This window comes from Lactuca serriola, chromosome 4 (genome assembly GCF_051521515.1).
Source record: "Lactuca serriola cultivar US96UC23 chromosome 4, Lser_US96UC23_V15, whole genome shotgun sequence".
NCBI classification, from domain to species: Eukaryota; Viridiplantae; Streptophyta; class Magnoliopsida; order Asterales; family Asteraceae; genus Lactuca; species Lactuca serriola.
Window position 1 is genome coordinate 259,307,606 of NC_136411.1, and position 72,089 is coordinate 259,379,694.

The window sequence follows — 72,089 nt, forward strand, 5'->3', positions numbered from 1 at the left end:
TGTTATATATATATATATATATATACATATATATATATATATATATATATATATATATATATACAAACACACACACACATACACACACACACACTCTTCTAACATATATAGGTAAATTTAAACAAGTTAAATTTAAGTGCTTTATTAATTCAAATTAAACATGCGATGACACAATGTTAATAATTAATACAAATTTAATATTCAAATTTATAATCCCTATTATAAACAATAATTAAATAAATGAGGTATATCCAAAATTCGAAAAAATCTTCAAGTTTGGTTTCTTGCAAAACAACTTAGGAAACTTATTGAGCAAGTTAGGGGTATAAGGCAGCAAAAACACCAGGAGATTGACACACCCATTTTTTGTTTTGGTTTCTTTTTCAATTTTAGTTTTAGGCATATGGTCATTAAACCCTAGCTTAGGGAACAAGCTAAATAGAAACATACATAAGAAACAAAAATCATACTTTCTCACCCTAAAACCCTAATTTTGAAAATCCTAACAATAAACGAGATGTAGCTCAAATCAGTTTGGATAAAGCAATGCAAATAATCATGAACTAAGGCTCTGATACCACTGAAAGGTTTTAAGAGTACTAATATATGTTCATAACCAGTGAAATCATATAAGAATTCTTATGTATTTATACACCCTATAAGGATCTAAGTTCATTCTGTTATTGCAACTACAAAAGTAATAAAAATTGCATACATCTTGTGAAGCTAGAGATCTCCTTACATGACACCCGAAGTAGAATCCCTCTAATTGTATCAAAACCATGAAACACCAAGAGAGAAAAACAATAAACCCTAGAGAGCGAATAAGGAAAACAAAAACTATAAACCATAAAGGGCGTATTTTCTTCCAAAGAGAGGCAAAATGGAGGAGGTCGAATTTTCAAGGAAGGAATAAGCATCTAGGGTTTGATCCCTAGGTCCCTATTGATAAGCTTCGAACTATTTAATCCCAAAGCAACTTCAAAACCATGACATAACTTATCTTAAAAATCGTCCCCTATCCCTAGACTTCTGGAATGTTCAAATTAATTAAAATTTTTAATTAATTAACATTTAGTTCCATTGATTAATTAATTCCCAATTAATTTCGAAATAATTTCTATTTAATTTATCATAACATGACAAATTAATAAACTAATTTCTCTTAAATTATTTTTTCTTTTAATTGCTTAATTGGGTCTTAAGGGCAACCCAAAAGACTATGTTGTCATTAGAAATATTATCAATAGTTATGACATTAGACACTCTTTCCAACAAACATAACTTTGTAGATAACCTACACATATGAGGAATCTATACCCATAAAACATAAAATTTACAAACAACTTACACATACGAGGAATCTATACCCTTAAAACATAAACGCACACATACGAGGACTTTATTGCATCAAAACATAAGCTCATGCATATGAGGACTTTATTGCCTCAAAATGTAAACTCATGCAAATGATATGCGCCTATGGAGACTCTATACTCGTAGTCGTTAAGTTGCCAGATTTTGTCTACCCACGAGAAAACAAATCATATCGAGTTCATTGTCAAATTAGGCAAGTCACAGCTATTATCTATAGGAAGTACCACCCCAAAAAATTATCTATGGGAAGTACCATCCCAATAGTTGTCGTCACGTCCCCTTATGGGACATGTCCGGACCTTATCGCGAAAACTATGAATGCATTCACATCATAACATAATGAAAACTCATCATGAGTAACCAAATCCAGTTTAACGTTGTATACCAAATAACTTGCAATACCCTTCTAAAAATCATTTAAAAACATGGTATGCTAATATTTTAAACATACTATTACCAATTTTCCCCTTTTATCAAATCAGTAAACTTGGGGACTCAAAGACTTACATATAAAAATATTTTCACATAAAATATTTTTAATTCTATGTACCCATAAAATCCACGTGCACTCACCTCTTTTAGTTAGTGAAAACTAACTACCAATTTGGCCTTAAATCTCTAATTGATGCACTTTATCAATCTCTTGCCAAAATCCTATTCATATAACATACCAATCTCATTTGAACTTGTCCTAGGTCATTTAGAGCTTAATTATTAGTCATAATCAAAATGATCACTTAATTGATCACTAACTTTACTTGAGAACTTTGTGTCACAAAACTTACTAAGCTTCGTGTATATAGCATCTAGGTGACCTAATTCATTAAGCCATAAGCTAAATTTCACATTCCTATCAGTTTCACTAATTAGGGTTTATAACCCCAATTAACCCATTTAAGAATTCAACTGTAGAATTCATTAACTGCACTCATAATCATGTTTCTTGTACTAATAGTAGAATCACACTGTAAGTTCAAGCTTTGGTTTGAGTTCTAATAACTCTTTTAAGATTATAACTAGTTAAGCCTAATTAGCTTAATACAAAGGAAACAAGATACCTTAATACACTTTATATCTAAATCCTAACACCCTTTTCATTCTTGCTTCAAGTTCTCCCTTCTTCCCAACCAAAAAACTCGAGAGCATGGCTCTGGTTCGAGGCTTAAGGAAAATGATTCCCAATTGATATGTTTTACATAAGACATACATGAATGAAGTCTGCTAGAACGGGCACGTTCAACTACTAGACACACCATATCTAGTTAAGTGACCATGTGTTTTGGGAAATATGCTTTCTTTGTGTCGTGTACCATCATGCAACGCATCTGTCTCTGCATAGTACAATGCTCTTACTGAAATCACCTAAACGTACTGGATACCCCTTATAGATGCGCTATGTTTCCTACATATCATCAGATTCCTTAGTTAAATCCATTCCGACTTGCTCATTTTCCATTCCACTTTAAATGCATAGAACTTACTCATCTTAAGTCAAAACGCCCTAATTATAAATCCATTATTAAGAAAAAACGTTTATTCCAAAATACATTTATCGAAAATCAGAGTAATATAAGAAACGCAAAATCTTCAATACTGTTGATGAGTATGTACAACAAATGTATTATCATGCATAACGGGCCCACACTCATCATATTGGAATACCTTGGCCCAATCAATCATCGGACTGGAATGCCAACATGTAACAGGTCCAATCAGTCATCGGACTGGAATACCTAGGGTTTGTTGGCATGCCGCCTTAACCCAACCACTCTTCTCGAGCCTCCGTGCCTACAGCTTACAGTCGACCCGCACAAGGTATCTTGACCTACAATATATAGCAGGACCACCTCAACCTATCCCACTACCATATGCTATTGCACATAAGATGTCGTGAGAAAAACCTAAAAAAAATCATTCATAAATACTGAATGAGTACCAAAACAAAAATGACTTATTTTGCAACAAAAAAATATATTATTGACTAAATGTGCACAAAAATAATAATGACTAAATGTGTACAAAATGAGAAATATATTACCTTGTCAAGTCATTTTTACTAGCTAACCTAAGTAGTCGGTCATAATGATTAAATGTACACAGTTTAACAAGTTAAAAGTGTAAATATGAACGAAAAAAAAAAACACAATAACTAAATGTATAAAAATCAAAAAATATATTAACATTTTAAGTAATTATCTCTTTCAAAACATATAACGTAACATCTTTCGGCCTAAATAATCCTCTTTTATTTATAGACGTCCGTGTAGATGGAACTAAATTCTATATACTTGACGAATAAAGGTTAGATACGGAAGCTATAAAGAAAAAAATAAAAATAAATAAAGAGCAAATCGGTAAAATAATTGGGTATAAATATCTACCCATTTCCATCCAAAGAGTCGCACCAAATTGTAGAATTAGGGTTTTGAATTCGGTGGGTGAGAGAGACAAAGAGGCAGAGATCAGGGAGCCATGGGTGGCGGAAATGCTCAGAAATCCAAGATGGCCCGTGAGAAGAACTTGGAGAAGGCCAAAGCTGCCGGAAAAGGTACGTATTTACTCAAATACCCTTCCCCGATCCCCCTTTTCTTCCGATCGGTGAAACATATGGCAATCTAATCTATGATCCTGCTATGTCATGATGCCTATGCTTTGATCTCTGTAATCGACTGATTATCTATGTTATCTTTCGCAGGAAGTCAGCTTGAAGCCAACAAAAAAGCTATGAACATCCAGGTTTGGTCTTAATCTGTTGAATCATCAACAATCATTTTATTATATGACTACAAAACTATCAAACATTAGCTAAAACAATCGTATTTTGATGATCGGTTTTATGATGTCTCGTAAATCGTCTGTTTGGGGATTCTATTGGACACACCAATAACGCGTCATTTTCATTTAGAAAATTGGTAGCTCTTTGTGGTACGACTTTCAGATAGGATCTATCTAGTTCTTTACGACTTTCACACACGACCTTCATAGTAGTGCTCTTTTAGATCCGTCGGTATTTGTCACAGATTTTGATGAAATAATCGCTGCTAGTTGATTATCTGTTAAAATGTTTGGTGTCAAACAATTTATTCTTTAACTTCAAATATTCAGAAGGTCCTAGGTACGCAAATGATGGTTTTTTCTTTGAATTTACAACAAAATTCATGTCGAATTTGCATTTGGAAACTCTAGACAGGATCTAGGGAGTGTAATTCTCTTCTAAGGATCTAGTGGGACCCATTGATGTGGTTATTGTCAGGAAAATTGCAAAAGGAAGCTTTTTCTTCGTTCTTTAGAAGCTTTTCTAAGATCATCCAAAATAACCAGGTTTAGGTATTCTGTTGAGCTTTTGGCTTATTTTCTTAGCAAGATTTACACCACTTTTAATGTGAAGAAACCCTCTCATCCTCATCATAAAAAACAGCCTGTCAAGTGGGCAAGTGCCAAGTTACTAAAATGTCCTTGAATTTCTACATATTTACAAGATTAACATTATTAAAAAGGTTATAGTTTTAACTTATCGGGGCTTATGAATGTTGTTTGATTGGATATTTCAGTGCAAGGTGTGCATGCAAACTTTCATTTGCACAACATCTGAGGTGAAATGCAGGGAACATGCTGAAGCAAAACATCCTAAAGCTGACGTGTTGGCCTGTTTCCCTCATCTCAAGAAATGAAAAGGAAAGAAGGTTTTAAAGTGTGGTTGGTTGGTTTCTGTGAAATGTGGTTGAATGAATGAATGAATGACAGTAGTATATGTCTATAATATGAATATCATCATGTCTGTGTTGTTGCATCTTATGTTTCAGAAGCTCTACTAAAATGACACCTGCTTCTAATTGCATATTCATCTATAATGTTTTTGCATCAAATTACTACCTACACAAACTCGTCAATTCTTCAAATCTACTTGTTTTCAAGGTTAATAAGGTAATTCTGTCATAATAGAAAGATAATTTCACAACATGATCACCAATAAATAACCCTCAATTTTCTATGTTTCATTATGCTATTAGACTGTAAAATAAGGTAGTGTTCACACCTTATGTGGTATCCAATATGATTAAATATATTTGTTTATGATCTACCAGATGTGATCACAATGAGTGCTTGAAATCCACTTTAATAATGTAGTTAAACATAAAAGTTGTACTGATCTATTTTTGGATATAATTAAATAAGTGGCTTAAGAACAAGTTAAGAGTCGTTGAAAGCCACTTTAAATAAGTGACTTGTTATTTGGCATTAGAGTGGACCTTTGAAGGCGGTAGGACATTAGAATTGACTTATCGTTCACGCTATACAAGTATTCTCGATGTCAATAAACAATGTGACAGTAATTTTTAGATAAATACTAAAAACATAATTTTATAAAATATCCAGTTCTGTAAATCATGTAAACTCTCTTAAGATGTCGATCTATAGTAGTCCAACTAACAGTGAAAAGTTTAAGCAATGAGAGACTCATCAACGAATATGTTCAATTAGAATCGAGTTGTACATTAGTATACTTGGTACTCTTTAAGGGTTACTGATATATTTTATCTTAAACCGTGTACCGTATTAATTAGAGTTGGTCCAACAAAAATTCTACCGGTCCTCTATCAAGTATACTTGATATCAATATGTTTAGTTACCAACAAGTTTGGTTCGTACAAAATGACAATTGTATCTGCCAATTTATATCAATTTATCAAGAAAATTTGAAATAATGTTTTTTTTGTATATATTTATAAAAAAACCTAGAAAAAAATTTCTCCAAAAAAATTATAAAAATTAAAGGAATACTTCTACTCATTATTTTAATGACTTTGTAAAAAAAATTTGTAAAAAATAAAAATGTTTTAGATACAAATTTGATTCTAAAAGATTAAAAGTTATTAAAACAAATGTTAAATATAATATGATCAAAATAGAAATCATTCAAAAATACTATAATACAATATGTTTATGATCCTTAACTTGTTATGATCGAAAATTATTTTGATTCAGATATTTAATGATCATTAATTATTATATTTTTTATGATTTAAAATTAAATTATTCAAAAAATATAATAATTAAATGTTGTATTGAACAAAAACTTTATTTAATTCAATATATTATAATCCAAATTAATATGATCCAAAAATATATGATGCATAATATCGTTATAATTCAAAATATTATTATTCAAAATAATTTGATTCAAAATTTTATGATCCAAAAATAATATGATTAAACAAAAAGTGAACGGAAAATATTATGATCATTAATATTATTTTTATTTAAAGTATATAATTGTTAAACATTACAAACTCAAACCGATATTTAATTTAAAAAATTAAAGATAAAAAAAAAGTAAAGAATATTAAAAAAAAAAAAAAACCCTAGTATCTTCAAGTATGTAGTAAAAATATTTAAAATTAAAAAACAAAAAAAATATTTAAAAACATTAAAACCAAGCATATATTTATTTTATTTTTATTTTTTTGAAAATTTTTTAAACAAAAAAAAAAAAACAAAATAAACGGAAAAGAAAAGAAAAACTCATTAATATAACGTTCCCTGGACGTTCATTGCACATGATTATTCTCTCGAGGCCGTATTATGTTCCATGGACGTGTGTCGTGTGCGAACACATCACGACCAAATAAGTGGGTTTGATGTGTGTGCCCTTGACGAAATGATTGGTGGAGAATAGTTATTGCGGTTCCTACCCTCTTTTGAATTCCAGCCGGATCCAAACCATATATATATATATATATATATATATATATATATATATATATATATATATATATATATATATATATATATATATATATATATATATATATATACGGTTCTAAAAAGCGCGTCATGGCACGCCTCAAGGCGTGTCATGGCGCGAGGCGTGGTGTAGCCGTTACGAAAACGTCCAAGGCGACTTTGTTTAGCGTGACGCCCAAATAACGTGTCAATGCGCGCCTTATCATGTTATGACGCGAATTTTTTTCAAGGCGTGAGTTTTTTTTTTTTTTTGTTTTTTTATCGGGCCTAAAATAAATGAGCTTTTATTAACTTTTTGTATTAAATATCAATATAATACTTCTAAAAACTTCATATATTTGATAAAATTCAATAATTATATGATTTATATCTTTTAATGTATATAATATGGTTACGCCTTGAAAAACATCATGACTCGTCAAGGCTTGCCATTGCTTAACTTTTACCTTGTCGTCAAGCCACGTCTTACATTATTTAGAACATATATATATATATATATATATATATATATATATATATATATATATATATATATATATACTAGTCGTTTACCCGCGCAAAGCGACGGGTGCGAATCAACAAAATGACATAAAAAATTTGTTAAACAAAAGGACGAACAGATAGAGATTTCTTATACCTGGGCTAAGATTAAACGTAAGACATTTTTGGCTCATTCGATTTTAGTAGAAAGAAAAACCAAAGGAGGAGATAGCGAGCATGAGAGAGAACCAAGGTTTTGCGGTTAATGGCTAGGCATTCATGATAGACGAATGCTAGATCAATATGCCTCTTCCAGTTTATATGAAATGCTTTATAACGTGTACATCGTATTAGACTGATTCAAATGGATATGAAGAACATTTGGTCAAACTTTGACCCATTCAAAATCTTATCATCATCTTATTTGACTTTTTCATTAATGTTGGCCGGATAAGATTCAGTATTTACCGATTCAATTGGATATGGGGAACACTTGGTCAAAGTTTGACCCATTCAAAATCTTATCATCATCTTATTTGACTTTTTTATAAATATTAACCGGATAAGATTTAGTATTTACCGATTCAAGTGGATATGAGGAACATTTGGTCAAACTTTGACCAATTCAAAATCTTATCATCATTTTGTTTGACTTTTTCATAAATGTTGACCGGATAAGATTCAGTATTCTTTTAATGCATAAAGTCATTGTACATGATACACTAATGGTTTGTATCTCTTAATATTCAGGCTTTGACCAAATTTGCATAATAAGTAATAAAGAATATATATATATATATATATATATATATATATATATATATATATATATATATATATATATATATATATATATATTACCTTAGCTGAATTTTAAGTCGTATACGACCTTATGCATCATACGTGTATGTATTTGTATGTGTATCTGTCTAATTTTCTATGTATGTATTTTTCTAAAGTGTAGGTGGAAAGAGTAGACAAGCCTGATCTAGACGATGTCCACCGCTTGTAGGTGAAATATTGTATGTGTGTTTATCCGTCTCTGTCACCTTCTCACCACCATCATGTAGGTATGTAAATTCATCTATATCCCCTACTATTGATGATTAATTTCTATTTGCAATATCATTGTTTTTTTTTTACTTCTTAACTGTATAGATAATGGTCTTTGATTATTTATCGCTTTTTACAGTTTGTTATCCTGCCAAATTATGTCTTGGTTGATTCCACAATAATTACGTCCTTGACCCTAATGCATTTTTTTTAGTTATGTCCTCTTCATAGGCTTCACGCTAACCACATCAATCATCGAATGGAGTAGTGTATTTTCTCACATTATTATGTATGTTCTTTAATCTTTAACTGCAATTGCTAAAAATGGAACAATTGATAAAATATATATATATATATATATATATATATATATATATATATATATATATATATATATATATATATATAAGTACTAGGATGGCCCCATCGATTCCACAGTTTATAAAATAAATCATAAGTAAACTAATTCTTCTGTTTTTTAAAAAATATTTGAAGTCTGTTAAATATTTTCAAAGCTTAGGTTAGCGATTTGTGGTGCTTGTGTATTAATTGTAGGCTTGGGATTTGGAATGAAGAGTTGCCAAGTATGAAGACCAATTGGAGCTAAATTTGCAAAAATACAACTTGAAGAACTGAAAAAAAAAATGCTTAAAAAGAAATGAAATGATGCATGTGGATCCTTCATCTACAGGTGGTTCACAATCTATCAGAAACCTTTTTTTTTTCTAGGTGAATGCACAAAGGTTGAAGTTGTGATAATAAGATAATTACATATATCGCATGGAGGCAAATCTTAAGCAGGTATAAACAAGAGCTTTAATTTAGCATCATGTTTTAATTTTGATTGTTTTTAGTTTCCAGCTGCTTCTCTATTCATTTTAGTAGTAAATTAATGGTTGATATTTGTTTTGTACGGTAGGGATATTTATAAACGTGACGATATGTATATTTTTCCACCAATCTTTTATTTGTTTATTTTTAATATATCATTGTTTACTTAATTATGCAGGAAGTCATGGAGAAAGTATATACGTTGGAAGTTACCATGTTCATTGTGTTTGGTATTTTTTTTTTTGAATTTTGATGCTCTATTACTATGTATTTAACGTTTTTAATTAATTTTTTTATAAAATTATATGTAAAAAAAACTTTATGTAAAGAATTAAATTATCATCTTTCCCTAAAAAAATAAGACAAATGTATTTGTAATTTTGAACCCAAAACGACCCTTAGTGCTTCAATTAAGATATAATTTAATTGTTTAATTTACAATTTGATTCCTGAGTTTTTATAAATTTTCTTTTGAATTTTTCAGCAAGATTATGAAATGAAAGATGGACCATTTGGTGAGGCTTTTGATGGGTTGGAAGAAGTTGATTTGTTATTATTATTATTATTATTATTATTATTATTATTATTATTATTAGAATTTACATGTTTCCCCTTATTGGTTCCTACTTTAATTTCTTTGAGTTATAACATTACACGGCACTATAGAATGTCATTCTTCTCTTTGGTGTTTTTTCTTTTTGATGACGACTCAACTGGAGTTCATCTACTTTTTAAAGTTTTGGTTTGTTATCTTTCAAATTGCAAATATAGATTGTTGATATTATGTATTAATGCATTTGTTAGGTTTGATTTTGTATGATGCTGGAATTGCATAAAAATGCACCTTTTGTTGTGATAGCCGAAAATATATGGATTTTTTAAATGTTTTTGACATGGTATTTTATCTTTTTTTTCATTTTAGATTTTAGGCTTCATTTGGATTAAAAGAGAACGTTATATGAATTGGATTATAAAGAAGAAAACAACATATGAACTGTACTGCATGAGGTGTGATTTTAGAATTTCTATATAAACACTTTTTTATATGAATTTTGTTATAAAAAATTATTTTTCGAATGATTGACATGCAAAATAGAACGGCTATACATAATGTTTTTGATAAATGGTATGCAAAATTATTTGTACTAACATCCATTTTATTATTACTCTATTATTATTTTTTTGTAGTTAAAGTTATAGTTTTTATCTTCATTTTCTTGATTTTTTTTATAAATATGTTAACCGTAGATGGTCAAAATTAAAAATTAAAGCTAAACACATAATTTACCCGTTTATAATTCAAATAATATAATTTAAAAATATATCAAAATATACATTTCAAAGAAATAATTAACCGTTAGTAAAATATAAAATTTGTCACTAATAAAAAAAACGTTTTTCAGAAAAATGAAGTCAGGTACCTAGAACCTAAATCTGATGCAGCCAGTTTAAGACCCGATATAAAAATTTCATTTAAATGACAAATGTATGTTTAATAGCTACATTCTTTCATTTATTTATTCCTTGTACCTTTACATTATAGAATTTCATTAAAATACTAAACAAACATTTAGTCGCTATATACTTTCATTTATTCGTTCTTGCGTATGTACATCGTACAATTTCATTTAGATGTTAAACCTACATTATTATTTTTAGATTTCACTATTTTCTATGAAAATTGCATTCGCAAACATAAAAATTTTCTTTTTCTTGAAATGTGTTTTTAGTGGCCACCAAGAGGTGAGTTTGAGTGATATATAATTTTGTTATTTTCCTTCAAAAGAAACTTTGGTTTTAGGATTTTGGACATTGTTGTAACATAACCGAATAAATGCACACTATAGACTTTAGGGTTTTGGACTTAGATTTATAATGCATTTTGTATTCTCCGAATGTAAATATCTTATTATGAAATAGAAATGATCTATTTTCGACACAATATACCAAACATATGAAACTAATTCCTAAAAAATCTATTTGCATCCGTCACTTGATAATTATTTAGATGTACAAAACTGTTTGTGAAAAAGAAGTAATAGGCTCTACAAACTAATTTCTGAAAAATTATTCACACCCGTCGCTTGGCGCGGGTAAATGACTAGTGTGTGTGTGTGTATATATATATATATATACACACACACACACACAAACACACACAGAGGAGGATTCAATTGAGAAAAAAAAACGTTGAGAATGAAGGAATCAATATCATGTATACATTTATTTTAAAGCAAAACACTTAGGTGTATCGACATGAATGGACAACGGATACACGTGTGTTTTCCAACTAAACATGTTTCCTTAAACTATGTTAATCATTACTTTAATATACACAAAAACAATTTTTTTTGGTTTTTTGATTTTTAAGAAGCTATTTTTATTGAAAATTTATTTTAAATATATCAAAATTCATATTTTTTTTTATTCTCATTAAATAGATGTAACATCCATAAAATTCATGAAAATTTAAAAATTTTTCAAACATTCAAAAACCATTATTTATTACAAATTGTTTTCAGAATAGTTTCATATCAGAGTATCCCAGAAACAAAATCATAAAAATGCAAGGAGGTGCACAATCATGCATTTGCTTTCCCACGATCATCCGAAGTACCTGAAAGAAAATCCAAAACTATAAGCCCGAAACTTAGTGAGTTCCCCCAAAATACCAACGTCATACAAATCATAACCATATCATAGCAAACAAAAACAAACAACATGCATACTGAGCCATCAGTTTGACCGGACCACCTCGCAGGGCCATCAGCCTATTTGGACCGCTCTCTGAGCCATCGGCATGTCTGGACCGCCTCACAGGCCTTCAGCCTATCCGGACCGCTCGTCGGGCCTCCGGCCTGACTAGTGGGCCCTTACTGGGTCTACAATCTATCCAGGTCACCCTAGGTATGTTGGCCTAGAGCACAAAGCAGAGACCGCCTCGACCCATTCCCCAATCACACAATCAACACATAAATATCAAATGCTAGCATATACAATAGTCAGACCGATCTAACAGATCACTAATCATAGCATCATCCTATATAACAAGATATTGACCTAACAAGTCACTAATATAGCATCATCCTATACACCAGGATACCGACCTAATAGGTCACTAAGCATATCAACATGAAATAAACCCGGATACAAATCCGAAAAGGGTCGACATTGGTGCCTTCGACCCTGTTAGTATAGTGAGGACAACTCACCTCACAAGGCGAACTGTCCTGAACTGAAAATATCAAATTTCGAAACACGGCACCAAACACCAACACCTACAACCACCAATGATCCACTTCCATATATAACCAAATTACCAAAATACCCTCAAAATTCAAATTGGTCAACCCTTGGTCAAAATCAATGTCAACGGTCAAGGTCAACAATCCATGTTGACCCAACTCGTCGATTGCAGCTTACTGACTCGTCGAGTTCCTTCAGAACTCAAAGAATTGTGAAAATCCCAGTTGACTCGCCTAGTTTCCAGACAACTCGTCGAGTCCATATAATATCCAAAATGTCAGGAAAACCCTAACCAACTCGTCAATTCACCTTGCTAACTCGCTGAGTTCATGCAGAATCCAGAAAAGCAGGAAACCCTCTATGACAACCCGAAATTTCCATTCTGAACAAACCATTCCAAGCCAATAGAAGTAGAGCAGTTACAGTGAAAACTCAGATTTCGAGTATAAGTTTGGCAGTTTTCAGGATGTTACACCTAAGGAAATATTAGGAGAGTGGATGCACTAGGGTTTTATGCAACACTGTAATTCCAATACTCTAGGACATTAGAGTTCATTCCGAGAATAGAAATATTTTCTGCCAAAAATCTCAGGACTATAAATAGAATTCTGAACCAAATTGGTTCATTAGTTGAATTCCAATTAGAGAAAAGCCAAATTCTCTCTCACGGATCTTCGGGTTTTTATCCCAAATTGTGAGTAACTCTTTCTAGTAGTGTTAGAAAGCTTTAAATGTGTTCATAACATAGATTACATAGCTAAATCATCCGATTTAGGAGTTTACTCCCCAAGGTGTTCTTGGGCGGTAAACTCCCGAAACCAAGCCTAGATTGTCCCCCGTGATTAGTAACTACCTTGGACTTGTATAGGAGTGTGTTAGGGACAAGAAATCAACCAAGAACCACCCAAGTTAGGAGTTCACGGCCCAAGAATAGCTTAGGCCGTAAACTCCCTTGTAACTTCCTCAAATGGTGCTTTTAAGGTACCTAAGGCTTAGACTTTATTATAGACATGTACCCTAAAGTGTTTAGAACCTAGAAAACATAAGGAAGCTCAAGTGTTGAGGAGTTTACGGCCAAGAGTAGTTCTTGGGCCGTAAATACCTATAAAGGGGTCAAATGACACCCTAACTCCTTCCTTAAGCCAAGAGACCAATTTGGGCATGTACCTAAATGAGTTTTGCACTAGTTAAAACACTTAGAACACCAAGAGTGAGGGAGTTTACGGCCCAAAAGGTTCTAGGGCCGTAAACTCCATAAAATGGTGCCAAATGGTGCCATAAACTCTTCTAAAGCCAAGTACAAAAGCCTAGTTTAGTTCCTAGTTAATTTAGAGACTTGAAAACACCATAAAAACCCTCCCAAGGGAGTTTACGGCCGTAAACTCCAAGGGAATATGGTCTCTGGGCCGTAAACTCCCCAAAGGAGTTAAAATGGTACCCAAACACTTGTTATAGCTTTGAAACAATTCACCACTAGAGTTGTAATAATTCTAAGCATCATTTAGAGCCTTGGTTGAGAGTTTACGGCCAGGAGTTTACTCCCCTGGGCTGTAAACTCCAATGAATATGGTCATTAGACCTTAAACTCCCATTAGGGGCTTTGCACTCTTTTGTTGCAACCCATTAGCCTCCTAGCACTTGACCAAAAGTGTTTTTCCTCGCGCTTAAATGTTATACTTGTATAATTGGTGTTTTAATCACTAATTATTTATATACATATGTTTTCATATGTAATTAGGATCATTGTGTGTGTCTAAGTCATCACTTGACACCAAGCACTTGCCCGATCCTTCCTTACGATAACAGTCCATTCAATTCCAGTAACTTACTGCAGGTGAGTTCATACCCCTTAAATAATGTTTTAAACTATTTTTAAATGTTTTATGGGGGGATACAAGTAGAATTATGCTAGTTAATATATCAATCACATGCGATTAATAAGTAGAATTACGCTAGTTATTATATCAATCACATGTGATTAATATACAACATTCAAAAGATTTGGCTACTCATTAGCCGTTTTACCAAACGGTTTCCTTCAAATGATTTTTATAAACATTTTATATGTTTTAAACTACTTATTACACTGTACATCTTACTATGTACATTACCTTTCAAACTTATTTACAACTGTGTTTCAAACAAATGTTTCCTTATACTTAAACTGTTTTATCAAACTTATGCCTTCAAATTGTTTTATAGATTGACATCAAGTCGATCTTTTCTTAAAATAATATTTATGTTTCAAATGTTTTTACAAAACTTATTTATGCTTTTATATTATAAATTGCGTGCCTCTATATGTATAGTTATATAAGAAATATTTAAAAGACTTAGGAAGGCTATCCACCCTATTTCCTTTTCGCGCTTGAGATGTGGTCTGGTGGGATATCGGGTACTCGTTCGAAGGTCGTTTAAATATTAGTTATATATCATGTGTACATATATAGTCATAAAAGGTCCTTCCAGTTCATCCCATGCCCTTGGGTAGCAAGGGTATACATCCATGACCATACGTACCAGATACATTACTAGTAAACTACCATATGGGTAGTTCAGGAAGATACTAGAACAATTACTAGAACACGATATCATACAATGAGTCAGTTCATTCATGAGTCAATACTTTCTAGAACATTACATTACATTACATATACAACTATACTAGGAAGAGAACATATACAACTATACTAGAATGACTACATTACTATACTTGCTAGGTAGAGAGCACTTACATTACAGCTAGAACAGTTCATTACATTACATATACAAGAATACGTTAATTATTGTGATTTAAATCGGAGCATGACTTAAATGTCATGACTCGAGTTGTAGCCAGAGTCTCTTGGAGGGAGAGCGTGAGTTTGCGTATAGATCTATACTGGATTGACAATCCTACACCTTGTTGCTAGCTACAGCCGGACCTGCAGGTCTGCGGGTGCCAAACGTCATTTCGTTATTACGACCATTCATTATGTCGTTGTTACTAGTCGATAGTATGGTGCAATTTATCACATAATGCCTTAATATAAATCCGGTTTAAGGTAGTTAGTACGACAGTAGTTCTTATAGCACTACACCATAGTATTATTTCTTTTTTCCCATTACATTCACCTCGTGAACATTCACACGACGCACGGAAATGTAGAAACTATATTTTTGGATAATGATAGTTATACTTTGGAAAATACATACGCTTACAAGAGACACACATACAGAGCAGTTAGGTCTTGGTAGAAGACTATATTCAGAACAATTAGGTCTTGGTAGAAGACACCTTCATATACTAGTAGGAATCATAGGGATTCTAGGGTTTTTCAAACACTTACAGTTCATATACACTTTAAATACTTACAATACATAGACTTACAAATTCTTACATACAAATACTTACATACAAATTAAGACACTAAATACTTATGATCTCACCAGCTTCAAAGCTGATACTCGCTTTCAAAATTACTTGTATCCTCAGGTCATCATAGACAGGTACCGATGCAAGGAGAAAGGAAGATGGAGCTTGTTCAAGACTTATCTTTCATTTTGATTTATGCTTTAGTGTTTATCAAAATTTGACAGAACACATTTGTATAATAATTATATTATTAATGCAATGGATGATGTTGTTGCTTATTTACTACTTTACATTGTTGTTGATATTATACATGACGTCCTCCACCCCAGAACGTTTCCGCCGTTCTTGGTTTTGGGGTGTGACACCCTCATCCAACTCGTTGAGTTGACTATGCAACTCGTCGAGTTCCTTCAGTCCTTTTCTCATTAAGACGTTTCTAAGCTAAACCGAGGCTCCAAACTGTAGATCTAGCTTCCTAGAGTATAGTTTCCATGTAAAGTTGCAAACTTTACATGCATGCAAAGCCTAAAATGCCAAAACAAGCTAAGGAAGAGGTTTTAGGGTAAGGAGAAGGCCAAAGCTTAACAAATTCGATAACTTTATGACTAAGAGGGCTTAGAGGAGTCAAGATCTGAACTCCCCGCTCCAAAATGTGCTCAATACTGGAAAAGCCTAAAGATTAAGCTAGAAATGGCCTAAAACTATAGGATGAAGAGATCTATTAAGAGAATGGACAAGGAAGTGGCTTTTTACCTTCAAGTGGAAGCCAAGAGAAAGTATTTATTGGATCTACAAGCTCCTTCACATTCTAAACTCTTGAACCTTCTAGCTTCTTTCCTCAAGAGCACAACAACCACCTTCCAAGCCTTTACACACACAAAAATGAGAGGTAACACATGAATAGGGTTTCTGAGGCTAATGGGGGCGATAAGAGAGGCAGAGGGTGGCTAATGAGCCTTTAAATAAGGTGCAAAACCCTAAAAATTAGGGTTTTCATGCACAACCTCTACTCGTTGAGTAGGTTCCGTAAAGCATGTGGCCATATTTGTCTCTACACGACGAGTTGCGGCAGCCAACTCGCCGAGTAGATCTCTAATAATTAATATAAAACTTTAAAATTTATACTTGGAAGTCAGGGTGTTACAATTCTCCCCCACTTGGACTAGACTTCGTCTTCGAAGTCTGCTGCAGCAAACAGGTCCAGGTAATGCTCCCGCATCTCAGCCTCCGGTTCCCAAGTCCACTCAGATCCCTGCCGATGCTCCCATTGTACTTTTACCAAAGATACCTCCTTGTTCTATAGAACCTTCACTTTCCTCTCCAGAACTGCCACAAGCCTCTCCACGTAATTTAGGAGCTCATCGACTTGAATATCGTCTAATGATACCACCGCCTCCTCATCAAGTATGCACTTCCGTAACCGGTATATGTGAAAAGTGTTGTGAATCTGACTGAGCTCCTTCGGGAAATCCAGTCTATATGCCACTTTGCCAACCCTGGCAATAACCCGAAAGGGACCAATGTATCGGGGACCTAACTTTACCCTCTTCCTGAAGCAGATCACACCCTTCAGGATGAGACCTTCAGCAATACCATGTCGTCGACCTGGAACTCCAACGTGGATCGGCGTCGGTCGGCATAACTCTTCTGCCAACTTTGAGCAGTCTGCAACCGCTGCCTAATCTGTTGAATCTTCATGGTAGTTTGTAGAACTACCTCTGTCCGATCTATCACCCTGTGGCCAACCTCGCCCCAACAGACCGGGGTACGACATCTCTGCTCGTACAACAGCTCGAAAGCTGGAGCACCAATGCTGGAATGATAATTGTTGTTATAGGTGAACTCTACAAGGGGTAGGTGGGAATCCCAGCTCCCACCAAAGTCAATGACATAGACCCTCAACATGTCGTCGAGGATCTGTATGGTCTGCTCACTCTGGCCGTCGGTCTGTGGATGATAAGTTGTACTAAAATGCAGTCGTACGCCCAACTCCTCGTGGAACTTCTACCGGAAGTGGGAGGTGAACCTAACATCACGTTCGGAAACAATAGAGACCGGAACTCCATGGCGATCAACGATCTCGTGAACATACACATCGGCCAGCTTCTCAGCCGATGAGCTTTCCCGAATGGCCAGGAAATGGGCACTCTTGGTCAATCGATTGAAGATGACCCATATAGCATCAAATCCCTTCTTTTTCCTTGGCAACTAGGTAATGAAGTCCATCGTGATATGTTCCCATTTCCACATGGGAATCTCTAGACGCTACAGCTTGCTATGCAGCCTCTAATGCTCGGCCTTGACCATCCTACATGTCAAGCACTTCTCGATATACCAAACGATCTCTCGCTTCATGCATGACCACCAATAGCTCAAACTTAGATCCCGGTACATCTTGGTAGCCCTCGGGTGAAAAGAGAAGTGAGACTTATGAGCCTCCTCCAGAACCATCTGTCTGACCCCACCAGACATCGAACGCCATACCTGGCCGCATCGGGTCAATAATCTCTGCTATCCTGCACAAATTGGGTGTTCTCGCCCCTAATCATCTCAACTTTCCAGTTCTCCTGTCGCATACCCTCAGCCTGGGCTTCCCTAATCAAGTTTACGAGTGGAGAAACCATAGATATCCTCATGTATGCAGCTGGAGCAGAAGATCTAGCTGACTTGTAGCTCAGAGCGTCCGCAACCACATTCGCTTTACTAGGATGGTAAAGGATCTCGCAATCATAATCCTTGACTATGTAAAGACACCTGTGTTTTCTCATGTTCAGGTTCGGTTGATCCATGATGTGCCTCATACTCTTGTTGTCTGTGTATATGGTACAGCGGACCCCATAGAGGTAATGTCTCCAAATCTTGAGAGCGAATACCACCGTTCCCAACTCCAGATCATGAGTGGGGTATCTCGTCTTGTGTAGATTCAGCTGCCGCGATGCATAGGCTATCATCCGTCCTCTCTACATAAGTACTACTCCCAATCCAGTGATCGATGCATCATAGAACACCACAAAATCCTCTACACCTTCAGGGAGTGTCAGCATCGGCGCCTCGCACAGTAGCTGTCGTAGAGTATCGAATGCAGTCTGCTACTCAGCGCCCCACTGGAACTCCACCCCCTTCCTCATCAGATGAGTGAGGGGTACCACAATCTTGGAGAAATCATGTATAAATCTCTGGTGTGACAACCCGAAATTTATTCCGTCACTGTAACCCAATTCCGTTAATAAAATTTATTTTTATTGAAATATTTCCGTTAACTTTTGGGTTAGGAAAATCAATTAAGATTTTTATTATGATTTCATAAGTGTTGGAACGAAATAAAATCATGTGAAACACCCTCGATATTCCTTTGGAAAGTTCCTAGTATTCGACCAAGTCGGGTTACGGCCATTTAATCGGGTACGACCATAAACTCCGTTTAATGTCGGGATTGGGTGGATCCCCACGTGGCCGTAAACTCAACCCTATATAAGGGTTGAGTGGCCTCCATTTGAACCTTTTTCACACCCTTAAAGCTTTCTCTCTCTACTCTCTCTCTCTATATAACTCAGATTTCGATCGAAAAACGCCCCTTTCAAGCTCCACAATTGTAAGTTAACCTTCCTAGCTTGTTGTTTAGCTTTGTATACTTGCAAATTTTTGGTTTAATCAAACAAAGACCTTAAACTCATGTGTTTACGGTTGAGGAACACCTCCAAAACCGTAAACACCCAAAAGGGGGTTTTGATGCCCCAAAACACTCCCAATGCTTGGCTATGACTTAGAAACTTGCATGAATGATCTTAGAACCCCAAACACATGAAATTATGGAAGTAAACATGAGTTTACGGTTGGGGAATGTCCCAAAACCGTAAACACCTTTTTAGGGTGTTAAAGTGCCCTTAAACACCTTCTAAAGCTTGAATAAGAGTCTAGAACCTTGCATGCCTACCCTAGAAGCACCAAAACATCAAAAGAAGTGGAAAACATTAGTTTACGGACGTAAACTCATGTGTTTACAACCGTAAACTCCCCAAGAAGGGACTCAAGAACCGTAAACTCCAATTAAGGGCCAATTCAAGTTCCAAACACTTCCTAAGCCTTTGATTTAACCCTAGGACCTTCCCTTGTGTAACATGAGACCTTTGAGCACCCAATAACACCCCTCCCATGAGTTTACGGTCATAAACTCATGGGGATATGGTCACAAAACCGTAAACACCCCTAAGGGTTTACACTCGAAGAGTAAACTCCTTATCGAGGCCATACACTCCTTAGATGCAACCCATATCACTTCCAACACTTGAAATAAAGTGTTTTCACGCATCAGAGTGTATTTACTTACTTAATTAGTGGTTCAATAACTAATTAGATACAATTATGTATCGCTTCATGTTACGTAGGATCCTCGCGTGTGTTCAAGTCCTCACTTGATACCTAACGTCCTACCCGACACTTCCGTCCGTTCATTCGAATTACCCTCGTCAGGTGAGTTCATACACCTACCTTTTTCCGAGTTTTTCATGTTTTCAGGGGGGAATACAAGAAAATCATAAAGGTTTTCGTAACTTAAAAACTGATGTAATTATAACGATTTTCTAACAAACTTTTAGATACCTATATCCCTTTTGTAATATGCGGAGCATAAGGGACGCTTTCTACATATAATTATATAGTTTTCAAAACAGCGTGGGAACTTATCAAACCATTCAAATTATTATGAGAATAATTTGGGATCTTCATTACTTGTTTTACGGATTCGAATTTCATGTAAAGTCAAAATATAAACTATGTCTGGTTTAGTTTATCCATTACTAATCTAGAGTATCATGCTAAATAATTACCTTGTGTTTAATTATTTATACGCCACTTTGTTTCAAACGATTTCGAAACTCGATAACGACCAATTATTCCGTGAATTAGTTAATACTAGCTTGTGAGACTTATCTTCGTTATACCCTTCGGGTTACCAGTAAATCCTCTCTGGTAGTATAACCAGAGTCTCCTGGTGGGAGAGCGTGAAATTTGTGGATAGATCTATTCGGGACTGAAAATCCCACACCTAAACTGCTAGCTACAGTTAGGCGGGCATGCTTGGGGTGACAAATTTTGTAAATCGATTGACGCTTGAAGAACGTCAAGGAGGTCGCGGGTCAAATCAGTATGGTTATACGACTCACAATACGTATAAACTAACTTTTTTCACAGATTTCTTTCTTTCTTCTATAGTTTTATTTATGTAATAAAACTACCTACTTTCGTACTGGAGGGTAATCCAGGGTTCATAACTTATGGTTTTTTTTATGTAATAAAACTACCTATTTTCGTACTGGAGGGTAATCCAGGGATCATAACTTATGGTTTTATTTATGTAATAAAACTACATACTTTCGTACTGGAGGGTAATCCAGGGATCATAACTTATGGTTTTATCTTATGTACTAAAACTACTATACTCACTGGTGGTAACCAGGGTTTTTCTTATCTTATGGAAATCGAAAAACATATTAGAAAATATGAGATTTTCTTGGAAAACATACATATGTATTTCATAACTCAATAATAATGGTTTTCGATATTACTGCATTCTTTATCAAAGGAAATGAAGTATTTTCACAAGATTTAATAACCAATTTTCCCTTACAAAACATGTTTATGAACTCACCAGCTTTATGCTGATATTTTTAAAACTGCTTGTATTCTCATGTTCACGTTAGACAGGTATCCCGCTTACTTTTGGAGAAGACGGAGCGTATAGAAGTCTCGTCTTTACTTTTGTACATACCGATGTATTTAATCTATGTATTACTTTGCTTTCAAACAAATGTAAATATTCTTATGTAATGTAATGGTTGTGTTTACTATGCTTACTATGTACAATGGTTGTGATACTTTACATGACATCTCCGCCCCCGGACGTTTCTGCCGTTGTTTTCCTGACGGTTCGGGGGTGTGACAGATTGGTATTAGAGCCTTTGTTTATAGTGAACTAAGTATACCGAACCTTACATGGTATATAACTATAAACATTAAGGGGCCGAAGCGCTCTGAACTAAAAGTATACTTCAAAAAACAAGTATTTTTATGAAAAGTATACAAGAATACCTAAATATCAGAAACCACGAGTAGAACCAAACAAAAGTAATTGGGTGTTGGGTATTGCGGTTAAAACTGGACAGTTATGTAGTCGTGTCTAGGGTCAATACAGCCTGATCAACTATATTCATTCGAGACACTACCAACATGTGCTTGGGAGTGACTGTGGTGTACAACAGGCCTAAAACTTACCAAATATCCAAACAACAAGTTATCGTCGCAACAAAACTTAAAATACTATGGGAGTATTTTCTAGAGTCAAATTCGTTATAGAAATCCTCATTCGAGTGTTGCTACTCATTCCCTTTAGCGATAATTCTCTTGCATTGGTATTTTTCCTATATATTATCGCATAGTAGAACACTCTATCTGCCATAATGAAATATCTCTTGTTTCATACCTCTTGATTCAATTCAGAGGACTTACCATCCTCTCTTTCCTGATCATTTTAGATCAAGATGCTTCCAAGGAAGAGACCCAGCTCAAAGAACAACAATACTCCGCCACCACCTCCTCCTCAATTTGATCATGTCATGTTTCAGCCAGTTGTTACTGCCACAGTGGCAGCTGCTATGTTAAAAATGAACCGTGGCGGCTCTGGCGGGCCAGGAGGTGGTACTCATCCCCAAAACTAGGAATGTTCTTATAAGGACTTCATGAATGCGAAACCCACATCTTTCAATGGCACTGAAGCCAATAAGGTGAACTTCGCCGCCTGCACTTTCACCGAAAAAGCCTTGGCTTGGTGGAATGGCTGAGTCAAATCCTTAACCTTACCGATAGCAAATGCCATGGGTTGGGAGAGCTTAAAAGAGCTCATGCTGGCCAAATACTGCCCGCGGGGCGAAATGCAGAATTTGGAGCATGAACTCTGGAACCTAAAGATGAAGGGTTCCGATATCACTGCCTACACTTCTAGGTTTGAAGACCTAGCGCTCCTCTGTCCGGGAATGGTCACCCCGGAAAGCAAAAAGATTGAAAGATTCATCTGGAGGCTGACCCAGCCAACCAAGGGAAATGTCTTGGCTGCGAGGCCAGACACCTTCGACAGCGCTAAATGTCTGGCGCAGACTCTGATCGATCATGGGGTCGATCTCGATGAAGTGACCACCGCTCCTGAACCGACTAAAGGGAGTGGTGAGAATAAAAATAAATTCTCGAACAAACGGAAGGGTCAAAGTTTGCAAGGATCCTCCAAGAAACAACAAATTGTGGCAGTTCACGCTGCTACTACTCCTGTCGCCGCTCCTATAGCTCAAGCACCAACTAGTGGATACACTGGTACCCTTCCTTGGTGCAACAAGTGCAGTTACCACCATCGTATTCCCGGACCATGTCGTGAAAAGCTCTGCAAAAACTGTGGCAAGAAGGGTCACATTGCTCGAAACTGCAGAACACATGCCCAACCAACCAATCAGGCATCCGGAGCAGGTGTCAGTCAAGTCTGTTACGGTCGTGGTGAGGTCGGGTATTACAAGCAAAACTGCCCCAAAACAACAATGACCAACAACACCGGGAGAATTCTAACTATGGGGCAAGAGGAGGCAGTCGTCGATCCCACCGTTGTCTCGGGTACGTTCCTTCTCGACAACTCTTATGCATGCATCCTTTTCGACTCTGGTACGGAAAGAAGTTTTGTTAGCCATTCATTCAAGCATCTTTTTAAACATAATCCTCAACTGCTAACTGAAACATTTACCGTCGAGATGACTAATGGTGAGAACGAAAACGCTAATGATATATTCATAGGCTGCACCCTTACCCTCAACGACCATTCTTTTCCTATCGATCCTATGCCAGTCTCCATAAAAAGCTTCGATGTTATCATTGGCATGGATTGGTTGAGCCCCAATCATGCTGATATCCTTTGTTACGAAAAAGATATCCGTCTCAATATTCCCTCTGGCCAAACCCTCATGATCTACGGCGATAAACTTAGTTCCAATCTTCGCATCATTTCATGCATTAAAGCCCAAAAGCTTCTACGAAAGGAGTGCTATGCATTCCTAGCCCATGTGATAAACGAGAAACAGGAAGTTCAGGGCCTCGAGAGCATCCCCGAAGTCTGCAAATTTCCTGATGTTTTTTCCCGAAGAGCTCCCGGGAATTCCTCCCAAACGCAAAGTTGAGTTTCACATCGACCTAATCCCCGGAGCTACCCCCGTAGCCAAGTCTCCATATCGATTAGCGCCACCAGAAATGCAGGAGTTATCCAGTCAGCTTAATGAGCTAGTTAGCAAAGGGTTCATCAGACCGAGTTCCTCACCCTGGGGAGCCCCGGTGTTATTCGTGAAGAAGAAAGATGGATCCTTTCGAATGTGTATAGACTACCGTGAATTGAACAATCTGACCGTCAAAAACCGTTATCCTCTTCCTCGAATAGATGACCTTTTCGATCAACTTCAGGGAGCCAGTTACTTCTCAAAAATAGACCTTAGATCAGGGTACCATCAGCTACGAGTTCATGAGAGTGATGTTTCCAAGACAGCATTCAGGACTCGATATGGACACTACGAGTTTGTAGTGATGCCCTTTGGTCTAACCAACGCACCGGCAGTGTTCATGGACCTGATGAACCGGGTGTGTTGTCCTTTTCTGGACAAGTTTGTTATCGTGTTCATTGACGACATACTTGTCTATTCCAGAAGCGAAGAAGATCACAAAAAACACTTGAGGTTAGTGTTGGAAACACTTAGATCGGAGAAGCTGTACGCAAAATTCTCCAAGTGCGAATTCTGGATTCGGAAGGTAACTTTCCTAGGTCACTTGGTATGCGAGGAGGGCATACACGTGGACCCTTCCCAAATCAAAGCGATAGAGAATTGGTCGGCACCAAAGACACCCACAGAAATCCGTCAATTCTTGGGTCTCGCCGGCTATTATCGTAGATTTATCCAGAATTTTTCTAGAATTGCCAAACCCCTAACTACTCTGACACAGAAAGGTGCACTCTTTTGTTGGAGTGAAAAGCAAGACACCATATTCCAAACGTTGAAGCGAACCTTGTGCAACGCACCTATCCTGTCCCTGCCCTAAAGGACGGAGGACTTCGTTGTCTACTGCGATGCGTCCAATCAGGGCTTAGGCTGTGTGCTTATGCAGAGGGGAAAAGTTATTGCTTATGCCTCGAGATAGCTGAAGGCACACGAATTCAACTATACAACTCACGACCTGGAGTTAGGAGCAGTGGTCTTCGCACTGAAGATTTGGAGACATTCTCTCTATGGAACCAAGTGCACGATCTTCACTGACCATAAAAGCCTACAACATATCTTCGATCAGAAAGACTTAAACATGAGATAACGGCGATGGGTAGAGTTGCTCAGTGACTATGAGTGCGAAATCCGCTACCATCCCGGCAAGGCCAATGTGGTGGCAGATGCCCTTAGCCGAAAGGAAAGCTCAAGGAACAAGGCAAAGACACTGACAATGACCATCCATTCCCACTTATCCGCACAAATCCAAGAGGCTCAGTTGGAAGCCTTAAAACCAGAGAACGTATTGAACGAAGCCTTGAGGGGAATGGATAAGAATCTTGAGATCAGAGGTGACGGAGTCTATTGTTTCATGAATCGGATCTGGATCCCAAAGTTCGGAGGTTTCAAGGAGATAGTCATGAACGAAGCTCACAAGACTAGATACTCTGTGCACCCGGGTTCGGATAAGATGTACCTGGATCTCAAGAAGCTATACTGGTGGCCAAACATGAAAGCTGAAATCGCTTCCTTCGTGGGCAAGTGTCTGACTTGCGCCAAGGTGAAGGTCAAACATCAGAAACCCTCAGGTCTGCTCCAGCAGCCCAAGATCCCTGAGTGGAAATGGGAGATGATTTCTATGGATTTCATTACCAAATTACTCAAATCTCCGAGTGGGTACGATACCATTTGGGTAATTGTCGATCGATTAACAAAATCCGCTCACTTCCTACCGATCAAAGAAACGTTCAAGATGGAAAGACTCATGTGAATCTACATCCAAGAGATAGTCCGACTGCATGGTGTGCATGTGTCCATTATCTCCGATCGAGATAGCAGGTTTACCTCAAGATTTTGGCAGTCCCTACAGAAGGCTCTCGGAACTAAGCTAGACATGAGCACGGCTTATCATCCTCAGACAGATGGGCAGAGTGAGAGAACTATCCAGACCTTGGAAGACATGTTGAGAGCATGTGTCATCAATTTCGGCAAGTCATGGGACACTCATTTACCCTTGATCGGGTTCTCGTATAACAATAGTTACCACACCAGTAATCAAGGCTGCCCCGTTCGAAGCCTTCTACGGTCGAAAGTGCAGATCCCCTCTGTGCTGGGCCGAGGTAGGGAACACACAGCTAGCTAAGGGTCGTGTCCCCGAGAGTGCTCTCACTAGTCCTGAAATCATCCGTGAAACCACCGAAAAGATCATCCAAATCCGAGAGCGATTGAAAGCCTCCAGAGACAGACAAAAGAGCTACGCCGATAAACGACGAAAACCCTTGGAATTCCAGGTTGGAGATCGTGTCCTGTTGAAGGTCTCTCCCGGGAAAGGCATGATACGCTTTGGAAAGCACGAGAAACTGAACCCAAGGTACATAGGACCTTTTGAGATCCTCGCTAGGATCGGTCCTGTAGCCTACAAACTTCGATTACCCCAAGAGCTTAGCAACATCCATCATGTATTTCACGTCTCTAATCTTAAAAAGTGCCTATCCGATGAAATCTTTGTGATCCCTCTTGATGAGATCGAAATCAACGAAAATCTGAACTTCGTGGAAGAACCAATTGAGATCATCGATCGAGAGATCAAACATACGAAACAAAGCCGCATCCCGATAGTGAAGGTTCGCTGGAATGCCAAGCGGGGATCCGAATTCACTTGGGAGCGCGAAGATTCAATGAAGCAGAAATATCCGCATCTCTTTCCAAATCTATTATTTGTATCTTAATTCTAAATTTCGGGATGAAATTTCCTCTAACGGGGGGATGATGTGACAACCTGAAATTTATTCCGTCACTATAACCCAATTCCGTTAATAAAATTTATTTTTACTGAAAATTTTCCGTTAACTTTTGGGTTAGGCAAATCAATTAAGATTTTTATTATGATTTCATAAGTGTCGGAACGAAATAAAATCACGTGAAACACCCTCGATATTCCTTTGGAAAGTTCCTAGTTTTCGACTAAGTCGGGTTACGGCCATTTAATCGGGTACGACCATAAACTCCGTTTAATGTCGGGATTGGGTGGATCTCCACATGGCCGTAAACTCAACCCTATATAAGGGTTGATTGGCCTCCATTTGAACCTTTTTCACACCCTTAAAGCTTTCTCTGTCTACTCACTCTCTCTATAACTCGGATTTCGATCGAAAAACGCCCCTTTCAAGCTCCACAATTGTAAGTTAACCTTCCTAGCTTGTTGTTTAGCTTTGTATACGTGAAAATTTGTGGTTTAATCATCCAAAGACCTTAAACTCATGTGTTTACGGTTGAGGAACACCTCCAAAACCGTAAACACCCAAAAGGGGGTTTTGATGCCCCAAAACCCTTCCAAAACACTCCTAATGCTTGGATATGACTTAGAAACTTGCATGAATGATCTTAGAACCCCAAAAACATGAAAGTAGGGGAGTAAACATGAGTTTACGGTTGGGGAATGTCCCAAAACCGTAAACACCTTTTTAGGGTGTTAAAGTGCCCTTAAACACCTTCTAAAGCTTGAATAAGAGTCTAGAACCTTGCATGCCTACCCTAGAAGCACCAAAACATGAAAAGAAGTGGCAAACATGAGTTTACGGCCGTAAACTCATGTGTTTACGACCGTAAACTACCCAAGAAGGGACTCAAGAACCGTAAACTCCAATTAAGGGCCAATTCAAGTTCCAAACACTTCCTAAGCCTTTGATTCAACCCTAGGACCTTCCCTTGTGTAACATGAGACCTTTGAGCACCCAATAACACCCATCCCATGAGTTTACAGCCGTAAACTCATGGGGATATGGTCACAAAACCGTAAACACCCCTAAGGGCTTACACTCGAAGAGTAAACTCCTTATCAAGGCCATACACTCCTTAGATGCAACCCATATCACTTCCAACACTTGAAATAAAGTGTTTTCACGTATCGAAGTGTATTTACTTACTTAATTAGTGGTTCAATAACTAATTAGATACAATTATGTATCGCTTCATGTTACGTAGGATCCTCGCGTGTGTTCAAGTCCTCACTTGACACCTAACGTCCTACCCGTCACTTCCGTCCGTTCATTCGAATTACCCTCGTCAGGTGAGTTCATACCCCTACCTTTTTTCCAAGTTTTTCATGTTTTCAGGGGGAATAGAAGAAAATCATAAAGGTTTTCGTAACTTAAAAACTGATTTAATTATAATGATTTTCTAACAAACTTTTAGATACCTTTATCCCTATTGTAATATACGGAGCATAAGGGACGCTTTCTAAATATAATTATACAGTTTTCAAAACAGCGTGGGAACTTATCAAACCATTCAAATTATTATGGGAATAATTTGGGATCTTCATTACTTGTTTTACGGATTCGAATTTCATGTAAAGTCAAAATATAAACTATGTCTGGTTTAGTTTATCCATTACTAATCTAGAGTATCATGCTAAATAATTACCTTGTGTTTAATTATTTATACTCCACTTTGTTTCAAACGATTTCGAAACTCGATAACGACCAATTATTCTGTGAATTAGTTAATACTAGCTTGTGAGACTTATCTTCGTTATACCCTTCGGGGTACCAGTAAATCATCTCCGGTAGTATAACCAGAGTCTCCTGGAGGGAGAGTGTGAAATTTTTGGATAGATCTATTCGGGACTGACAATCCCACACCTAAACTGCTAGCTACAGTTAGGCGGGCACGCTTGGGGTTACAAATTTTGTAAATCGATTGACGCCTGAAGAACATCAAGGAGGTCGCGGGTCAAATCAGTATGGTTATACGACTCACAATACGTATAAACTAACTTTTTTCACGGATTTCTTTCTTTCTTCTATAGTTTTATTTATGTAATAAAAGTATAAAACTACCTACTTTCATACTGGAGGGTAATCCAGGGTTCATAACTTATGGTTTTATTTATGTAATAAAACTACCTATTTTCGTACTGGAGGGTAATCCAGGGATCATAACTTATGGTTTTATTTATGTAATAAAACTACATACTTTCGTACTGGAGGGTAATCCAGGGATCATAACTTATGGTTTTATCTTATGTAGTAAAACTACTATACTCACTGGTGGTAACCAGGGTTTTTCTTATCTTATGGAAATCGACAAACATGTTAGAAAATATGGGATTTTCTTGGAAAACATGCATATGTATTTCATAACTCAGTAATAATGGTTTTCGATATTACTGCATTCTTTATCAAAGGAAATGAAGTATTTTCACAAGATTTAATAACCAGTTTTCCCTTACAAAACATGTTTATGAACTCACCAGCTTTATGTTGATATTTTTAAAACTGCTTGTATTCTCAGGTTCACGTTAGACAGGTATCTCGCTTACTTTTGGAGAAGACAGAGCGTATAGAAGTATCATCTTTACTTTTGTACATACCGATGTATTTAATCTATGTATTACTTTGCTTTCAAACAAATGTAAATATTCTTATGTAATGTAATGGTTGTGTTTACTATGCTTACTATGTACAATGGTTGTGATACTTTACATGACGTCTCCGCCCCCGGACGTTTCCGCCGTTGTTTTCCTGACGATTCGGGGGTGTGACATCTGGTAGTACCCTGCCAATCCTAAAAGCTCCTGATATCCGAGGAAGATTTCGGAACCTCCCACTGCATAACCGCCTCGATCTTGACCGGATCGACCAACATCCCCTCCTGGTTAACGAGATGTCCAAGGAACTAGATCTCTCGCAACCAAAATTCACATTTTGAGAACTTGGCATATAGTCGCTCTTGTCTCAAAACTCCTGGTTAACGACATGTCCAAGTAATGATCCTAATCCAATTGCTAGCCAAAACTCAAAATTTTGCTCACATATGCATCACCACGTCATGGTGGGCAGGCAGAAACGAAATTGGTAGATTTTCTCACTTTGGAAAACAATAAACCTCAAGTATAATAGAAAACAAGCCTAGGATTTGATACCACTGAATGATTTTGAGCATTCTAACACTCCTATGGTCTACATGCAACCCTAGATACCTTGGATCTATGTTTTCTCTATTATACATGCAAACTTTCAATTTTCCAAGGCACCATCCTAACTAGCATACTATGGAGTATATACAATATAAATAATCTAGTTGAATGACATACATTTTCTTGTAGCTTGATTCCTTGGACCTCTAAGAGCCTAGCACCACAAGTGTGATGCCTCAAATGCTTCACACAACACCACCAACAATGAAGGACTTGAGAGAGGTTCCTTATATAGTGTGACACAACTAGGGTTACACCATGCAAACCCTAATGTGCATGACTTTCCATATTCCTCATGCTCCATGGGTTTTAACCTCCATTAAGTATCCATGGGTCACCACATGGGTTAGCCCAACATAAAGAATTATGGATCATAAGCTCACTTTATAAGAATGAATAATTTACACAATCAATCCCCATTTATTTAATTAGTCTCTTTTGATCACAAAATTAATTCCAAATTAATTCTTGATCAATACTAATTACATAATATGATTTCATATTAATATATTAGAACTTATAATATATTAACAAATCATAAATATCCTCTCCTCACAAGTCTATCCTTACAAATTGTTCCGGTGCCATGCAACCCAAATGGACCATGCTACTCTCATGTCAAGTACATACCAATTATAGTTATGGGCATAGATACTAAATCCAACATATGTTTCATTGATTGGAGCTTTTGGTTTTGTATCAAATGCAGCCATGGATGTTTGTGTTTTGAGAAAGATGATTCAATATGAAAGGGTTCCTAATTTACTTGATAAAAACTATCAAAATTTGAAGGGATTTGTGTTCTAATTCATTTGGTAAAAACAGAAGAAGTGTAGTTTTAAGGTACTTTGGCATGCATATATAGTGCTTGTAATATTCCTATGTTTTTTTGGAAAAGTGGAATTATTAAGTGGAATAATATTTCAATGTTAAAGATTTTTGCAGAAGTCAACCAAATACATTTTATTTGGAACAAAATAGAACAGAAGTTAAAATGATCATTTTTAGTAGTCAGCACAATAAATCAAATGTGTAATCAAAGAACATAGTTTCAGTCAGAAGCATATGTAATCAGAGCTTCAGACCCAGTCAGACCCTTACTCAATCATCAACTATCAAACATCCCATTACTTAGGTGTTGTTTGTTTTTTTGAAGCGAAAATTCATGAAACATGTGGACCACCTCTGCAGCAGAAGAGGTGGACCAAACGGCTGCAGACTGTAATAAGAAGCGTGTTTGTTTTTTTAACATCTGCATGCTGCTGCAAATATTAAAAAAAAGTAAACTGATTTTATATAACAAAAATAGTTTTTTAATACCGAAAATTTAATAACGTATAAAATTTCAGTAAAAAATAATGACATTTCAGCAAGAAATTATCATTATTCAATATAAAAAAACGAAAAAAAAATCATTTAGAAAGAATAAACAAAAAAAGAATGGAAAAAAGGTGAAACAAGAATTCAACAACATATAATCAAGATTCATCAAGATTTCAGCAAGAACAACAGAAGAAGAATAGGTTGGAAGAGGCAATACAAGTGTTACCCCAAGCAGAACAAGCGCAGAGGTTTTTTACTCCGAAACCTTCTAAAAAACAAACAGCTGCAAGATGAAAAATATTGTGTGTGTGCTGCGTTGCGCAACAATAGGAGGTCTGAAAAAGTTTTTTACAAAAAAAAACAAACAACACCTCAGTTAACAACTATTAAACAACTCTTAAAGCTTAACATGTATAATATGTATGTATAAAACTTTGGGAAAATGACACTGTAGCACAATCAACTTTATGGCTTGTCCCAGTTTGGTAATTAAAGTTTTTTTTTTGCACAAAAGCTCACTAAACTTGTAATTTACCTGTTAAATAGGGAATTAAACCCAATTCTAACTGGTTTGTAGGTTACTGATGCTTACGTGGTACTAATGACATGGAAATAATAAGTTTTACAATTATTATGACTATGTAGCATATGTGATATGCCATTTATTAACAAAGATTTCTCCTTATCTCGATTCTGGAGCAGAAATAAAAAATCAAAACATGTATAAAAAGGAGCATAAATTACTGTTGTTGAGCAGATTTCAGCAGCAATCGTGTAGTTGCCAGCGATGTCTCTCGATTGCTCTTCAATTCTCTACTTCTCCATCGTTATATCTCCCTCAAAAGCATTGAACACCGATTTGGACTTCATCAGAATGGTGGTTGGAAGATCTCATCGAGAAAGTTACTGGGATTTCATCGGGAAGGTTGGTAAGAGAAGTCAGTTCGTCAGTGATATGGATTGGTAATCAAAATCTCATAGACAACCCATTTTGTGTGCATCTTTTCTTCTAATCTGATGTTGTATGTCGGCAACGGTGGCTATTAGGAAGGAGGAGGGCGGCACCTGTGACTGTGTCTCCGAATGCAGTTGGTGGGAACGACGATGAGAAAAGAAGATTGTGCCCTAGGGTGGAGAGAAGGAAATGGATGAGGGCTTTTCATAGGAGGAGGAAATCGTTTGGTGGGGGAGAGATGATAAGAGAGAGGGACCCATATTTTATTAAATAATAATATATAAATTGTTCATGTCAAACAAATAACAAATAAATGCCAAGTCAGCAAGTTTTCATTGGAAGACCTCTTTAAATTCATCAAAATGGTGTAATTAACATGAAAAAGATAACTTCAATGATTTGTTGCGCAAAAACAAAAACAATAATATGACCAATCAGTATAAACACAAAATTTAGTTGTGCTACAATGTCATTTTCTTTAAAATTTTATCAACTGTTATTTGTGAGGCCTATCAAAATGAAATAAAAACATTAAGTATTATTTGCTAGAACGTAAAGAAAGCACGTCATAAATTTTAAAGGAAAATACAATCCAAACTGGCAAAAAGAAAAGCACAAACAAAAAAAAACATGATTATGACGAACATAACTGAATTTACCAAAATGATTATAGCTTAACCGTATCTGTCTATCGGTCTAGAGGCGTCCGCATTGAATAACAACATTGAATAATAGGTGTAATATAAAGGTAAAGTATAATGTAGGGAAAATGACTCTTGAGGGTAACTAACTGTTGCGTTGTTTTTATTTGGTACCTTTCCTTTTTTTGTACTCAATATACCATCGAACTTCTTTGTGTTCACCATAACCCTTTTGATCTGTGATAGTCGGTCAAAGGGTTATGGTGAACACAAATAATAAGTTCGATGGTATATTGAGTACAAAAAAAGGAAAGTGACCAAATAAGAACAAACTCAACAGTTGGTTACCCTCATGAGTCATTTTCCCCGAGAAAATGTTAAATGAAATTAAAGTTGCAAAATTATCAAAGACTACAACCTTCTTTGGCCATAACGTATATGAAGAGCGTTTCGGAGGGGTAACTTCGTTAAAACATGATCTATGTTATGTTTACTGTGGTTAGTTGTCAACACCTCTCTGCAATGGAATATGACTGTGTATAAGAGGTACATTTATCAGTATAAACGTTTACCTCAATGTATATTATGGTGGTGTGTCTGCAAAATCTGCATGAACATATTGATGTTGTATCGTATCCCATGAATTCGATCTTAAAGCTAAGTAAACTAAAAAATCACAGCACTTGTGATTCCACTCGTTTGTAGACTTGTCTATAATCCATGATACGATAAATCATCTGATTGGAAATGTAAATGTAGTCAGTAAATGCACCTGCTTAGTCAAGATTCCCCTAATAAATATTCAAGTGCATTACAAAGTTGTACATGTAAGAATAATGTTCTTTCGTGGGTTATGTTTTGAAGAGAAGCGAGAATGAATCTCAAAAAGTCATTAATATCAGCAGGAGATGGCGTGAATTTGTTGTAAATGAGTAAAGGGAAAATGAATCAGGAGAGTAACCAATTGTTGAATTTATTCTCATTTGGTCCCTTTCCTTTTTTTGTACTCACTATACCATCGAACTTGTTGTTTGTGTTCACCGTAACCCTTTGACCGGTTATCACATGTCAAAGGTCGGTGAAAAGGGTTATGGTGAACACAAACAACAAGTTCGATGGTATATTGAGTATAAAAAAAATTATCAAATGAAAACAAACGCAACAGTTAGTTACCCTCAAGAGTCATTTTCCCTATAATGTATGTGTGTTGTGATCTTTGTAAAAATGAATTTCAATGTAATGATTATGGAAGTAAGAATCGTGTTAAAAGTAATCAGGATGAGATATTCCCACTTATCAATTTAATCATTCCACTTAGTATAACTTTGCATTTACAGTTTTACCCTTATTTAAAATCCATCCACAAAAATATGATAACAAATTTAGACGTACCCACCCCCCCCCCCCCCCACCCACCCACTTATAACAAATTTAGACGTACCCCCCCCCCCCCACCCACCCACTTACACATTAATTAATTTATCTTTTTCTCTTTATTTATTCCTTACAAAAAATTAGCTTGACTTCTTATTTATTCATCAAACAAACCCACCAAAGCATTTCCTCTTATTTGATCAGTCCATTTAAACTTTTTCATTTGAATATAAAAATCTAATTTCTTTATTTATTAATCAAACAAATCCACTAATTTATTTTCTTAAACATGAGTTTATTTTTCTTATTTATCATTTAATTATTAGATCTAATAAATGTTAGTTTTTTTTCTTATTTATCTATACATATCACAATAATATATATATATATATATATATATATATATATATATATATATATATATATATATATATATTACCTACTTAAATGTTGTCTAACAAAAATATTTAAATCACAATAATTTAAAAAAATGAGGATAAAAAAACGTTCACCGTACTCCAGTTACATATTATCACTTACAGAAAATGAATATACATTTAAATCAAATAAGTTGCTCTTAGACACTTTATAGTTCATTTAGAAACTTTTCACTAAATCTGATACGTTCTTTGAACTAATGATTCGACAAACAACGGGTATATTTCTATAATTAAAAAAGAAAAAAGAAATAAATTTTACCATACGAGACCCTTCAAAATTTGAGTTTGTGGAATTACCACAAACACACAATCTTAAATTTACTCGTGTCTCTCCAAATGAATAATAAAATGTTTAAGAGCAACTTATTTGATTTAAATACATATCCAACTTTATAAGTGATAATAAATAAATTGATGTAGGGTGAACGTTTTTTATAGTAATATTTTTCTTAACATTATTATGTTTGAATGTTTTCGTTAGGCAATAATTTACCATGATTTAATATGTATTAATTTTAACATTTTATTGTTGTGATATACATTAATTTGAAATAAAATAATACATAATATATATTATTTAGTGGATGAACAAAGAGATAAATTATTTTTTGTTAGATTTTATATTCAAATCAAAAAGTTTAAGTGGGCTAATTGAATAAGAGGTATCACTTATCATTTAGTGGGTTAGTTTGATAAATAAATAAGAAAACAAACTATTTTTTGTAGGGAACAAAGAAGGAGAAAAAACAAATTTTAATTAATTTTTGTAAGTGATAAATAAGGAGGAAAAAGAAAGGAAAATTAAGAAAACAAACTAATTTTTGTAAGGAAACGTTTAAATTTGTTATGGATAAGCTGCAAAAGTATAAACCATCATTTATCTCATTTTATTTTTGTAAATTTTAAATAAAGATAAAGATGTAAAAGCAATTTTAATTCAAATGGAAGCATCAAATTAATAAGTGGAAATATCACATCCCTAATTTTAACCTTATATAGTAGATTATTCATTAATTAGTATGCATGGATTCTATAGTTATTAGTGATATATGGAAACAATCTGAGCGATATAGAAACACTTAGATCATTTATTTTAGAGAAATTAAATATCATTCTATTTTTATTCCTAAAAATCCTCCTACCAAATTAAATGACGATATGTATCATATTAGTTTACTAAAATATCATTAAATTTTATTAAATGAACATTAAATGTTACACATGTCAATATTTAATTGAGTAGGAGAATTTGTAGGAAGAAAAATTAGGAGGATATTTAATTTCTCTTTCTACCCTAATAAATAAGAATGATTTAGCCACTTGTCATTCTCCCATTCAATTGGCTACATGTCATTTTGTCATAATTTTGAGATATATTTATTTTCCACTTGTCATTTACTTCATTTTTCATTTCCAATATATCATTAATTTAGTTTCCATAAATTAAACCTACAATAATGACTATTCATTTCAAATTTCAAATTCTAAATTTTAATATCAATTTCAAATAAATTTACAGTTTAAACCTTTATGTTTAACATTTTGTTATAATTTACCCATTTAGTACACAAATTTGATAACTAAACACATAATTTTAATTTATTTATTTTTTGCATGTTTTTTTCTCATAATTTTCAGTTATTTTGAATTTCAAATTCAAATAAAATTTTCATTTAATCGTTTATATTAACATTTTGTTTTAATTAACCCGTATAATATACGAGTCTCACAACTAGTATTTTAATATTAGGGAAAAAAAGTTCATCTTCAATGAGGTTTTCTTTTGGGACGAGCATTGCGAATGACAAATAAACATCTCATGGCTGATAAAATATCAAATGCAATTTGGAGAAGCCACCTAACCACAAAGAGAAATTAAATATCCTCCTACTTTTTATTCCTACAAATCCTCCTATCCAATGAAATAGTGACATGTGTAGCATTTAATGCTCATTTAATAATATTTTAATATACTAATATGACAAATGTAATCATTTAATTGGGTAGGAGGATTTGTAGGAACAAAAGTAGGATGATATTTAATTTCTCAACCACAAAAGTCAAAAAATATGAGTTACACAAGATGCTTTTCTTTTTCTTTAATATTTAAAATTGTATCAAAGTCACAGTAAATGATAAAACTCCTAACACCTTATCACATCATTTTTTTTAGTGTCATATTATCTTTTTTGTCTGTCACCTCAATAGCACCTAATTCTTAGTATTTCATAGGGAGCGTAACACTCCTAACACTCCATTTTTTTTATTTTATTTTTTTCAAATTTAGTTAAGTTATATCTTTTTAATACATAAACATTTAATATTACATAAATTCTATTTTTTAAAGACAAACACTTACTATTTTATGTGTGTGAAATATTGAGAGTGTAGTTTAATTAATAATAATTGATAAATTTTTTAATTTTTTAATTTTTTAGGGTAAATTTCGGATGTTTTTAACAAAAAAAAAAAGTAAAAAATTTTTATTTTATTTTTTTGAATTTGGTCAAATGTGAAGTAATGAATCCAGTAAATGGTCAATTCTCTCTCTCTCTCTCTCTCTCTCTCTCTCTCTCTCTCTCTCTCTCTCTCTCTCTCTCTCTCTCTCTCTCTCTCTCTCTCTCTCTCTCTCTCTCTCTCTCTCGTCGACCATAGCTAGAGCTAGGGACGATCAGTGAGCCTAATGACCTCTTATCGAGCACCATAGCACCTCCACTCCCTCTAGCCTAAAAGTAAGCACATTCATGTGTATATGGCCTAAAAGGCTAAAACTCACATCTGTCACTTGTTGAAGAGTTTATAGACCTTCAACTAATTATACAAACCTTTAACGAGATATCAAAAGTATTTGAAAATATTATATATTTCAATATGCATTTCAACAAAAAAATTAGTCATTAAATAGTTGTTTCTGAATGGCATCATAGCTACACGAGGGAAAGCGATGCTGCCTACTCAGCTCTGCCGCAAAAGGGGGCCGCTTTCTTCCCCCCCAAAGACAATGAATTTACGAGATCTTGATCCGTTCAGTGTCTTCACTTGTGAACAACAGGGACCCATTCTGTTGATCGCTTCTCTGCCCCAGCTCTAACAAACTGGTGGATCTTATCAACGTCCATGAATGATAAATCATAGATCGAACCGCCAAATCGGAAAAATTGGGTGCTGTCATATAGCTTTGTATCGGCTAAGTTCACGAGTTGGAGATAAGCGGACTCGAACAGCTAACATCCGCCGCAGGGTAAACCACCGCCTCTCAGGTCAAAATTATATCCTAGGTTGTCAGGATCAGGATCCTACATAAGATCGTTTTTGGGTTTGCACGATCGGGATCAGGAACCTAAGATCCCAAAAAATAAAATATAATTTTAATTTATAATTTTTAATCATGAAAAATATTTCAAACATTTAATTTTTCGTTTAAAAGTTATAAAAACTTTAAAATATTAGTCATAAGTCACAACACAAAATAATAACGGTAAATTAATAAAGGGTAAAAAACATAAAATGGTAAAAAAAAATCATTTGCAAAAAATAATAATAAAGGTAGCATCGATCGGATCTTGATCCTACGATCCTACCTGCAATGCTAACCCAAATACGATCCATTTACGATCCGGATCGTTTTTCAAACCTATGATCTTACAATCCTACGATCAGGATCGCGATTTTGACAACTATGATTATACCCATCATATAGAAGTTTTCAATGCATATTAGTAACAAATAAATGAAAATATAGACATATTCATAAACCAATATAAAAGCAGATTGTAGATCATAACATATTAATGTAAGAAAAGCATAAACATTCGACTGACTGAATCTGGAAACTTTAAAAAAGTTTGATATAGAAATTAAAAACAAAATACAAGTTTTACAGTTTCTGTTATAAAACATGAATATATACAACAATCCTCTTCCCCATTTTTAGCTTAAAAGAAAACGGCATGAAGTTTTTTCTTCATTCAGAGGCGTGTTCAGATCTGACTTTTTCATAAAGACGATAAATTAAGGTGGATCTTGACATCTGAATCTCCCTCCCCAAAACAGAAATCACATCCTTCACAGAGATGGTTCGTGGTACGCTACTACCATTCTGACCCAACTCTTGATTCCTCATTGATTTCCTTACTGGACCTGTTACACAAGAAATAGCAAACCACTTTCATTTCCTCTTATTAGAAGTACAACATTGTACTTTCAAATACAAAAGCAATTTTCACTTTTCCTTTTTTTTGAAACTATTAACACTCGTTTTTAATCAAATAAAACTTGCAAGTGTTTAATTGGTCTGTGTGAACAAATCAAAGAAAATACGTTTGCATTTAACCCTAAAAGGAAACAGAACACTAACCAGGAGTAGGAGTAGCAGTTGTAACACCAGAGCTCCTCTCGGTATCCGCATTATCTTTAGAATTTGACATGGGCTTGGGACCAACATCAACACTTGGCTGAGAGTGAGAAGTAGATGACGCCACGTCAGCACCGCCGCCTTCACGTTTCTGGCGGGCCTGCTCAGCCATTAGTTGCCATTTTGACAGCATGTCATCTCCGCCAACAGCCGCCCGTGCTGCCACATTGGCAGCCGTGGTTCGCATCTTATCATCTTCCTCTTTGTTTGCCTTCACATATATATATATATAAACATTCTTTTTTTCTCTTAAAAAAAAAATGAAAATGTTTAAAATCAAAAACCATTTCTTCTGTCTGATACCTTAGATTTTCCACGACCATCTTCACCATCAATTCCACCACCATCAGGCTGCATTTACACAAGGATTAAATAATGTCATAAAAAAGGTAATAAAACTACTATTCATTTTTGATAAAACACAACTGTTTTAGAAAAGTAACCAACTATTTGTTTTTATAGAATAAACTATTTACAGTTGATGATTTAAAGTTGGAAAGTAAAGGGGTGTGACTTGCCTCATCTGCTCTTTGGAGTTTTTCTGCATCAGCTTGCTTTTTTTCTAATTCTTCTCGGACTTTTTGATTCATGGACATGATTTGTTGTCTCACATCTGAGGTTATAACTGTCCGATGTCTTGGCTTCTCAATATCAACCCTCTGGAATTTAATCATTCATATTTTTAATAATTTCTACTACCTCCATCCCAAAAAAGAGACTTTTTAAGCTCAAATACTTGAAACTTGAAAAGAAATATATAATATTATTTTGTACAAAAAATTCAGTAACCATGTATAAATTTATAGAACAGAGCATTTCTGAAAGAAAAAATCATTCAAAGCTCATGTGTTTGGTTGGTAGAAATTGGAACGGAGTTAAACAATAAAAACTAAATAATATTTAAATATATATATATATATATATATATATATATATATATATATATAAACACAAAATACTAACCTGTTTTGAAAGTCTGATGAGGTTGCTAATCAATCCACGCATTCTTTCCTCTACACACTAGATAACAAGTTGCATAAGAAGAGTTAAATGCAGAAAATAGCAAATTATTTGATTTATTTGTTTAATGTAGCATTCCATTTCCATTTTCTCCAGTTAAATCATTGAACTTTGAAAAAACTACCAACTATAGCAATGTCATCCATTTTACAAAACAATTTTCATAGCCATAATTGGTAGATTTTTCAAGTATCATATCCTGATAAGAAAAAAAAAGATTGATAGATTTTTCAGGGTACACAACGCCTTAAAAAGAAAAAATTGGAAGTACAATAGTTTTTTATATTGGCAGTTTCAGTCCCTAGACTTTTCGGGTTTTAAAGTTTGGCCACAAGACTTTCGTATATTGCCATATTTGGTGTCTATACTTTCATATACTGCCATGTTTCGCCCCGAGACTTTTTATGTTTCACACTTTATATTGGCAGTTTTAGTACCTACCCTTTTTGGGTTTCAAACTTTGGCCACAAGACTTCCGTATATTTGCATAATTGCTCCCTAAACTTTTGTATGAAGCTACCTTACTAGTTATAACTTAAGATAAAGTGAAGCTCACCAGTGACAAGCACCTCTCCACATCATTGCCTCTGTTCTTTACACCACATTTTGCCACTGTAAAAAAACGTTTAAAGAAACCCTTAAACTGTAAGTTACATCCATTCAGATTATATGTACACATGGATTACTTTATATAAACAAAAAGTAAAAGTCTTAACTGATTTCTGCTAATTTCTTCTGGAGTGGAATTTTCTGCAAAATCAACCTTTCTTCTTCTTCTTGAACGACCTTTCGTGAAGCTTCTGAAACTCTACTGTCTTCTTTGGAGCCAGAAAATAGCTGTTCTTCCTCTTCCTGATAAACCACAGCATCACAAAACAGTGAACTGAGCTAACTTATTGCTTTTCTTGAAGGGATAAATCATAAATAAAAGAAATACCAATGTAGTTTCTTATATTTGTTTACTATAGCATCCTAATTTCAATTCCTCCTATTACAACATTGTACATTGAAAATTTTAACAAACGTCTTCCAAATAAAAAAGCAATTTTCATGGATTTTTCAAAATACAATGTTCTAATAAGCAAAAATTGAAAGTACAACGTTAATTACTAGATTTTTCAGACTGCAGTGTCATAATAAGAAATGATAAAAATAAAAGCAAAATGTTAAATGAAAATACATTGCTATTTCAAGCATTTAGCACTTTGATGAAGCATAATGTGATTGAAGAAAACATAACATATTACATACCCTGAGATTGACTCCACTGACAGCAGTGACATCATTAAGTTGCTCAATACTTTGGTCCGAAAATGCTCCCGACACTTTTTGCTTCTTACTGGAAAAAATAAAAATAAAAATACACGTAAAAGGGTAAGAGCAAAATTAAAATTATGGCTTGAATGTTTAGACTAGAAAAGAAACCTTATTGTAGAAACAGGTGCTTCCAATGGTTTTTTCTGGCCAACAGATGGCTTTTTAGGGGGAGTCTTTGCATTGCTATTTCCAGCAGCTGCTAATGAAGGATTTCCAGCAGACTGCATCCAAGAGCTTAACAATCAACAATTTATTTTGATCCACTACTCATAAAATGAAGAGATAAAAAAGAAGGGCTAAATTCAAGAAATAGCAATAGCATTATACTTTCATTTTTTCCATTACAGCATTGTAAACAAAAATTCTTATCTACTTTGAGAAATTAATGATTTATAACATTGTACTTTTAAAAGTTTCTCTTATTAACATTATATTTTAAAAACTCTACCTACTTATACCAATGAAAATTTCTTAGTATTTCAATAAACAAATCAACTGAAGTATGTTGCTATTTCTTACATTCCATTATCATGTTTAGCTGCATATAAGAATGTACAGAATCGCTAACACATGTTCAATTTGCATAAATAGGAATCTGGATTGAATTAAACTGGTAAATCAAGTTTTTGGTATTCCAAAAAAAAAGTGTGATATTATTACCGCATTCTGGCGTTCAAGCTGTGCTGTGATGGACATAGGCTCAGGCTTACTCATAGGAGTTGAGAAACCAGGCCTTGAAGAAGCCATCATCTCAAAACTATCATCCTTTGAAGACCCTGCAATTCCACCACCTTGTTCAATCTGACCCTGAGAAAATGAAGATTGCCCTTGTTGTGGTGGTTTATGTTGTTGTTGTTGTTGATCACTAATCTGATCCACAGGTTCTGGTTTCACATAAGCCATTGTTGACAACATTTGATCTTTATGCATTGATGATTGCCAGTGGCCTAAATGCATTCTCTTCATGTCATTAAACGCATTTTGACTCATTGGATTCCCAATTCCTCCTACCTGATGATGAACTGGACCTTGCCTCATTTGTAAATCATGGCTTTGTGGTTTAAAAGATTGTGAGGTCATATTCATATTTGGACTAGACCCTGGGTGAAAGTTTCCACTAGGGTTTCCATAATTTGGAAAAGGAGGTTGTGGAAACTGCATATGTTGTTGTTGTTGTTTCACAAGTCCTTGTACTGGAAATGGTTGCTGCTCCCTATCTGGCTTACTAGCATTATGGATAGATGCATCTGATTGGTGTTCCAACAATCTTGACTTTTGAGCATTGTTATCCATTGGTAGACTGCTTGATTCAGCTGATTGATGGATAGATGAAGGTGGAACATATGGAGATGGCTTTTGAATATTATGTTTACCAGAAAGCTGAAAAGCGGGATAGATTTTGTGAAGTTAGTTAAAGGGTGTATGAATATGAAGAAAGTGTTTTCAAGAAAAAGTGAAACACATCAAAAAAAGATGATGAAAGTGTTTTCAACCTGCCCTTGCCCTTGTTGCAACTTATAGACAGCCATCTTAAGCATATGATCACCTACAAGACTACGCATGTGCCTGACAAATTCTTCTTTGTTAATGTTATTGTTCTGGGAGAAAGTAAAAACGTAACAATTCAGCTTATAGAATGTTAGAAACTATAACAAAAGAAAAAGAAAATAGCACAAAATCATACCCTTAATCGAACATATAGACCTTGGAGTTGCATAGCCCTGTCTTTATCAAGTTGTGGTTCTATAACAGGAAGCAGTAGAGCAAATGGCACCTGCTTTCCAGATGGCCGATTCATTGCATTAGCTGCTTGACCAGTTGCAGACATTGCTTGTTGTTGTTGCTGATTTCCCATTCTATGCATCCTTTGCAATTGGGATTCATTTTCTGGGTTCCTTGCTATATTTGGCTCTTGAGAATTGACAGGATTCTTTTCAGTATTCTGTGCATTCATGGTTTGAGACATATGAACATTATGTTGATCATCTTGAGGTCTGCTAGGTTCTGATTGGCTAAGATTCATTTCTCGTGAGGTATCATTTGGTGGATGTTGGGTCTCAGAACCAGAACCAGATCCATGTCGATTTGCTTCCATGGTAGATGATTGCTGCTCATGTATCTGTGGCTTAACTTCCTCTTCGTTAGAGTAACTGGTGTTTCCTTCACGGTTGGCAGATTGCCACTGTTGAAACAACTGGCTTGGAGTATGATTCGTTCCTTGAGATAAAGCTGCAATAGTGGTAGATACTTGAGTTTCACAGATAGCTGAATGTTGGTGAATGTTGGTGGGAGTAAAAAGGGTATGGAAACATAAAGGCAGAAAAAAGCAATGAATTGGAAGGATTACAATCAATCGAGAGGTAACATCATATAAGACAACTTTGAAGGTAATGGAGGTCGGCCATGTCATTTACCGCTAAGAATCACTTGAATATACCACATTTGAGACCTAATTTTAAGCAATTGTACGGATTCATATATTGGGGGTTTTCCAAACTCAATTGAAGTTGAAAAGTAGCTCGTTTGACATACAAACTGAATGAAAGTGTATTTCTGTCTAGATTTGAAAAGAAAGAGTATATAAGAAATAAGAACGGTTAAAGAATCGTGAAATACCTCCGCCTGCATCTGTAGTAGTGGGAGTCTGAGATGTTGAAGTATTGTCCCCTTCAATATCCCTGTTTAGGGCAGCAGTAAACGCCTCAACGTCTGCCCCTGAATGCATTGTTTCATCCTGAGAAAATAAAATTGCCATATACATAAACATATACAACAAAGATTTAGCACCATTTAGGATATAGGAATCAAAACAAACACACGCAAAGAAGGTATATGCATATAACCTCGTCTTCTTCGAGGAACTTCATTATAGAAGGATCCATCAGATGAAAAATCAGGTATGTGTATAGAGGCGACGAGATGTGTACATGTGAGTTATGAAATTGTATGTGTATTCAGTTATGGAAAACTCCGGTGATTAACTTTGGCTCCGATCAGAACGAAACAGCACGAGAAATTGAAACAGATGAGTTATATCTTCGATCTATATATAAGCCGAAACACGAGCTGGACTGCATTTCTAGGCCCATATCTACAACCTTCATTAGTGGCTTTTGAAAGCCACATGGATTTTATATTGTAACACAAGGTTTAAAAAAAAAAAAAAAAAAAAAAAAAAACTTGATTTACCCTCATTTTTATGTCTATTAATGTCCGATATTTGAGAAGCTTTTGTCATATATGCATTTTATTAGGTTAACCTTTACATACAGGACTAGTCCAGACAGTGGGCAACCCGGGCGATCGTCTAGGGCCCACGTCTCTAGGGTCCAAAATTTCTTGGCTATGTAGTGTATATATATAAAAAAAATTATTACCTAAATGATTTTTCGGGCCCAAAGTTGGTTCAAACTCAAACTAGCTCAAAAAAAAAAAACAATTTGGCTTGCTTGTTATTACTAATTGAATGCGTTTATAATAAATAATAAATGATATATTTTTTTGAATCTTTATCATATTTGTCGGACCATTTTTTTCTTTATGCCCTAGGCCCCAAATACGTTTGGACCGGCCCTGCTTACATAGTGGTTACTAAGGCTACGTTAGAGTCGTATGTGATTGTTAGAGCCCATTCATTCCTTTTAAAAAGGTTCCACCATTTCCTTTTCTTCAAACGATCTTCAGAGGGATTAACAACAACGTCTTCAAGAAAGTTGAGATCCAATGGAAGTTCACAATGGAAGAACACAGGCTTAATCAGATGTTGATGTGGTGATGTATGTCCATTTTGGATTTCAAGACATTAGACAATCCCTGAGGAAGATTTTTGGTTTGCCATAAATTCTAAGTAAAAATGATGTAATTTCTCTTTACCAACCTTAATTTTGACATAATGATACCTTGTTTTGTAGGATCCTGAATCTTATTGTCGTTTTTTGTAACATTCCGTAAAAAAATAAATAAAATAAAATAAATAAATAAATAAATAAATAATAGTAATAATAATAATAATAATAATAATAATAAATATTAAGCCCTAAAACCCTGAGATATATTTTATATTTTATTTTATTTTAGCCCTAAATCGTATTAATTAGCAGGGCGTACACCTTGGGGTGTTAGAAGTTATATTTTCTGGTATAGAGGAACGAAATTATAAATGCGGACTTGAAACGTAAAAAAATTTGTAAAGGATGGGCTAAAGGGTGAATTCTGGATTTAAATTGAAAACAAAAAAAAAAAAAAAAAAAAAAAAAAAAAAAAAAAAAAACCTTTATAGAGGATGAGATTAAAGTTTCAAATGAAAACATGGGACTTAAACACGTGTCTTCCCTCGTCATTTGATGTATGCCCCCCAAACCATAACCCTAAATCGCATCCTAGCCACCACTCTTATACCTCTATTCCTCCTGTCGCCATTGCCACCTTATCACCGCCTTGCACCATCAGGCAGCTCGTCGTTGTTTCCTCCATCGACGACTACAGGAACCGCAAGTCGGCGTCGTAACAGTGGGAGATCGGAGGAGCTGAAGGCTTGAGATATCAGTTGTTGCCATCTTTAGTTGGGTTTGCGCACTTTCCCTCTTCTCCGATTCGTGTTCCGAACAACCATTGTTACTCCTACTGCCGACAAAGACGAAGGCTGTAAACGACCGAAAGTTTTAAGTTGTTGCATCTGTTATCGGTAGGGATAAACCACGACTCACCCTCCTCAACTTCTTTTTTGTTAAACCACAGTCTACCCGACGAATACCGCCGCCGTCGCCGCTCGTTCGGATCTTCTCCCATTGCTTCGGTCGTCGTACCACCCCCTCCCCTCGATGAGGGTTGTTGTGGATGCGTTGTGTATGTGTCTCGCGTGTGTGTGTATTTCAGTGTTGATGCCCGTTGTGGACGTGTTGTTGGTCGAAAAATCAAGTAGAAAGACCACCATGGCAACCAAACATGGTGGTTGCCGCCTGTGCTACTCTTTCTGCCGCCACCAGCCACCGTGTGTGGTTGTGTGTTTGTGTGTGTGTGAAATGGTGTTTAAGTGTGTGTTATTTCAGTTGAATGTAGTTTTCGAGTGTTGCTTGACCGGAAACTAAAGAAAAACCACCACCACCACCTGCCGCCGCCGACCATTGTTTTTGGTGGTTGTATTGGGATTTTTCCTTGTTCTTTTGGTGCTAGTGTGTGTGTGTGTTGTAAGAAATTGTATGTGTATTGGATTGTTGGAATTATTACTCAAACCGTCGTCGTGTGCGGGTGGCTGCTGCCTCCTGCCGCCATAGGACCGCCGCCAACCACCACTGCCCGAGGTGACAGTGGGTGGTGCCCAATGTATTAATTATATATTTATTTAATTAGATAATCACTTCACTTTAGGAGTTGGAAACCATAATTAGGGTTTAGAAAACCTTAGTATCAAGAAACCCTAAATTTGTAGTTGGTCGGGACCCGCTTTAAAACTATTAATTAAACCTAAAATAATACTTAATAATTCTCCACAATTAACTTGATGCAATATTGGACTTAATGGATTAAGTCCTTAATAGGTTAAGTGAGGAACACTAACCCTAATTATCATTTTATGTAAAAACCCTAGAATTGAGGAGCTCTATTTTGGGCAATAATCGGGCGCATACTTGGGCTTTTGACTGGATTATTATTTCACCCGAGAAGACTAAGTCGAACCTTAATTATTTCACCCGAGAACAACTAAGTCGAACCTTAAGTTCTCTTACTTAACCCTAATCATCATTTCATGTGAGGTGGTCACTGTTGCAAGTGATTATAACATTTGATCGGGTATTGACTCAAGTAGCTTCCTGTAGGTGATTGGAAGTGAGTTGAAGCTGAAAGAGTTCTTCGTTGCTTCAATGGATATCTACGCACATATCGAGGTGAGTTTCGCCTCACTGTACCTGTGGGTCAAAGGCATCAATGTCGGCCCACTAGTTTTGGTTATCTGCTAGTAGAGGGATGTCTTAGGGATTGTATATATTCATGTAGGATAAACTGAGGACTCTTGATCTAGGATCTCTTACATGTTCCTTGTTTGGTTGTGGTTCTAGAGTAGGATCACCTGTCCGGGTGACTATCTCACCTTTGAGTATATACGGTCATGCACTCTTTGGATTGTTGATATTAAGTATGATTCTATGTTGTAGTGATATGTTATATATGTGTTCTAGTATTGAGTATGTTGCTATGTTGTAGTGATCTGTTAGATCTTTGTTCTGGTATTGAGTATTATGCTGTAGTGATTTGTTAGATCTGTGTTATGGTATCGAGTATGCTGTTATGTTGTAGTGATCAGTTAGATATGTCTCCTGGTATTGAGTATGTTGCTTTGTGGTAATAACATGTAGAATTGTATGTTATTTGTGCTTGTTGGTTATCATCTATGGAGTGCCCTTAGGGACTGTTAATGGTCATGTAGGATAGCTTGAGAACTCTTGGTCTAGGCTCCCTTGCTTGTTCCTTGTTTGGTCGTGGCTCTAGAGTAGGACCATCTGTTTGGGTGGTTATCTCACTCTAGGCAGTTATAGCGGTCCAAAATCAAATATCGGTCAAGGGCCGATATTTGGGATATTGGTTATCGCAGTGGGATTTCGGTGGGATATCGGTATTTTTATATTATGCATAATTAATATATATATATAAACATAAAACATATATATATAAACATAAAACATATATAAAAGTAATATAAAAAGTCAAAATTCAAAATTGTCAATGTTTGAAACATAATATTACGTAAGCCATGGAATCTTCCTCTAAGTCCACATCAACCAAGGCATCCAATTATTTTATCTAGATCATCCACAACAACTCTAATCTCATCATCATCATTTAAGAATTATGTACTTAACACATCAACATGATCAAACCTATAGAAACTAGCAAGTTAACACTTAATTATGTAACAATTAACATAACAATAAGATCGATTAATACTTAAAACATGAGTCTATGACCTAAAACTAACAATTAAGTACTTAACATAATAGCAGGTCCAGCTAAGTTAAGTCCATAAGACTTAAGGCCATGACTTAACACTAAAAAAAGCAAGTAAAATTACTTACCGATATCCCACCCGGAAATCGCCTGGAAATATCGATAAATATCACCGATATTTGCGGTCCGATATTTGGACCAATATTTGACACCGCTATTTTAAAAAGTACTGATAACCGATATCCCACCTGGAAATCACCTGGAAATCGCCGATATTAACTGCTTAGATCTCACTTATGGTTACTCATGGTTACACATTCTATGGGGGTTAGCTGGTAGTGGGATTGTATGTTGTGAGAGGATTAGTAGGTTGTAGTGAGCTGTATGATTGTTGTTTGCCTGTATTATGTGTCTACTTGATCTTGATTGTTATATGTCGACATATTGAGTTTGGTTGGGTTGAGGCGGTCTTACTTTATACAGTAGGACAAGATACCCGGTGTGGGCCGACTGTAAGTCGTAGGCACGAAGGCTCAGGAGGAGTGGCAGAGTTGAGGCGGTAGGCCAACAAACCCTGGGTATTCCAATATGATGGTTGATTGGACCCGACATATTGGTATTCCAGCCCGAGGTTGATTGGGCCAATATGCTTATGATATGAGGGTATTCCATCTCGAGGATGATTGGACCCATCGTGGACATGCCTGGTATTCCAGCCCGAGACTGATTGGGCCAAGCATGAGTATTTGTGTTTATGCTTGTTCTGTGTGGTGCTATTTTGGGGGAAACTCACTAATCTTTGTGCTTACAGTTTTGTTTATGGTTTCAGGCTCTTCAAATGATCATAGTGGTAAGGCGAAGGCGTGACCGTACACATCCTTGGTTTTACAGCAGATTGTATCTTAGGAAAATCTGATTTTCAAATAATGTTTGAGAACACTATTTTTGTAAACATTTTATTAGTAAAAGGATTGTTTTGAAAAGTTTAAATTTGTTGAAAATTTCGGGACCTTACAAGTTAGTATCAGAGCCTTGGTTTGAGTGAATTGGAGGAATACTCGTGTGAATCCAGTCTCAAACTAAGGAACAATATTGAAAAAAAACAATTTTCAAATGGTTTCCAAAATAATCAAGGAGGATGAGATGTGTACAATCATTCGGAGTCAGTAAGTAGGCCCCAAATTACCATACTATTATTTGAGATTATATTATGTTATGTTAGAATAGCATGCTAGTGATAGGATAGGGAACCTCGGGAATCGCATGATAGAATTGTCTGATATTTGATGCCTTATATCTTATAGAATACCTTATTGATTGTGGTATGACTCTTTCGTGTGTGAACTGACTATTGAGTGAATGTGCTAAGTCACATACTGCATGGGTTAAACGGTCTTAGGGTGGGGGATTTGGTCCGCTGTGTAGCTCTTGTTTGAGTCCAACCGTTTTATGATTGACTCCTTTAACCTAAGATTGTTTAAGTTGTGTAGTATGTGATAGTGTTTGTGCAATATTTATTTGGCACCAATGGAGGGTCATGTGGCAGTTGATGGTAGGCTGAGTTATGTGGGGTCAACTGGCCAGTCGCGATATGGGTAGCTTTCGTCTAGGAAGTGATGATAGACTTCATGAGTATGCTAGAGTGCAATATATTGTTAGGATTGTTGTGATGTTCATCTAAGACAAATATGGGTAGGTGTGGAAGGTAGTATGGGCCCGTACTACTGAAAGCACTAGACCCGTACGCGTAGCAGGGAAGTCACAACCCCTAGGGTTTTGTTGGGAATTGGTTCCCCTGGTGTTATATGTGTTTTGTCTAATATCTTCCTGGTTTATTTTTAGTATGGCGATCACAATACGATATGAGGATGGATCCGGATCAGGATCAGGAGCAGATGCCTAGGATGGGCCAGCATTGACCGAGAACCATGTTAGGGAGATCATTTGTGAGGAGGTTGTTTCTTTTGTCCGAGGGCAGATACCATAGATGGTTGAATTTATCAAGGTCGTGATGATGGAGTACTTTGATGACCAATATGCTACTTTGATGACCGATATGCTACTTTGATGGAGTACTTTGATGAGCGATATGCTACGCTTTCTGAGGTTGTTGTTGCTACAGCCACCACAACTATTGTTGCCATTAGAGCATGAGGAGAGAGAGAGAGAGAGAGAGAGAGAGAGAGATTTCCAGTATCGGGACTTCGATCGTACGAAGCTCCCAGAGTTTGATGGGTTCTCAAACCCGATCATGGCGATGAGATGGTTGTCTGATGTGAAGGGTTGTTTCTTCATGTGTTCTTGTCCGGATGACCAGAAGGTCAAGTGCGCCCTGAACCTTCTCACGTTAGAGGCAAGGGATTGGTGGAGACTAGACTAGTTCTTATACTCCTAAACAGAGGGTCGCGATGACTTGGGAACAGTTCTTGGAGATGTTTCGTGTAAGTTATGTTCCCCTGGTAAAGAGGGAGAGATTGGCCTAGGATTACCTAGATCTGAGACAGACGACCAAGTCGGCGATGGAGATCACCAAGATGTTCACTGAGAGGGCCTTGTTCGGTCATGAGTTCGCAGCTTCAGAGCAGGCTTAGATGACTTGGTATCTAAGCATGCTCAACACGGATATCCAATAGTTCGTGTCCATCCATCGCTATGGTTCTCTTACTGAGCTTTAGGATGTCGCGAGGAGGTGAGAAATTGAGATAGAGACCCAAGTGAGGGAGTAGTGTCAGGCTCCAGATCAGTCCCAAACTGCAGCAAAGCAGTTCAAGTCCACAGGCCAGAGTTCAGGACCAGTTGGAGGGAGGCGCAGATCTGTTACATGTCGCCGGTGTGGCGAGGAGGGTCATTTTGGAAAAGATTGCAAGCAGAGTGTGCGATCTTGTTTTCATTGCGGTCAGGAAGGCCACATCAGGGCTCATTGCCCGCTTCTCAGTGAGGTGTTGGATCTTACGCCCTTAGCTTGGCAGTTACCTGAAGGTCTTCAGGGGACCGTCGGGGTCCCGAGGACCGAGATTTGAGTTGGTAGTTCTTTATTTAGCAATTATGGTAGTATTTGGTATTTATCTATCATTTCTGTTTGTATTTCAAGATTCAGTTGTAATTTTGGATGATCAGTTAAACGAAATTATCTTATTCAACTTTGTTTCAATTGATATCTTGTTATTTATGGATTAATTATCTTTGTCCTCGATTGTATACGTATTGGAAGTTGTGAATATTGTGTGAACTTAGATTCTACCATGTATCAGGATATCATCGATTGGGATCAAGTAATAGAGTTCGGGTTAGTCGGAGTATCGAAGGACTATGAAGTTCTTAGTCTCTATCATATTTCAAGTGTGGGAGAGCGGAAGCTTGCAGCAGGAAGACTCTTAGCCAAGATTCGTGTGACAACCCGGAATTTTCATTCGTACAATCTCTAAAGTCAAACACTTCAATTAAAATTCAATTACATTTTTTATAACTGTTATCCAATTTAAATTCCGTTTGAGTGTTTTTAGTATTTATTCTTCAAACGAACGAAGGAAAGGAAGTATCGTCTCAGATCTTGAAGTAGCAAACCCACCCACTGCACCCTAATAAAGAGTTCATGGCCAAACTTTTGGAGTTTGGGCCGTAAACTCTTATGTGACCGTGAACTCATGCCTTAGGCATGAGTTTACTCCTCAAACTCTTCATTTCTCACTTCCACCCTCAAGTTTACTCCCCATTCTCTCTCAACTATCATCCTGTTCTTCACCCGATCTTCCGAAAACGTAAGTATTTCTATAACGTCCCAAAATTCAAGACTAAAAATTTCTTTTATAAAACATTACTTAGAACATAATTGTCAATCCATAACATAATCAGAGTATTAATTTCCAAAACATATGTTCGTTATCGGAGTAAGACATCCCAGGCTGTCTAATCTATGGTGTGTGCCATGCGATCACCCCGAGCTCTTCCCTCCGCTACCGGAAGTACCTGAAACCAAAACTGAAAACCGTAAGCACGAAGCTTAGTGAGTTCCCCAACCTACCACATACCATGCATAACCACATACTGCATATACTAGGCCACGCCCGCTATTCTGGGCCTCGCCCCTACCTCGGCCTTGCCCGCTACAACGACCCCACCGCTCTAGGCCCCGCCTGGTGTAATAGCCCGGATCTCCAGGTATCTTTTATGCTTATATTTTTGGAGTTTTGTGAGGGGACTCGGTGAGTTGGAGCTCAAACTCGCCGAGTAGGATTGCGGTTCAGGACGCGGGTTCGCGCCCGGACTCGACGAGTCCGAGGAATGGACTCGGCGAGTCCTCGCTGTTTAATGAAACCCTAAATTCCCGGTCCTAAGACCTATTTAAAGGACCTTATGGCCCTTCATTGCGGCTACCCTTATCTTGAGAGCACCAAAGCAGCTGAGGGATTCGTGTGAGTGAGATAAGAGGCTATTGTTCACCTAATTTGTGTGTTTTTGCAAGAAAGGAAGAGGAAAGTCAAGCTAGAGGAGTTGGGGAGCTTGGATCTTCTTTCATTTCATCAGAGGAGGCTTCTTGAGGTATCATTCAGAGCTTATTTCCGTATTTTTGTTGATTTGGTCAAATCTAGGGTTTCTTCATGCCTTATTCGCTTTGTATTGGAAGTGTGAGAGGTCCCATGGGGATATGGTGCTTAGATCTGGACCTTAGCAGGTCCAGAGAGTCCCTAATGTCATGCTTTATGCCCTCTCTTTTGAGTTAGAGGCTAGGGTTGCCATTTTAGAGGTTATTTCTCCAAAAAGAGCCTTGTAGGTGTGTTATGAGCACCAAGATATAGACTTTACGTGGTAAATAAGCTTAGGAGGGCCAGATCTATGAGTGGATGGTGCGGATCTAACCTCAGAAGCTAGTTTGAATAGATGCATGGCATGGACTCGCCGAGTCTGAAGAACAGACTCGGCGAGTAGCATGAAGATTGTCCTTGACCACTCAGTGAGTGGTCCAGCCGAGTTATGAGTTGACTCAGTGAGTCAGGGAGAGATAGCGAAGGTTGACAGGTGGACTGAGTCGAGCTGGGACTCGCCGAGTTGTTCTTAAGACTCGGCGAGTTGAGTCGTGGTGGCCCCGTGATTCATGCCGGGTGGAACCCGTCGAGTCAGGGGTGTACTCGACGTGTCAAAAAGGGAATCCTAGAGAGTTGGTGAATACGTATAGACTCGCCGAGTCGCCCTAGTGCACTCGCTGAGTCCGGTCAAAGTTGACCGTTGACCGTTGACCAGTGTTGACTTGATAGGGGTAGTCAACCTTAGTGGTAAAAGTGTTAATTAGAGACATCTGATGTTATAGGAGGATTATAGCTCGGAGGATCGAGCACGAGTGATTTCCAGGATTCGCGAGTTATCGAGATACACGAGGTGAGTCTTCTCACTATATTTTACCTTGAGTAGGTAATCAGAGTTATGTGTCAGAGTATGTGTATGTTATGTGTATGCTATGTGTTGTACTGCATGATGTCTATGTGATTGATGCTATGCATGTTTATAGAGTTGGAACCGGAAGGTTCCCAGAGTTAGAACCTGCGGGTTCACAGAGCTTGGGTGCACGGACCCATAGAGTTATAGCCTCGAGTGGCTAATATATGTTTATGTGGTATTTTGGGGAACTCACTAAGCTTTGTGCTTACAGTGTTAGTGTTGTTGTTTCAGGTACTAGCGATGACCGTGGGAAGGCGCCGGCTTGATCTGTACACACGCATGGGATTTTTGATATATATGTGATCTTGGGATTTTGTATGATGTGAATTGGGATTTAAACTTAATGTTTTTATGAAAATTAAATGAGAAATGTTTTAAAATTTGCGAAAAAATTATTTTGAAATTCACGGTGTTACAAGTTGGTATCAGAGCCTTAGTTTGAGGGATTCGAGTACACCTTCGGGCATATTTGAACTCAAACTGAGGATTTGAGAAGTATTTTCAAAAAGAGTAAAAGATTTTGAAAAGAAACATAGAGCAGAGTTGTGTGTACGATCAGTCCGCGCCCGAACGGTGATTTCCCAAAATACCCTGATGTTATGTGCTATTGATATTGATATGATGTATCCGCATGCTAGAGTAGACTAGGTATTCCTATTAGGACTAGAGTGGCCTGATTTGTGATGCCTTAGCCTAGGAAGAGGTGAGTTGCTATGAGATGCTTAAGAGTGAGTAGGTAGCAGGGAGGGGCTTGTGAGAGATCTATTAGAAAGTGATCTACGCATGATAGAGTACTTGGAATTTGGGATCTGAAGAGGAGGACTTGGGATGTATTCTGATACGGTGTGGACAGTAGTATTGGGCCCGTACTACTGAAAGCACCATAGCGGTGTACAACCCAAGTAAGAATCTTTGGAATACCAAGGGTCAAGGAGGAATGAGTTGTTGAGTGTGAGTATGCTCGAAGGGGTTCTAATTTTTCGTATGTTGTATTTCAGAGGTAGATCATGGTGAGGACACGTTTGATGCCTGAGAGCAGTGATACCAATGATGAGGAGATCCGCCGGATCATCCACGAGGAGGTGGTTGCGGCCATCAGGGCAGAGATACCAGAGATGTTCGGGTCTATTAAGACCACGCTGATTGAGACCTTCGACGAGCGTTATGCCGCTCTTTCTGAGGCTGTTGTTGCAGCGGCCACCGCAGCGATTGCTGCCGCGAGGCCGCAAGGTGGTGATGCGTTGCTGTTCCGGGAGTTCAGCAACACAAAACCACCAGAGTTTGATGGGACCCAGGGTCTGGTGGCAGCTATGAGATGGATATCTGATATAGAGGGGTGCTTCTTCACTTGCTCATCTCCTGAGCATTTGAAGGTTCGGTTCGTGCTGAACCAGCTTCGCTTGGGAGCGAAGGATTGGTGGAAGTTTGTGACGGCGCATTATACGCCTACTGAGCTTGCGACAGTGACCTGGGAGAGGTTCACTGTCATGTTCCGAGATGAGTATGTTCCCCAGGTGGTGAGGGAGCGTTTGGCACAGGAGTTTCTGACCCTCAAGCAGGGTACTGAGTCAGTTACAGCGATTACCAGGATGTTCCATGAGAGGGCGATGTTCTGCCCTGAGCACGTGTCCACTGAGCAGGCACGTATGAGCCGTTATTTGAGCATTTTGAGGCGGGATATTCGGGAGTTCGCGGCGAACTCCTCGTACCGTACATTTGCTGAGCTTCAGGCAAATGCCCGGAAGAGGGAGATTGAGCTAGAGACTCAGGCCAGGGAGGAGGCGGAGTCTCAGGGGAGGGATCGGCGACCGGCACAGTCTCAGTCGGCAGCCAAGCGGGCCAAGCCCGCTGATCCCAAACCAGGGAGCCAGAAGGGCCGCACTTGTGGGAAATGTGGCAAGGGTCACGATGGAGTCTACAGAGCGGGATCTTGCTACAAATGTGGCAAGGAGGGTCATATGGCCAAGGATTGACCCAAGGGGTTTGCAGTGTGCTTCCACTGCAATCAGACCGAACACCAGAAGACAGAGTGTCCGCAGTTGCGAGGGTCATCTCAGGGAGCACCTCAGGGATCTGCCCCTGCCGCCATCTGAGCTACAGAGAGTCGGTCGGTGAAGGCCGAGGCGCTGAGGGCACGAGGGAGAGCTTTTCAGCTGACCGCGGAGGAGGTCCGCGCAACGCCCGATGTCGTGGCTGGTATGTATTCTTTCATGTATTTATTTTGATGATGAGATATTATGCTTATGTTATGTTATGCATAGGTACTTTTCTTGTGAATTCTGTACCTGCCTTGGTGTTATTTGACTCGGGTGCGAGTCGGTCTTTTGTATCTTTGGCTTTTAGTCAGCATCTCAGTGTTAGTCGTGAGGCGTTGAGTCGGCCTCTGAGAGTTTCCATAGCTGATGAGAGAGTGATATATGCCACGGAGGTTCTCCGAGGTTGCGTAGTCGATATTTTTGGTGTTGAGTTCCCGATTGATCTGGTTCCTATTGCGATGGGTGATGTATGTGTTATTGTGGGCATGGACTGGTTGAGCAGATTTGGTGCGGTTATCGACTGCGAGCGTCAGCTGGTGACCATACGAGACCCTAGTGGGGGAGTTCTTTCGGTGTACGGCGAGGGTACACGTTCAGGATCAGCGTTTTGTTCGGCCGCCAGAGCGAGGCAATGTCTACAGCAAGGCTGTAAGGGTTTTGTGGTGTATGTGATGGATACGCGGGTGGATTCCGAGAGGCCGAGTTCAGTTGAGGAGGTCCCGGTGGTGCGTGAGTTCCCGGATGTGTTTCCCGAGGAGTTGCCGGGTGTGCCTCCTGTGAGGCAAGTGGAGTTCAGCATAGATTTGGTTCCGGGGGCCGCGCCTATCGCCAAGGTGCCTTATCGCCTTGCACCTCCAGAGATGCAAGAGTTATCCTCGTAGCTTCAGGAGCTGCTGGGGAAGGGGTTTATTCGGCCGAGCAGCTCGCCGTGGGGAGCACCTATCCTGTTCGTCAAAAAGAAGGATGGTTCACACCGGATGTGTATTGATTACCGGGAGTTGAACAAGCTAACGGTCAAGAACCGTTACCCGTTGCCGAGGATCGACGATCTGTTCGATCAGTTGCAGGGAGCATCTTGGTTCTCCAAGATCGATTTGAGGTCTGGGTATCATCAGGTGAGGGTGCGGGATGAGGACGTCCAGAAGACAGCGTTCAAGACGCGTTATGGGCATTATGAGTTTGTGGTGATTCCTTTCGGGCTCACCAATGCCCCGGTAGTGTTCATGGATCTCATGAACCGAGTATGTAGGCCAATGCTGGATCGGTCAGTGATTGTATTTATCGATGATATTCTGGTATATTCGAGATCTAGAGAGCAGCATGAGGAGCATTTGCGGGAGGTTCTCGGAGTTCTGAGATCAGAGAGGCTTTATGCCAAATTCTCCAAGTGTGATTTCTGGTTGCGGGAGGTCTAGTTCTTAGGACATCTCATTAATCAGAAAGGGATATTGGTCGATCCGGCCAAGGTTGAGGCAGTGATGAGTTGGGAGGTGCCTAAGTCACCCTCCGAGATCAGGAGTTTTCTAGGGTTGGCAGGGTATTATCGGAGGTTTATCAGGGATTTCTCTAAGATCGCAGTGCCACTCACCAGATTGACCCGGAAGGGTGTTGCTTTTTCATGGGGCCCCGAGCAGCAGGCCTCCTTTGAGACACTTCGCCAGAGGTTGTGCGAAGCTCCGGTCTTAGCTCTCCCGGAAGGGATGGAGGACTTTGTGGTATACTATGATGCATCGATTTTGGGATTGGGAGCGGTGCTGATGCAGAGGGGGCATGTGATAGCGTATGCATCAAGGCAGCTGAAGCCTCATGAGTCGAGATATCCCACCCATGATCTAGAGTTGGGGGCAGTGGTGTTCACCCTCAAGATTTGGCGTCACTACTTGTATGGGGTTCGGTGTACGATATACACGGACCATAAGAGTTTGAAGTATTTGATGGATCAGCCCAACCTAAATATGCGACAGAGAAGGTGGTTGGATGTGGTCAAGGATTATGATTGTGAGATCCTATACCACCCAGGCAAGGCTAATGTGGTAGCCGATGCGTTGAGCCGCAGGGCGGAGAGCACTCCACTGCGGGATGTATGTTTGAGATTGACCGTGATGGCTCCGGTATTGGACACCATTCGCGGGGCACAGGCCGAGGCTGTACAACCTGAGATGCAGAAGAGGGAACGGGTTGTTGGTTTGGTTTCAGAGTTCGTTACCGATGGTCGGGGGCTTATGACTTTTCAGGGGCGTACCTGGGTACCGTTTGTGGGAGGAACGCATACCATTTTGATGGAGGAGGCTCATCGGTCGAAATTTTCGATCCATTCGGGGGCCACGAAGATGTATTTGGATTTGAGAAAGGAGTATTGGTGGCCCTGTATGAAGAGGGATGTTGCGTGGTTTGTTGAGAGGTGCTTGACCCATCGTAGGGTTAAGGCTGAGCATCAGAGGCCGCATGGCAAGTTGCAGCCGTTGGAGGTTCCCGAGTGGAAGTGGGAGCAGATCACTATGGATTTCATCACCAAATTGCCGAGGACTGTCAGGGGAGTTGACGCAATTTGGGTGATTGTGGACAGGTTGACAAAGAGCGCTCACTTCCTTTCCATTAGTGAGAGTTCTTCAGCAGAGAAATTGACTGGGGTGTATGTGAGGGAAGTGGTATCTCGGCATGGGGTGCCGATCTCGATTGTTTCAGACCGTGATGTGCGCTTCACTTCTAGATTCTGGAAGAAATTTCATGAGGAGTTGGGTACTAGACTGCATTTTTGTACCGCATATCATCCCCAGACAGACGGTCAGAGTGAACGGACGATTCAGACGCTTGAGGACATGCTCCGGGCATGTGTGTTGGATTTCGGGGGTAGCTGGGATGCGTATTTACCCTTGGCAGAGTTTTCCTACAACAACAGCCATCATTCAAGCATTGGTATGCCACCCTTTGAGCTGTTGTATGGGAGGAGGTGTCGGACCCCTATTTGTTGGGGAGAGGTCGGTCAGTGGGTGATGGGCAGTACAGAGATCGTGCTTCAGATGACAGAGCAGATTCAACAGGTCAGACAGAGGTTGTTGACCGCTCAGAGCCGACAGAAGAGTTATGTAGACAGGTGCCGGTCCGAGCTTGAGTTTCAGGTCGGCGACTTTGTTCTCCTGAAGGTCTCTCCTTGGAAAGGAGTGATTCGATTCAGGAAGAGGGGCAAGTTGGGGCCCCGGTATATTGGTCCGTTCCGTGTGATCGCGAGGGTAGGCCGGGTCGCCTATCGTTTGGATTTTCCAGTAGAGTTGGGGCAGATTCACGACACTTTTCATGTGTCGCAACTGCGGAAGTGTATAGCCGATGAGTCGGCAGTGGTTCCATTAGAGGATATTCAGGTGGATGCTAGCCTGAATTATGCCAAGAGACCAGTGGCCATCAGAGATCGGAAAATCAAGGTTTTGAGGAACAAGAAAGTACCCTTGGTGTTGGTTCAGTGGCAGCATCGGAAGGGATCGGAGATGACCTGGAAGCCGGAGCGTGAGATGCGTGAGCAACATCCGGAGCTATTTGAAGAGCGAGACTTCAAGGGCGAAGTCTAGTTCTAGTGGGGGAGAATTATAATAGCCCGGATCTCCAGGTATCTTTTATGCTTATATTTTTGGAGTTTTGTGAGGGGACTCGGCGAGTTGGAGCTCAAACTCGCCGAGTAGGATCGCGGTTCAGGACGCGGGTTCGCGCCCGGACTCGACGAGTCCGAGGAATGGACTCGGCGAGTCCTCGCTGTTTAATGAAACCCTAAATTCCCGGTCCTAAGCCCTATTTAAAGGACCTTATGGCCCTTCATTGCGGCTACCCTTATCTTGAGAGCACCAAAGCAACTGAGGGATTCGTGTGAGTGAGATAAGAGGCTATTGTTCACCTAATTTGTGTGTTTTTGCAAGAAAGGAAGAGGAAAGTCAAGCTAGAGGAGTTGGGGAGCTTGGATCTTCTTTCATTTCATCAGAGGAGGCTTCTTGAGGTATCATTCAGAGCTTATTTCCGTATTTTTGTTGATTTGGTCAAATCTAGGGTTTCTTCATGCCTTATTCGCTTTGTATTGGAAGTGTGAGAGGTCCCATGGGGATATGGTGCTTAGATCTGGACCTTAGCAGGTCCAGAGAGTCCCTAATGTCATGCTTTATGCCCTCTCTTTTGAGTTAGAGGCTAGGGTTGCCATTTTAGAGGTTATTTCTCCAAATAGAGCCTTGTAGGTGTGTTATGAGCACCAAGATATAGACTTTACGTGGTGAATAAGCTTAGGAGGGCCAGATCTATGAGTGGATGGTGCGGATCTGACCTCAGAAGCTAGTTTGAGTAGATGCATGGCATGGAGTCGCCGAGTCTGAAGAACAGACTCGGCGAGTAGCATGAAGATTGTCCTTGACCACTCAGTGAGTGGTCCAGCCGAGTTATGAGTTGACTCAGTGAGTCAGGGAGAGATAGCGAGGGTTGACAGGTGGACTGAGTCGAGCTGGGACTCGCCGAGTTGTTCTTAAGACTCGGCGAGTTGAGTCGTGGTGGCCCCGCGATTCATGCCGGGTGGAACCCGTCGAGTCAGGGGTGTACTCGACGTGTCAAAAAGGGAATCCTAGAGAGTTGGTGAATACGTATAGACTCGCCGAGTCGCCCTAGTGCACTCGCCGAGTCCGGTCAAAGTTGACCGTTGACCGTTGACCAGTGTTGACTTGATAGGGGTAGTCAACCTTAGTGGTAAAAGTGTTAATTAGAGACATATGATGTTATAGGAGGATTATAGCTCGGAGGATCAAGCACGAGTGATTTCCAGGATTCGCGAGTTATCGAGATACACGAGGTGAGTCTTCTCACTATATTTTACCTTGAGTAGGTAATCAGAGTTATGTGTCAAAGTATGTGTATGTTATGTGTATGCTATGTGTTGTACTGCATGATGTCTATGTGATTGATGTTGTGCATGTTTATAGAGTTGGAACCGGAAGGTTCCCAGAGTTAGAACCTGCGGGTTCACAGAGCTTGGGTGCACGGACCCATAGAGTTATAGCCTCGAGTGGCTAATATATGTTTATGTGGTATTTTGGGGAACTCACTAAGCTTTGTGCTTACAGTGTTAGTGTTGTTGTTTCAGGTACTAGCGATGACCGTGGGAAGTCGCCGGCTTGATCTGTATACACGCATGGGATTTTTGATATATATGTGATCTTGGGATTTTGTATGATGTGAATTGGGATTTAAACTTAATGTTTTTATGAAAATTAAATGAGAAATGTTTTAAAATTTGCGAAAAAATTATTTTGAAATTCAAGGTGTTACACCTGGCTTCGAGCCCCGCTCGGACACAGATCTGTTTCACTTAGGCCTCGCCTGTCACTGGGCATCGCCCTCTAACATGTAATAGCACATAAACATATCACAACACATAAGCTAAACATATAGTGATGGATCCTGTCCTAAGGCCTCGCCTATCCTGGGCCTCGCCCTTGTCCTGCTATTGATGAGTCATGGAACCCCGTCCACGCTCCGACTGATAGTGAGATATGGGCCCAGCCCACACTCACTCTTTCCCTAACCTGGGCCTAGCCCTTGTTCTGCTGCTAATGAGATGTGGAACACCATCCACACTCTGCTATTGGTGAGATATGGGACCTCGCCCCCACTCACCTCCCTACCAGGCACATACATGTATCACACAGACAACAAGTATAAACTATCATATAAACCATTCCTTGGGCACCCGCCCGCTATCATTGGACCTCGTCTTGAATACCATGGGCCGACATTGTGGCCTTAGACCCATTCACACAAAGGGAAACTCACCGGCACTTGCTGGACTTGCTGATAACCCCTCTAGCTGCTGCCCGACAACTCTCTGAACTCCTGCTCCACTAGCTCCCCGAGCTACCAATATCAATGCAACACTTAGTCTAACTGTCCCCCGAAAGTCAACTACGTCAACTCTGGTCAAAGTCAAAGTCCTGGTCAAAGTAAAACTTCCAGTTCAACCCTACTCGCCGAGTCTGCCTACTGACTCACCGAGTTCATATGCTCAGAGTCCTTCCATCCGCGACTCGACTCGCCGGGCCAGCCCCTGACTCGCCGAGTCCACCGATTCCCGAGTCCTGACCTGTCCAACTCACCGAGTCCCCACTCAACTCACTGATCCGAGTCTCGACTCGAAGGGTTTAGGGTTTCGCGACTTGACTCGCCGAGTCCAAGGCAATCTTCAACAGACTCGCTGAGTTGTTCTTCCAACTCGTCGAGTTCCTGCCCAACTTCATCCAACTCGCCGAGTTCACCCATGTGACTCGCCGAGTCGCTTCAGCTCTTAATCCATGTAGTGGCTTTTTGAGCCAAACAGGGGCTCTAACTCATAGATCTACTCTCCCAAAGCCCATTTCCCACGTAAAGTTGCAACCTTTATGTGTAGCTAAGGAGATTTAGGCTAAACACACCACAAACTAGGGTTTAAGACAACCATGCTTCACCTACACTCTCAAGGCTGATACTTTAAGACTCTCTAGGCTAGAATACTCTTAGATCTAAAGGGATCCATCTAGAGGACGTCCAAATCCTGAGATGCATCATACTAGCTCCAAAATATCATAAAGAGGGATATGAAGGGATCGAACAAATAACAAGACAAGGAAGGAACTTGATTACCAAAATGTGTAGCAAAAGAGATGAAACTTCTGGATCCACAACCTTCCTCTTGAACCCTCCACTCTTCTTCTCCTTCTAGGCTTCAAGAACACTTAAATCCTTCAATATTGGCTCACACACTCAAAGAGAGCACTAGGGTTTCGTGGGTTAACTTCTGGACAATGGGGGCCACAAATGAGGCTGATAGAAGGAGAATGAGATGTTTAAATAGTGCACAAAGTCCCGGATTTAGGCTTTCCCTCTTTAGACCGGACTCACCGAGTCCATTCTCCGACTCGCCGAGTCGGTCACTTACTCCTCGACCCGGATCCCGCTCGGACTCGCCGAGTTCCTCCTTGGACTCGACGAGTTGGCCCCTTTAACTTAGGATTTTCCTTTCCTTTCTTGGTCTTTCTGATTAAGGGTGTTACAATTTCTCGACTTGATTTGTTGTTATAACCTAACATCTAGTAGTTATACATCATTTCATCCATTCATTCTCGCTTTTCAACTAGATCTTCAAGTGTTCCTCAAAACACCAAGAACACACACTAGTGTTCTTGGACCTTAAGCACCCAATCAAACTTCTATCTTGTAAGTACACTTGACCTAGCTTTTTGTATGCTTAGAATGAACTTTATAACACTTGAAAATCATCAAGAATCATAAGAACAAAGGTGTTTACGGTCAAGGATGTTCTTGGGCCGTAAACCCTTCTTAAGGTGGTTAAATGGACCCTAGTCCCTTCCTAAGCCTTGGATGCCAACCTTGATCCTTCCTAGAAGTGTTTAAGACCTTAAACAACAATCAAAATAAGTCCCCATAAGATTTTACGACTGTAAACACATAAGGATATGGTCCTTAGGCTGTAAACTCTACAAAGTAGTCTTATTGTGCCCCTAATGTTTTCCTAAGGCTTGGACTTGATCATTGGATGTGCAATCATGACTTATAAGACCTCAAAACACAATTTGGCACTTAGTACCATGAGTTTACGGCCATAAAATCATGGGGAAATGACCATGGACCGTAAACTCCATAAGGAGTGGTTCTTGGGCCATAAATTCCAATGTCATGCCATACAACCGTTAGATGCAACCCTTTGGTATCAATAGCACTTGAATCAAAGTGTTTTCGTGTCCTAGGATGTATTAACTTAGTTAATTAGTTGTTAAATAACTAATTAGATACATATATGTGTTGTTATATGTTAATTAGGATCCGAGTGTGTGTTCAAGTCTTCACATGATACTTAGCATCCTATACCATCCGTTCATCCAAACCACTCACTACAGGTGAGTTCATACCCCTTAATTAACCTTTTAAATGTTTTTAAATGCTTTTATGGGGGGGGGGGGGGAATACAAGTTGAATCATGTTAGTTATTAGATCAATCACATGTGATTTATAACTAGCGTACAAATGGACTTTCCATACTTTAAACTGTTTTACCAACAAATAACTTCAAACTGCTTATCAAACTATTTTACATGTCAAACTCTTTATCAAATTTACTTTTGTATACTAAACCCTTCTTTTTCAGTTTTCAAACTTATAGATTGTTAAAACCATGTTTACTGTATATATAGTTATATAAATAAGGTTTGAAGGACTTCGGAGAGATAACCCACTTTACTTCCCGTCCTTGTTTGGTTGTGGTCTTAAAGTACCCGGTTGTTTGTCCAAGTGTCGTTGGATCCTTACTTATATATTATGTATATATGTGTAGATATAAAGACTTTTATCTCAGTTCAGTACACTCAATTATACAAACACGTCTACTGATAAACTATAATAGGTATAGTTTAGGGTTATACTACTTAGTACTTCTAGTCCAATGAAGCATACAAGAGTCAGTTCATTCATGAGTCATTTCTTACTACTATGAGAACATATACAACTATACTATGATCAGAACATATACAACGTTACTATGATGAGAAACAATACATTCATTACACAAGTACATACATTACATATACAAGTATACTATAACATAAATGTGATTCACTGTATCGGAGCATGCCTTCATCATCATGGCCCGAGTTGTAACCAGAATCTCCTGGAAGGAGAGTGTGAGTTTGTGTATAGATCTATACTGGATTGACTATCCTACACCTTGTTGCTAGCTACAGCGGGACCTGCATGCCTTCGGGTGCCAAATGTCATAACTTTTGACGACTTACATTGTCGTGTTCATAGTCGATAGTATGGTACAATTAATCACATGATACCTTAATATAAATCCGGTTTAAGGTAGTTAGTACAACAGTAGTTCCTATAATACAACACTATAGTACTACATTAATTTACCCTTTACATTTATTTGGTGATTACTTCACTTAAACATTAATGTACAAACTTTATTGATAATGATAGTTACACTTGGTAAAACTACACACTTTTACAAGAAACAAGCATACAAAACAGTTGTGCCTTGGTAGAAGGCTACTTTTAGTAGAAAATATAGGATTTTCTAGGAGTTACAAACTTTTACAAACACTTACAAACATATTCATAATTTTATTACAAACATTTACAAATTTGTACTTCAAACACTGTTTCAAACGTTTTGATATAAACATAGACACTAAATACTTATGAACTCACCAACTTTAATGCTGATAAACTCTTTCAAAATAACTTGTATTCTCAGGTCATCAGTAGACAAGTATCAATGCCAGCTTTTGAGAAGATGAAGCGCATACTGGACTCATCTTATATTTTGATTCATATTTTGATATCTTATATACTATAGAACATACTTGTATTTAAATAGAACATACTTTACATGACGTCCTCCGCCCCAGAACGTTTCTGGCGTTCTTGGTTTTGGGGTGTGACAGATTGGTATCAGAGCATTATTTATAGTGAATTGAGTATATCAACCCATAAAAGAGATACTAACTATAAACCTAATGCGATTAAAAGTATGACCAAGAGTCTATACTTTTAAATAATAAAATATTTAACTAAGTATACAAGCCTGCATTCATACTAAAATCAGTGTCATAATGACAAATACAAAAGTATTATGGTTGTTGAATATCACAAGTAAGCTCGGGGATGTATGGTCAGTCCTGGGAGTGGCATAGCTTGATCAACTATGCTGGTCTGAAGAGTGATTAGCATGTGCCCAATAATGGTTGTGATATGGAAACAAGTCTAAAAACTTACCAACACTACTACAATGAAAACACTAGAACTAAACATAAGTCTAAAATACTATAGGAGTATTTTGTGTTACTATAATTACATATATGAGAACTAGAAAGGTCTCTATTAAGTAGGTCAACAGTTGTTAAGTGGATACACTAAGGTTATATGAAATTTAGGTGTTATAGACTCAAAATCTGTGACCTTTGCTTTACTTCCTGTCCTTGTTTGGTTGTGGATTTAGAGTTAGGGCCACTTATTCGAAGGTCTATCCTCCTTTGATTTCATATAACTGGTATACACTACACAAGTATTGACATAACTGATAAATATCATCTTATAATTATCTTAAGTAGTACGTCTATTTATATAAGATTCTTATACCCCTTTTCTCGTGTAGATATCATGGCTGGATTCCATCATCATGGCGACCCGTACTTTCCACCCCACAGAAATGTTGGATGGCTTGAAGAAGAGTCCGAAGATGAGCATCCAATCCCTTTGGATGATCACCTCGCAGAAGGCTTCTCGGATGGTTCTGACTCCGAGCCTGAAGTCAACAACCTACCCCAATAGGGTCAAGCCCCAAACCTCAACCCCCGACCCGCGTTTCAAGGTCCCACACCCTTGTGGGCAACAAACTTGAATCGTTGGAGCAATGAACATGGTCAACCTTTACCCTACAATGGGGACCAAAGCTTTTACAACATAAACGAGGGTGGCTCAGCTGACCGAGTCCTACCTATCATGGTCCGCAGGATTGCTCGGAATGTTGAGCAAGGTCGAACAGCCATTGGCCAAATCATGGAAATTGAGGCCAACTCTGGTGTCAACACAGTCCGCATCTTCCGTCTTGAAGAAGATATGGAAAGGAACAGGAGAACCAATGAGACTCTGCAGCAACAGTTGGTTGCCTCCCGAGCTGAAGTCATAGAACTTCGAGTTCGCCAGAGGGCTCATGAGCGACACCTTCAAGAAGTGGTGCGCCAACTGGCAGATCTGAGGGTTCGCCTGAGGAATTCCCATCACCTTTAGAATATGTTTAGTGCATCTTTTCTTTTGAATCAAGGAATAGCCTTCTTAACTATGCTCTATGAAGCTTTTGTCTGTAAAATATTCCTACTTTCCAAGTACTCTAACAAGGAATCTAAGAACTGTCAACCTTTTCCCTTATGGTATGATGTAAGACCTACGGTTAGGTCATTTTTCCCCGAACTTGTTACATCAATAATACCAGTAATATTGACAGTTATCTAATATGTTGGAAAAATTTGTACTCTTGTATTTCCTCTACTTTTCTACTGTGCTTCCATTTCAAAACATACACTTATTCAACTGTTGGACTATGGTGATTTAGCCCATGTATCACACTCATTATGCTTACAACTGACTCTTACTATCATGTTCATCTTTTAAACTTATAGCTGAAAGATGCCTCTTCGAAAATCAACAAGGCGTAATCCTCCGATTACTCCAACTCCGACACCACCACCTCCTCCGCAATTCGATACAGCAGCTCTAAATGTTGTGGTAGCTGCGGCTGTGGCAGCAACCATGGCACAATATCACTTTACTAATGCCAGTAGAGGTGGAACCCTTATTAACTCTACTCAAGGTGAACTCCTTGTGCGCTCAAAGGAGTGCTCCTACAAGGACTTCACTAACTGTAAGCCAAAACCCCTCAAAGGGACTGGCGGAGTCATTTCCCTCTTGCAATGGTTCGAGAAGACGGAGTCGGTCTTCGAGATTTGCTCCTGCCCTGCCACGAGTAAGGTCAAGTTTTCCGCTTGCACCTTTGAGGAGAAAGCCCTGACATGGTGGAACAGTCATGTCAAGTCACTCACTCTTGTAGTGGCAAACGACATGGGCTGGGAAACTATGAAAGACCCCATGATTGAGGAGTACTGCCCGAGGGGCGAGATCCAGAAGTTGGAACAGGAGCTGTGGAGCCTAACCATGAGGGGCTCCAACATAGTCGCGTATACCGCTAGATTCAGTGAACTGGTGGCCCTCTATCCTAACATGGTTCCCACAGAGGGAAAGAAGATAGAGAGGTATATCTGGGGGCTATTGCCTCCGGTTTAGGGGAATGTTTTAGCTTCAAACCCCACTACCTTCAACAGTGCTAAGCGACTGGCATAGCGACTCATCGATCATGAGTCCAATCCCCATCATCAACAACAACCCTGGACATCTCAGAACCATCCAAACCCGCTGACAATAAGCGGAAATTCTGGGATGAAAAGAAGAAACAACGAGCTGCCAAAAAGCAGCAGATTGTGGCGGTTCATGCCGCGATAACACCCGCCGCTGCTGCTCCGGTGAAGCAGTACGCTGGAAGTTTGTCAAAGTGCAACAAATGCAACTTCCACCACAACGGCCCCTGCCGAGAAATGCAGTGCTCCAACTGCAACAAGAAAGGACACACTATCCGTTTATGCAAATCTCCGGCAAGGCCAATCACCCAAGTTCCCAGTGCTGGCGTGGGCCAAGCCTGCTATGGATGTGGCGAGGTGGGCCACTATAAAAGGGAATGCCCCAAAGCAAGAAATGCTGGTGGAGCAGGAAGAGTTCTGGCTATAGGCCAAGGGGAAGCAGTTGCTGACCCTACGGTGGTCACCGGTACGTTCCCCCTTGAAAACTCTTATGCATGCATACTATTTGATAGTGGAGCGGAGAGAAGCTTCGTAAATCATAAATTTGCTCGCCTGGTTAAACAATAACCACTCGTACTTAAAGAATCATTCACTGTAGAAATGGCTAATGGGAAAACTGAGAGCACTAATAGCATATACATAGGATGTACTCTAACTCTATATATCCATTCATTTCCAATCGACCTCATGCCGGTTTCGATTAAAAGCTTCGACGTCATCATCGACATGGATTGGTTGAGTCTTCATCGCGTCGACATCATGTGCTACGAGAAAGCAGTCCGTCTAAACCTCCCAACTAACGAAACTCTCATTATCTATGGCGACAAACCCGATACGAGTCTTCGTATCATCTCAAGTATTCAAGCACAGAAGTATCTACGTAAGGAATATAGTGCATTCCTTGCTCACGTTGTCGATACGAGCCTAGAAGCAAATGAACTAAAGAACATTATGGTAGTGAGCGACTTTCCCGACATCTTTCCAGAAGAACTACCAGGATTACCTCCGCAACGGCAAGTCGAGTTCAGAATCGACTTAGTCCCAGGAGCTACCCCGATAGCTAAATCGCTCTACCGATTAGCACCAGCTGAGATGCAGGAACTATTTGGTCAACTTTAACGAACTACTCAGTAAGGGCTTTATTAGACCCAGCTTCTCACACTGGGGAGCACTGGTCTTGTTCATTAAGAAGAAAGACGGATCATTCTGTATGTGTATCGACTACAGAGAACTCAACAAACTGGCGGTCAAAAATCGTTACCCTATGCCTTGCATAGACGATTTATTTGACCAACTGCAAGGGTGGGTTATTTTTCCAAAATTGATCTAAGATCCGGATATCACCAGTTATGAGTGCTAGAGGAGGATGCTCCAAAGACAGCCTTCCGAACTCGTTACGGACACTACGAGTTCGTGGTGATGCCATTCGGATTGACCAATGCGCCCGCAGTGTTCATGGACTTAATGAATAGAGTATGTCATCCTTACTTGGACCAGTTCGTTATCATCTTCATTGATGACATCCTGATCTACTCTCGAAGTAAGGAAGAGCATGACGATCACCTGCGACAAGTTCTAGGAACTTTATGAACGGAGAAGCTCTATGCGAAGTTCTCTAAATGTGAATTTTGGATCCAAAGAGTCGAATTCTTAGGACATGTGGTGAGTGAAGAGGGAATCCACGTGGACCCATCCAAAATTAAAGCCATTGAGAATTGGTCAGCACCGAAGACACCTACATAAATTCGTCAATTTCTAGGTCTCGCTGGCTACTATCGCAGATTCATACATAACTTCTCCTGAATTGCGAAACCTCTTACTACACTGACCCAGAAAGGCTTAACCTTTGACTAGGAAGAGAAACAAGAAAAAGCATTTCAAACACTGAAGCGAGCCTTATGCACCGCACCGATACTATCCCTCCCCGAAGGGATAGAAGACTTCGTTGTATACTGCGATGCATCCAACCAAGGGCTCGGTTGTGTTCTGATGCAACCGGGTAAGGTCATCGCCTATGCCCTGAAATAGCTAAAGGCACATGAAGTCAACTCCACCACACACGATCTTGAGCTGGGGGCAGTTGTGTTTGCCCTGAAGATCTGGAGGCATTACCTGTATGGAACGAAAAGCACCATCTTTACAGACCACAAGAGTTTACAACACATATTCGATCAGAAGGAGCTCTACATGAGACAACGACGGTGGGTCGAGCTACTCAATGACTACGAATGCGAAATTCGTTATCATCCGGGTAAATCCAACGTAGTAGCAGTCGCCCTAAGTCGGAAAAAATATTCCGGTCGAAGGGTCAAATCATTGACAATGACTATCCATTCACACTTGTCTACACAAATTCAGGAGGCTCAACTGGAAGCCTTGAAACCTGAAAACGTGGCGGGTGAATCCCTTAGAGGAATGGATAAGAACTTAGAAGCCAAGGGTGGCGGGGCCTTATATTTCATGGACCGGATTTGGACACCGAGACACGGTGGCTTCCGAGACTTGGTCATGACTGAGGCACACAACAATCGGTATTCCGTCCACCCAGGTTCAGATAAGATGTATCTGGATCTTAAAAAGTTATACCGGTGGCCTAACATGAAAGCAGAAATTGCTACCTTCGTAAGTAAATGCCTTACTTGCGCAAAGGTTAAGGTCGAATACCAGAAACCCTCTAGTTTACTACAACAACCAGAGATACCAGAATGGAAGTGGGAGCGGATCACTATGGATTTCATAACCAAGTTGCCCAAGACAACGGGTGGACTTGATACCATATGGGTCATTGTCGATAGATTGACCAAGTCTGCACACTTCCTGCCTATCAAAGAAACTAACAAGATGGAGAAGCTTACGAGGACATACATTAGGGAAATCGTATGACTGCATGGTGTTCCTATATCCATTATCTACGATAGAGATAGTAGGTTCACTTCGAGGTTTTGGCAGTCACTACAAAGTTCCCTAGGAACAAGGCTAGACATGAGCACAACCTACCATCCTCAGACCAATGGACAAAGTGAGAAAACCATCCAAACTCTGGAAGATATATTGAGAGCCTATGTGATCGACTTTGGAAAGGCATGGGATACTCACTTACCCCTTGTCGAATTTTCCTATAATAATAGTTATCACACGAGCATCAAGGCTGCTCCATTTGAAGCCCTCTATGGCCGAAAGTGCAGATCCCCTCTGTGTTGGGCTGAAGTGGGTAACACCCAGTTAGCTAAAGGACAGGTTCCTGACAGCACTCTCACAGGTCTTGAGATCATTCGAGAAACGATAGAGAAGATCGTTCAGATTCGTGAACGATTGAAAGCCTCTAAAGACCGACAGAAAAGCTACGCAGACAAGCGAAGGAAACCTTTGGAATTCCAGTTGGGAGACCGAGTCCTTTTGAAAGTCTCACCCTGGAAAGGGCTTGGTATGTTTCGGTAAGCGTGGGAAGCTCAATCCAAGATACATAGGGCCTTTCGAGATTCTTGCTAGAATCGGCCCTGTAGCTTACAAACTCAATCCACCCAACAAACTCAGTAACGTACATTCTACTTTCCACGTCTCAAACTTGAAAAAGTGTCTTTCCGACGAGACTCTTGTAATCCCACTTGACAAGATCGAGATCAACGAGAGCCTCAACTTTGTGGAAGAACCTATAGAGATCATGGACCGTGAGGTCAAGCAGACTAAGCAAAGTCGCATCCCAATAGTGAAGGTTCACTAGAATGCCAAGCGAGGACCGAAATTCACATGGGAGCGCGAGGATCAAGCGAAATCGAAATATCATCATCTATTCGCTTAGTTATTTGTAACTACTTTATTTTCTTAAACTCTAATTTCGGGACGAAATTCCCTTTAACGGGGGGATGATGTGACAACCCGAAAATTTCATTCGTACAATCTCTAAAGTCAAACACTTCAATTAAA

At 38.5% G+C, this 72,089-nt stretch overlaps 2 protein-coding genes across 2 annotated transcripts; one reads left to right on the forward strand and one right to left on the reverse strand.

The window, feature by feature from the left end:
- The first annotated feature begins 3,761 nt into the window (after nucleotides 1-3,761).
- LOC145096963 (uncharacterized protein At2g23090) lies at nucleotides 3,762-5,243 on the forward strand. Its single transcript, XM_079034352.1, has 3 exons — nucleotides 3,762-3,925; nucleotides 4,073-4,113; nucleotides 4,929-5,243. The coding sequence occupies exons 1-3, from the start codon at nucleotides 3,850-3,852 to the stop codon at nucleotides 5,046-5,048; spliced, it is 237 nt and encodes a 78-aa protein (XP_078890478.1). The 5' UTR covers nucleotides 3,762-3,849; the 3' UTR covers nucleotides 5,049-5,243.
- Nucleotides 5,244-38,894: 33,651 nt separating this feature from the next.
- TAF4 (TBP-associated factor 4) lies at nucleotides 38,895-44,853 on the reverse strand. The gene is made up of 14 exons (XM_079034353.1): nucleotides 44,668-44,853; nucleotides 44,441-44,558; nucleotides 43,509-44,053; nucleotides 43,318-43,422; nucleotides 42,485-43,204; nucleotides 41,933-42,045; nucleotides 41,759-41,846; nucleotides 41,224-41,359; nucleotides 41,064-41,119; nucleotides 40,451-40,507; nucleotides 40,006-40,146; nucleotides 39,791-39,838; nucleotides 39,431-39,698; nucleotides 38,895-39,213 (listed from the first exon to the last, which is right to left on the reverse strand). Exons 1-14 carry the CDS (start codon nucleotides 44,704-44,706, stop codon nucleotides 39,038-39,040), a joined length of 2,610 nt encoding a protein of 869 aa, XP_078890479.1. The 5' UTR covers nucleotides 44,707-44,853; the 3' UTR covers nucleotides 38,895-39,037.
- Nucleotides 44,854-72,089: the final 27,236 nt, after the last annotated feature.

Coding starts and splice junctions, on each gene's coding strand:
- LOC145096963 (XM_079034352.1), top strand. CDS start 3,850: ATGGGTGGCGGAAATGCTCAGAAATCCAAGATGGCCCGTGAGAAGAAC. Junction 3,926..4,072: donor GGCCAAAGCTGCCGGAAAAG/GTACGTATTTAC, acceptor TATCTTTCGCAG/GAAGTCAGCTTGAAGCCAAC. Junction 4,114..4,928: donor AAAAAGCTATGAACATCCAG/GTTTGGTCTTAA, acceptor TGGATATTTCAG/TGCAAGGTGTGCATGCAAAC.
- TAF4 (XM_079034353.1), bottom strand. CDS start 44,706: ATGGATCCTTCTATAATGAAGTTCCTCGAAGAAGACGAG. Junction 41,847..41,932: donor GCACCTGTTTCTACAATAAG/GTTTCTTTTCTA, acceptor TATTTTTTCCAG/TAAGAAGCAAAAAGTGTCGG. Junction 40,147..40,450: donor TCATCAGACTTTCAAAACAG/GTTAGTATTTTG, acceptor ATTAAATTCCAG/AGGGTTGATATTGAGAAGCC.